Raw genomic sequence first — 62,508 nt, forward strand, 5'->3', positions numbered from 1 at the left:
TCTAAATTTTGATATGTTGTAGCTGAGACTATTCTTCACAAGATTATTACCAATATTTATTCATTTTGATGACGTCATTAGATTTTTGCTTAATATGCGTCTTATGCCTATGGGAGGTGATTGATACTACATTCCAGTCTAGACTTGTTCATTATGTTGCGTATGTAGTGCGTCGAAATATCAGTTCAATGATTGGTAGGCTCTGCAATCAGGCGAAAATTTGAGCTTGTTAAGTAAATTAATAGTTTAATCATATAACAATTGTCTATCGAATACCTGAAGGGGGCGCTATACCACTTGTAATCATTGTCATCATAATTTAAAACCAACAAATCATCATCATCAATATCGTCATTATCGTATTTATGAATATTATCATTAGATCATCATCGACACACTTTCATGATACAAAAATAGCTACGTATCACCTAATTCGTCAAAGTGACGAATTAAAGTCTAGTTCGTTCTCTTTTTATAATAAAATCATGATCAGACACATCGGCATCAGCTTATGACGACTTCGTTGGAAATTACCGATTGAATTAATCTGGTTTTAATATGTATTTTGTTCTTGTTGTTTTGACTAAAGGGCAACCCCGCATTTGTATTGCTGTTATTACTCTGTATGCCGTAGAGAATCGTTACCTTTATACACAGATATACAACTATGCGGTAACTCCCAACTGGACTGAATATTATGTTTTGTCGACAAGACTTTTAATTGCTTTTTCTGATGAGGTTACTAAAATCAAAAAAAAATAATATCTTTCATTGCCAACTAACACAGGATTTGTCACACATTGTACAAACTAATTGAATCGGGTGATTTTTTTCAAATCTTGTACGTCTAGAACCGGATCGAATGAGCATTATTACAGAACCAATTATTACAGGATGGGCCGGGCATTCGGTCAATCTTCAGTGTGCTTTCATAGGCACCCCTGAACGAGTCGTCTGGAACAGAGTTCAAGGGGACTCTAAGAAAACGAGCGTCGAAACTGTCCTGAGATACACGTCTGATGGCTACGAGGTGCTGGGAGACTGGAGATATAGTTGGAGCAACAACTACGGACTGATCTTAAGAGATCTACTGGTCTTGGACGAAGGGAATTTTACTTGTATGGTTTCTAAGACCGGTGGAACTGCGATCCAAAACACGACAGTCCTGGCCGTGCATGGTGAGGAATATACCATTCGTTAGCAAACAAAATAAAAAATAAGATAAACCTCAAAATCAAAAGCCTTGTGCGTCACCTTCTAAAATGTGTGATTGTGACAGTGGATATGATTTGTATAGGCTATTAACTAAAAGTATTGACATTGCCCTTAAATTGACTCGGTAACTTTGTTGAAGGTTGATGAAGGAACTGTGTAATTTGTGTATGAAATGTTACTTACTATATTCCTTCTATTGTACGTATCCTCTAACGAGCAAAAAAAAATCTTGAGAAAATTCTCAAACCACATAGATTTGTATGGTTTTCTTTGAAGGCGTCACTGTGCAACACCCTACAGTGATTAACAGTAAGTTCCCAACCATTTTCCCTTGAAAATAAGACATAAGACAGGCTTTTAAAAATCTGTCAACACTTAAATGTCTGGAATGGCAAATAGAGCCAACTCATTGCTTTGTGACGTTTTACATTCACCTAAACTGTAATTAGATTGTAATAATATAGTTGGGAGAATTAAGGAAATGTGTAAATGGGCCTAAAGTAGGTTTCACAACTGAAAAGGATTGACCCCATTAAAACATTTCTGAAGAAATACCGTACCTCCCTATTCCGTAGGATATAGTCTCAACCTGGAGCGAATTATGATAAATTAACTGTAAATTATGGTTGACAAGTACAATGAGGATCTGGTGTCCGGACATTTAGCAAACATAAAGACTTCTCTGTTGCATTCAGATTCAACTGAAAAATATTAATTAAATAGCTCTTATCATCATGAATGTTTCTTCTTTATAATATTTCCCAACATGTAGGTCTTAGAATGTTTATAAAATATTGCTCTTAAACTTCTTCAAATTGCTGTTTTATATCAACTGTCCGGATACGCAACCTGTCCAGACACATAACGTTTAGGTATACATTTATGTGAATGAGTTTCTCAACTTCCTTCTATGTGTTTTATCATTTCATTCAGCTAGTGCAGAAAAGCCGTTCATCAAAATTCCGCAGTGTAAGTCTCCCGAGAGAGCTACAAATGACACAACTCCTAAGCCTTGTCAGTACAATGTGACTAAAGATAAGGATTTATTTGAGCTTCAATGCTCAGTCATACGAGCCAAGCCACGTGTGGACATTCTCTGGCAGGAGGGGTCGCTGAACCTCACTGCGACACAGATGGTAACTCGGAGGAGTGACGGTGCCTTTGACGTGACAGCAACCATAAGCAGAAGGACAAATCAATCCGATCAGTTCCATTTCAGGTGCATTGCTTCTGGTCTGGCTGTCAATGGAACCGCAGAACGTACTGTGATTGTTCAAATCATCAAACCTTTAAAAGGTAAATGTTGATTAACACATGATCTCACGTATTGTCCTACTTAAGGTACTTTCATGTATGCAATAATAATTCTTACAACAACCTTTTATTAAATGTCAAATGTATTAATGGGATTAGTTTGTGTACCTTTTGTAATATATTTTGCATGTTGTATCCTGTTGCAAATTGTATTAATGTTGTATTTTAAAAGCATAAATGTACACATCTGTAACTGCCAATCAGGTTAAGAAATTATGGCCGCACTTAGTAAATAAAGATCGAACTTGTAATGGAAAAAACAAGTCAGAAAATAATGTGGAAACTAGCTGGATTTGAACCTGCCATTTATTGCTTGCCGAGCAGCGACTCTTCGGCAAGGCCTTTACTGGTTCATGGTACAGTCACATGGTCATGGTATTCACTATGAACTGGAAACAAATACCTCAGATCTCATGACTTATTCCGATTTATTAATGTAGTGGGTGAAAAATGGCACAGGACACCAGGATTGTAGGTTCATGTCGTATTCATTAATCAAAACAGTCAAGACGGAGAACAAAAAAACAAAAAACAGGAACAAACACTCCCTACTCTCCTACGTCCAACTAAAGAGGCACCGACTGGGCTCTTACAACGAAGTTGCCATACACCTACAATGTGCTATATTGACACGAAGTTGCAAATGCAACAGAAGAAACTGGACAAGCTGGGCTAAACCTTACATTACAGACAGCAAGTGCCGTACCCTCGACCACATCACACCTGGACGATTAATGCGCGTAGGTCCCCTAGTTGATAAGCATAGTAGCTAGCATACAAATGCTTTAGCAGTCACGCAAAACAAACACGCAAATTAGTATTCAATACAATCTGAGAATGTATACTATCACCTAGATCTATTAGGAATAAATCATTGTCAAAATAATTCCATAAATTGGGGTAACAAAAATATTCCAACTTTATGAGCGACAGTGTATATATATTTATAATTGAAAACTTGAAAGTATGGAGGTAAGTCAAAGCCGTTAGTAATATCATGTCTGTTCAAATGGTCTATTACTTAAAATGTGGAAACTAATTGTTGTTGTTGTTAATTATTGAGATTAATGGCGTTTCCATCGTCATTGGATGATTTTCGCCATCATAATCAAAAGCAATTCAGCTTTAATACGGCCAGTTTAAGAAGTAAACACCATAAGCTGAATGATATGCCGGACATGTGTTGTATTAGCGGGATGAATAATGAACAATTGTAATTTATCTTGTTTTGTTGTCATTTATCTTTAGGATCTCTATCAGGTGGATATATCTTCCTTATTCTCCTTCTTCTCCTGGCTATTTCCGCTTCTCTGATCTTCGTCGTTTTTAGATTATGGAATTATCACAGACTTCAAACCCACTCAGGTATTTTCTTAACGATTTCTCTAGTCGGTTATGATGGAATACGATTTAGTTTTTCTCATATAAGTCAATGATTTAAACGGTCTCAGATGATGTATTAACTTTATATGCATTTACATTTGATATTTGCCCAAATGCCTACATCTAATTTTTCGAGTTGCTAAAATAAATATTTAAAGTGACAGAAAAGCTTGGATTCAGTTTTTTTTTTTAAATGCACAAAGAATCTTGTTTTGTTGTAATCGACTCTCTAATGTAAGCTTTTACCTTTACCTAAGCGATTTGGTCAGTTAATCTTAAGATTGATAATCATACCATCATTTCCCCGTCACCATCCGTTTGCATATTAGGTGTTACTTTTGGCAAGCATTTGAATATGTATCAAACGTTTCAAAGTCTGTTAGTTTCCACTGAGGTGCGAAGCACAGTCGGTAGAGCAGTGGTCTCGTAATCCGGTGACCCGGGTTCAAAACCAAGGAGATGTGCTAGTGCCCTTTGGTAAGGCATTATTCCTCATTATCAGGTCCCTCGGAGAGGACCTAAAGCCGTCGGCCGTCTGGTTGCTTACTTAAAAGCATTTATTTTTTCTTAGCAGTCAGGTAAAATAACCATCACATCACTTACGTAACCTTAGTAGAATAAGGAAGTTCCTAGATCAAGATTTGTCACATGCAGTCGTAAGATCTCTTGTTTTGTCTCGTCTAGATTATTGTAATTCACTAGTCCATGGTATATCGCTTAAAGATTTTAACTCCCTCAACAACTCCAAAACAAAGCAGCACGGCTAATTCATTGTAAACAAAAAATTGTCCACTACTCTACTCATCAGTGATCTTTACTGGCTTCGCGTTAATAATCGTATCATTCATAAGACCTTAACTCTCACTTAAAAGTGTCTCAATAATCAGGCCCCAGCATACCTAGGTGATCTACTCCATTCGCACACATCCATGTATGTTACACGATCAGCCAGTAATAAATCCCTTACCGTCCCTCGAATCAGTAAACAGATAGGAGATAGGTCTGTTTCGGTTATTGCCCCCCCCCCCCCCTCCCCCCCAGCCTGGAAGTCCTCACCCCTGTACCTAAGAATTGCCATACTCTCGCAGTTTTAAAGAAATTTCGAGGAAAAAAACATATTTTGTCTAATTTGTTGTAATATTTCTCTCTGTTTGTAATTAATTTATGCTTCATATGATAATGTTGTCTCTTTTTTATGTTTGTTAGTATTTTTTGTTTATGCGCTTTGTATTTAATGAAAAAGCGCTTTATAAATGTAAAAATAGTAGTATGAGTATTATCAATGGGAAAGCATTTTTATAAAAAAACAGGTATTTGTATTAATGTTATCATTATTATCATTATTATTTTATACTTATCATCATTAATACTATTATTATCATTTTTTATTGTAATTACTATTACAAATATCATCTGTTAAGTGTTAAAATGACTTAGGAAACAATGATAAATCGTAACGTACACATTTTAATCATCCAAAGCAAACTTAGCCCATGAAAATTGACCATTGATTTGAATGATTTGGACATGGTTGATACTTTTATTCAATCTTTTGGAAAAACATTTCAAATCTTGTTCGTTTAATTGTTGTGTGTCAAAAATATATAAATATAAAGAAACACCCTCTGCATCACAATGTAGCTCAGGATTATATAACAAAATTGTCTTTCCTCTCAAAAAGATATCACCTCATTTCTAAAAATGTTCCATTCCCCAAAAATTTCAAGTAAAGGGATTTTTCAATTTTTAGGTTAAACAGTCCTGTGAGTAAAATGCACTCCATAAATGACTACGAATCGAGAGATTCGTAACAGCAGAGCAGTTGCAGCGTTCACAAATAATAATTAAAAATATCCGTTCGATTCCGAATTTAATCGATTTGACTTTACTATTGTGTTAATCTTAATGCATATTAAGTTTATTAATATAATTATTATTAATATTATCCTTATTATCATTATCATAATTACTATCATTACAATCATCATCAGCATCAGCATCGTCATCATCTATTTTTTTAATTACTTCTTCAGATTGTGTTTGCTTGGTAATCGGTTGCACGAAACCGGAGGAAAGAACTCATGATAATGGTGAAAAACAACCACTGAGTAAGTATTGACGTCTCGTGTTTTGTATTCTTCCTTTTTTATGACGTTCTGCATCTAAAATGACAAATCAAGGTTGGATAGCCACACAAGGGCACAAAATTGGGTTTTTTCATGCCTCCTGAAATAATTTCATGATAATTGCATTTTGTATGTGTTTTTTTTATTTTGAGTTAGAAGCCATTCGTATAATAAATCTTATAAGGGTGATTGATTTACCTAGAATGCAAAAAGGAAAGCGGGGCAGCTGGTCTATAAGGTCCTACGAATAATTATTATAACTGAGGCTCTTCATCCAAATATAGTAGATTCCAATTGTATATCAACAAATATATATTGTTTGTTACCAATTAGAGATAACATTATTATCTTTCTTTTTAGCTTTTTATGGTTGTGATATTAATGATATTTACATCAAGATAAGGGCTCCCTACTCCCTTTGCTTTGTCTACCTCTTTTGTGACATAAAGATGTCCGATGAAGTTTCAAATCTGTTGAAAAAATTAAGATATAACCATTTATGTATGGCCTCTAAAGATTGGAGTGTAAAAGTGAATATATAAGTATGATGCAGAAGCTAAATTCACTCATCCCCTATAAAATATAAATACTAAGAGATAAATAATTTTCGTTGTTCAAACTACCGACGACTCTGTTTCCATGTATTCTTATTCATTTTGTCAGACGAGGAAGAGACTGAGTTGAGAAACCTTAGAGAGAAGCTAACAAGTTATAAACCTGGAAAGACCACGGGAATGGCACGTGTAGACATACCTGACTCGATCCATATCGGACTCTTTGGTGTCATTGGTGTAGGAAAATCCTCCTTCATCAATTCACTAAACTTTGCTCTCACGAGTAAGTAAAATTATAGGTGACCCAGCAACAAAAAAACACCAAACAGTTGCCAGAAATATTTTGTTTTACTTTCATTATGATTCTAAACGAAGATATTCTCACCTTTAAATTGTATATAACTCACCACATTTTGATTTGTTAAAACCAGAATAAAAAAAGTAGAAGAATGTCCAGTTCCAAGGAATGTTACTATAGAGAAAAAGAAAATTATAGTTTGTAGCCTTGTTAAGCTCTCTAAGACCAGAGACATTCTGAAAGGTGATAGAAGGGAAAATGGAACTTAATAGGTGAAGGACTGATTAGATTGCCCTAGAACTTGGCATACATACAAAATAATCACATCCTGTTCTTTATTTTCACCATGTTTCAATGCAACGTCTTACTCTGTTTTATATTTATAGGAGATCAAAATGAGACCACAAATCAGGGTTAAAGAGATATTAAAACTACTCCAATAAACTCAATAATAGACAACTATTATAGGTCTACAAAACACTGCCAATATACTACTTTTAGATTGTTTAATGGCTCCAAATGTTGAAGTTATATAGAAGAAAATCAAATATATCAAGAAATTATACTAACTAAGATATTACCATCCAGACCAAATACACTTTTATTGAGGTCCACCTGAAAATCAAACCATGCAACTTTTCGGTGGATTTTTGGTACATGGTCAGTACATTACCCCTATTGCAATAATCCTTCACTTTATTAAACATGGTTATTGAACAAATGTCGACAGGACATAACTGTACCGTTTCGTGGCGTACTATACCGTCGGATTTTCTGATGTTGCAATATAATGCATTTTTATATGCCATGTCGATCGGATGTAATTTTGTATTCTTCACATCTGGCTTCCTATAGTACATTCATCCGTGAAAGACAATTCTATTCAATTCATAGACCAGCAAATGGTAAAAATTACCATACATTTTCACACATGTTTTCACTGATAAAGTGGTGGAGGTGCTTCATGAAAACTTTTCGTTTGCACCATTGAAAAGAATGCTTCCACCTCTGTCTAATATAATTTACCGTCGGTGCACAAACTGATAGCGACTACATTACTTTCATCAACGAATTCGTCTTGATGGGGATAATAGTTTTTGAAAAAGCGACCTTTTTATGCCCGTGCGCAGATGACATTTACGAACTGGTTTATACTGGTATAATTGTAATATTACTTACCATGGTTTACTATAATGATTCATTATGGACATGAGCTTATTTTGAGCTTGTAAAAAAAGTACCGAGGTGTGACATCATAAAAATCTATTTTTGGAATTTTTCAATTTTATTGGTCCATTTGGAAATTTAGTTGTTGGCATTACATAGGCACATGAACAATATACAATAGCAAATAATATACACAAATATATAATACACAGTAGCAAATGTACAATGACATATTCATATGAAAACACGGATATAAATCGTTTTTACATAGTGGAATGATATAATAAAATGAAATTAATAAATGGACTTCCAACACTATTGCAAATGTACGATGGCGTAGAATTTGGAAATAGTTTCATCATTATTATCGTTATCATAATTATTATTGTTACATTTATTATTATTATTATTATTATTATTATTATCATCATCATCATTATCAACAGTCTTTATTACATGTATCATTCTTTGTCACGGTTCTATAGCTGGATGCTTTCTTCTTTTTTCCTTCATAAATTAAACGGTATATAGCTAAAACTTGGAATAACATATGGTATCATAGGGTATTAATTATTTCTTTGCTCGTGATACTGGTACATTCGGTTGAAAAGGAAATGGTACAATGCAATTGATGACTAGCGAAGTGGCAAGATACAGGCTTATTCAAATTGAATGGAGTTGTTCATTGTATTTACGAATGGAAAGCGGGACAAAGGAATTAAGGAATCCTGAGGTTCGAGCCTTCATTGATCACATTAGGGTATAGCAATGATGAAGGGGGTGGTTACCATTTTCGAAAATCTGTGATACCTGTTTCAGTATTGTACACACGCATTCCTGTTTCAGATATGTCACTTCGCCAGTCATCTTGCTAGCATGATTGGATATTCTCTGCAATTTCTTAAGGTTATCCTGTCTGCACCCACCGTACCAAACCGCACAACTAAAAAGCATTACACTTTCTATTACTGACTTGTAAAATAACATCAGAATAGTTCTGTCAACATGGAACGAATTCAGTTTTCGTAGGAAGTACATTCGTTGTTGAGCCTTTGCATACAGAGATTGGCATTGGTCTTTCCATGATAGTTCATTATCAATTATTGTACCAAGATACTTAAAACTCTTGACATTCTGTATATCCTCTCCTTTAAGCATGATTGGATTTGCTTGACCTTGTCCCAGTATCTGTGGGAGAATGTGCTTCTGATTTGCTTGACCTTTCCGAAAGAGCATCAAAAATAACGTCCAAATGTCGAAACCAATCGAATATGTTAAGTTTTGGCTGACATATGACTATCTTAATAAAAAGAATCCCTATAGGAACTCAGTGTTATATTGCTCTAGCTGGCTCGTAATGTTATGAAACAGAGCAATATAACACTGAGTTCCTATAGGAAATCTTTTTATTCAGATGGTCTTATTTCAGCCAATACTCAACCTTTCTAATTGGTTTTCAACATTTGGACATTATTTTTGATGTTCTTTCTGAAAATGAAGAACAAATTGAAAAATTCCCAAAATCCCTTTTTTTTATGACGTCACACTTCACCACTCTATACATAAGCTTATTAGTAGTTAATAATTAGCTAAATACTTCGCAATTTACTCCCAAATCTTTCGGTGAGAATCGCTTATTATATTGTAATTCATATTTCTCTTTTAGATGAGCTGTGGAGTGGAGTACCACAGATTGATGATTGATCTTTGATTAAAATCTGTTATATTACAAGATAATTATCAGATTTCCTTGTTATCTCCGTATATTCCACAACAGATGAGTTCAAGATTGTCGCCATTGAAGCTGATAATACATCAGCTGGTAGTGAAACCAAGTTCAGGGAGACGGTAGAGCTAACAGATCACATACACATTGTTGACAATCGAGGAATGAAGAGCTTCGATGTGAAACAGATTGAGGAAGACCTGATGCCTCAGATTCGTGAGTAACGACTCTTATCTATTTTCTGTCGTGTATTTTTTGACGTGATCGCTTCAACATGCGTACATAATTATATACAGATACTTTTGCTATATCTTGATTTTTTTTCCTTCCAGAACCTTCGTTCGGTTTTGTTTGAAACATTAATGTCGTAGTCGAGCGGTTTAATCACTTAACTGGGAGTATGAAGGTCGTGGGTTCGATCCTCGACATGGCGCTTTTGTCTTTGAGCTATACATTTTATCTTTATTGCTCCTCTTCTCCTCTCCCCCCAGGAGTTCATTGGGTACCCAGTAGGTTGCGAACGTCCATTTGGATGGAGTAGCATATGCGCGCCCGTACAAAAGCGGCTAGCTGGAATGCTCCCCCGCCTAATGTGCATTGTTATGGTTGATGATGATGATGAACAGCATTTGTATGGCGCAATATATCTGTTTCAAAAAACATTCAAAGGCGCGAGCTCCTCCAATAAAATTAGCATTTAAATGGAAGCAGGAGACCTTCAAAAAATGGATATACGTCGTGTCATAATTCGACTTACCACACTACCTAAACAATTACGTCGTGTAGCAATTCGAATTGCCACACTACCTAAATAATTACGTCGTGTGGCAATTACAATTACGACACGACCTATATAATTACGTCGTGTAGCAATTCAAATTACTACACGACCTAAATAATTACGTCGTGTTGTAATTTATTACTACACGACGTAATTCCAACGATTTAACGTCATGAAGTTAAATGATTTATTTAACGTAATGACGTTTAATCAACCAATGAGCCTGTTCGCTATATGCGATATGCGAAGACCTGTCACACTGGCTATAGCGCGTCTGCATGTATACCAATGTTATGGCGGTAGTGATGGTTTTCGCATCGCATATACCGAACGGTCTCTTTGGTTGATTTAACGTCACGACCTTAAATCGTTTGAATTACGTCGTGTAGAAATGAATTACAACACGACGTAATTATTTAGGTCGTGTAGTAATTTGAATTGCTACACGACCTTAATTATTTAACGTCATTAAGTTAAATCGTTAAGCAGTAAATCGGAATTACGTAGTGTAGTAATTATTTAGGTAGTGTGGTATTAAATTCGAATAACCACATGACGTATATCAATTTTTTGACGGTCTCTTGCTTCCATACATTGTAACGTGCATAATCGTAATTGAATTTACCGGCAATACTGTTAAGGAGGGGTACCACTTAGCCGAGTTGTATTAGCGAGTTATGGCGAGTTGTGGTAAGTTGCCTCAAAGAGGCACTCACAAAAACTCGCGAACAGCTCTTCTTGTAACTCGGAAAAACTCCCAACTATTCGGTATGGCTTAGTGTAAAGCAAGGCTCCCACTTAGCCGAGTTGTATTAGCGAGTTATGGGGAGTTGTGGTGAGTTGCCTCAAAGAGGCACTCGCAATAACTCGCGAATAATTCGGTACGGCTTAGCGTAACTTTTTACAACATTCCACGACTCTCCTCGAAGTCGCGAGCAGTTCCAAATTTGGAACATGTTAAAAAAAATTCCCCGATTCGTTGCAATTCGAGGTGAACTCGCCTACACTCGTCATATACACGCATTACTTGTAACAAGCTCGCGCTGCACTCTTCATAATGTCGCGAGTTGCTACGAGTGTTAAGCAAGTTCACCTCGAGCTACAACAAATCATCGAAAATTTTGAACGTGTTCAAAATTTTCACTGATTCGTTGTTACTCGAGGTGAATTCGTTGTTACTCGAGGTGAACTCGCTTACACTCGTAATATACTCGCATTACTCGTAGCAAGCTCGCACTGCACTCTTCATAATGTGGCTAGTTGCTACGAGTCATGAAGAGTGCAGCGCGAGCTTGTTACGAGTAATGCGAGAATATTACGAGTGTAGGCAGTTTACCTCGAATTACAACGAATCGGGGAATTTTTTTGAAGATGTTCAAAATTTTGGAACTACTCGCGACTTCGAGGAGAGTCTTGGAATGTTGTAAAGAGTTAAGCTAAGCCATACCGAATTGTTCGCGAGTTATTGCGAGTGCCTCTTTGAGGCAACTCACCACAATTCGCCATAACTCGCTAATACAACTCGGCTAAGTGGGAGCCCTACTTTACTCTTTACAACAAATTGAAAAATCCCTGTTAATGAATCACAATATAGGGTTATAGACCAATGTACAGTGCGTCCCAGAAAAAACGAAACCGAGAAGTATCGATGTTCTATCGTAACTTAATCACAACTATAATTAATGAATGATACATATTTGGAAAGATAAGAGTCTCTTCTTTCATGTGATGCTACTCAGATGATGCATATTTCACGCATGAGTGATTAAAAGCAATTTGAAGGAAGGAAACCAAAAAGACATTTGGCGGGCGGTATCTGAATTTCGAAGAAAAGTTCACATTCCTAGAAAGTTGAGTTTCTGCCCTTTCATATGACACCTCAATCAGGAAAAATGAGCGAGGAATGACAAAGTTCTGCTTGTGTAAAGTAGTGCTTGCATTTCCATAATTTTATTAAACGAATTCGTTTTCACTGGCTGCCTGCCGTATCAATTAACGAAATTAACAAAAGACTTAACTCCGTTTCGTTGACAATCAGCCGTAGACGAGAGTCTTCATGCATGGCTGATTGTCAACGAAACGGAGTTAAGTCTTTTGTCAAATCTGCTCTTTGCTACGGCATGCACCCAGTGAAAACGAATTCGTTCCGTCTAGTTCACTATGCTCCCTCGTCTGTCGCATTTCGTCCCCCACCCCCGGTCATGAAAATAAATTGCCGCTCCTGGCCTTAATCGGTTAATGGTAAGGCGCTATATAAGAAACCGGTAGTAGAGGTGTCATATGTAGTTGTGTCGTAGTCGAATGGTATAAGCACTTGACTTGAAATTCAAAGTTCGTGGGTTTGATCCCGACACAGCATTAATGTCCTATTTAAGGCATTAATCTACATTTTCCACTCCTCACGGTGACCATATGGTAAGAATATGGTAGGAATCCCAGGGAGTGAATTCCATTGTGCGTGAATAAATCCTGCGACTGGTAAATCAGTATCTGTAAAGCGATAAGGGACAGTATTAATTAAGCGTTATAAAAATCCTGATCTTCACTATTATTTTGCTCACTGAATTATTATATCATTGTAGAAACTTTCCAATACAGATTCATTACGATTAGAAATGAGTTATCTTTGCGTGATATGACTTTAACCATTCTAACATAAATTTTACTACCAGTTATCAATGTGATTTTCCCTATCCAGGGGGAGAACGAGGACTTAAACCTGATGAAAAGGTTAGGAAAGGAAAACATATCCACTGCCCTGTATTTGTGTGCAAACTGAGGTAACAAAAGAAAATATCGAGTTGTTGATGATAAATTTGTTTGCATTCGTTACAAGGAGACATTAACGAGATTTGTGTAGAATCCTGGTGACAGAAACGCTATCAATGTTTACACAAAATGTAAGATACCTGCACCCACAACAAAAAGTGAGTCACCCTTACTCAAATTGATGAGTCACTGGTTTGTCCGTACAGCGAAACACTTGAAGGATCATGTGAGTCACTATGACTCGATACAAATGAGTCTTATTTATCTAAGAGACTCATTTGTATCGAGTCATAGTGACTCACATGATCCTTCAAGTGTTTCGCTGTACGGACAAACCAGTGACTCATCAATTTGAGTAAGGGTGACTCACTTTTCGTTGTGGGTGCATCATGACATAGACCCCCTACTCCCTAGGCCTATCACACACATACCATACCATGCCAGAGTCACTGTCCACATTTGCAATGGAAAATATATCCTAAAATATCACATTTTAGCGATGTAATCGGTGGTCCCGCTACCCGAATCTGAAAAATCTACTTTGTACGCACTAAATTAAGCCTTAACTTGAGATTTATTTGTCACCCATACTGTCACGAAACAATCTTGAATTAATTCGTTTTACATCAAATAACAAGGATCTAGGAGTTTCGTTGTATAAAACAATGATGCAAGATCATGCATGTTTTCATTCGACACGGCTTCGTGCGATACAGTAGAATCTATATAGTTAAGTTACACACAGCCTCATCAACTTGAGTGCGGATATCGTAAAATGAACGCATGCATCATTTGTATAATAATCAGAAGATTCAGCCCACGAATCCAGTCATAAAAATCATCGTTTAAAACCATATGAATAATTATGCGTACCAATTTTTCACTACACCCACAACAAAAAGTGAGTCACCCTTACTCAAATTGATGAGTCACTGGTTTGTCCGTACAGCGAAACACTTGAAGGATCATGTGAGTCACTATGACTCGATACAAATGAGTCTTATTTATCTAAGAGACTTATTTGTATCGAGTCATAGTGACTCACATGATCCTTCAAGTGTTTCGCTGTACGGACAAACCAGTGACTCATCAATTTGAGTAAGGGTGACTCACTTTTTGTTGTGGGTGCATCATGACATAGACCCCCCTACTCCCTAGGCCTATCACACACATACCATACCATGCCAGAGTCACTGTCCACATTTGCAATGGAAAATATATCCTAAAATATCACATTTTAGCGATGTAATCGGTGGTCCCGCTACCCGAATCTGAAAAATCTACTTTGTACGCACTAAATTAAGCCTTAACTTGAGATTTATTTGTCACCCATACTGTCACGAAACAATCTTGAATTAATTCGTTTTACATCAAATAACAAGGATCTAGGAGTTTCGTTGTATAAAACAATGAAGCAAGATCATGCATGTTTTCATTCGACACGGCTTCGTGCGATAAAGTAGAATCTATACACTATGAACATGACTGACAATGAGAGCGGACAAAATATACAGTTCCTCAGGTAGACAAAGGAACATCCCTTCACAGCTATTATGTAAAAAGGTGAATATGCATGTGACACCTGTTCTACACATTTTTACATAATAGCAGTAAGGGATGTTCCTTTGTCTACCTGAGGAACTGTATATTTTGTCCGCTCTCATTGTCAGTCATGTTCATAGCGATAGTTAAGTTACACACAGCCTCATCAACTCGAGTGCGGATATCGTAAAATGAACGCATGCATCATTTGTATAATAATCAGAAGATTCAGCCCACGAATCCAGTCATAAAAATCATCGTTTAAAACTATATGAATAATTATGTGTACCAATTTTTCACTAGCTGCAGTCAAAACTCTTCTGAATCCAAGATATAAGATGGCGACGTCGCGTCGTCAATCGGGAATTCAAATATGGCTCGAGAATGCGCATTTTGGATGACGTCACGAAAGCATGCGCGCGCATGCATACAGCCTCACTTTCAAGTTGACTCACTTTTTTCTTCTAAAATGCTCTTATGTCGATCTTGACTCATTTTTTACGACCATGTGAGTCAGTCGAAGCATTTTGCAAATGCGTCAGCTCATGATTGACACACTGGTGAAATATAAATGAGTCAATAGAGACTCATTGGTTGTTACTAATGAGTCAATTTACACCTGACTCACGAAAATTATGCTTAAATGTGTCAAATGACTCACTTTTTGTTGTGGGTGTAGCTGCAGTCAAAACTCTTCTGAATCCAAGATATAAGATGGCGACGTCGCGTCGTCGATCGGGAATTCAAATATGGCTCGAGAATGCGCATTTTGGATGACGTCACGAAAGCATGCGCGCGCATGCATACAGCCTCACTTTCAAGTTGACTCACTTTTTTCTTCTAAAATGCTCTTATGTCGATCTTGACTCATTTTTTACGACCATGTGAGTCAGTCGAAGCATTTTGCAAATGCGTCAGCTCATGATTGACACACTGGTGAAATATAAATGAGTCAATAGAGACTCATTGGTTGTTACTAATGAGTCAATTTACACCTGACTCACGAAAATTATGCTTAAATGTGTCAAATGACTCACTTTTTGTTGTGGGTGTGTGAACATAAACGAGATTTAAATTTCACAAAGTTAACACTTTGGAAGTTCGGTTTGTGTGCAAGTTAGTAGCCATAGTAGTATTTTAGTAGTAGAAATAGTATAAATATTAGTAGTAGTAGTAGTAGTAGGCAACAGCACTAGTAAAAGAGGTTAAGCAAAAGTAGTCGTGGTTGTAGTAGTTATAGTAGTTGTAGTAGTAGTAGTAGTAGTAGTAGTAGAAGTACTAGCTAGATGAATATAATAATTTATATATATCTCACTTAAGAAATCCAGCCATCTGATTGGTCGAAATTGCAGCCGTGATTTTAGCCATTCCCGTAAAGAAACGAAAAATGTCAAACCTTTGTAATAGTCTTACAAATAATAAAATCTTGCTGCGATACCCATTGGTTTACGTGTTAAAAATCTTCTTTGAGCGAGCGCGGATACCATACATTGTGTATGTGCGAATTGGTCGCTTAATTTTTAGGTTTTTTAATAAGACGACCGGCGATCTCGATCGTACTACTAAATCCGGCCTAGATTCTACTTTTAGTTTCCAAACAAAGCAGAAATGAATGAAGAAACTCTTCTTACATTTCAACTTCTTGATGATGATCAATTACAAGACTTGATTAATTCTGCCAAGGTGGTGTCAGTGGCGGATCCAGGGGGGGGGGGCCGGGCCCGGGCCCGGGCCCCCCCCCCCCCCCCTTAAGAAAAAAAATCATGTAAAATCACGTGATTTTTACCTTTTTGGGGGGTTGGGGCCCCCCCCCCCCCCCCTGGCGCTCAAGGGGGGGGTGCAAATTGAAATTGTTTTTTGAAGATAAAAAAAAAAAAAATGTGATCATGAGTGTTTCTGGACACCGCGCAGAAAGCAGTCTCAGGCACTATGCTATGACCAGCAGTGAAGCAACAGAGAACACGAGTCATTCTATCGCGTCAGCTGATGATCCGAAATCAGTACCATTGTCATCGAACATAACCAATGATATCGCGGCAGCTGTTGATCCGAAATCAGTACCATCGTCATCGACATCCACTGTTGGCACTGTTAATGTTAGTGAGCGTAGTGAAAGTCAGGAACTCCAGGAACTAAATGAAATTATGAATGAGATCACAAATAATCCAGAGATCTTCCCACGCACATGCAACATCACTGCAAGTAGCCATGCCCATGTTTCAAGTCAACAGGTCCATGCTCCTATATTCAACATCCAGAACTGCACTGTGAACATCTACAACAAGTAGATGTCGAGACTCTCGCAGTCTGTGTAAATATGTTGCGAATCTAGATTTTTATGGAGTTTTATGGAGTTTTATGGAGTTTTACGGAGTTTTTTGACAAAAGTTACTGTTCGAGCTAACTATTTATTACTTCTGATGTTCTGCTTTTCCTGTTCTAAAAGAGCTCAGTTCTGCTTTTCCTGTTTTACTGATTAAGTTGACTCTTTTTTCAATATTTTGTCAATACCTACAGGATCATCAAAATCAAGCGAACCTTGGATTTTGTCCATGTCTTCTGCTGAGATAGCTGGTTTATAATTCACAACTCCCATTTTCTTCTTGTTAAAGCATTGCTGAAAAACACTTAAAAACTCTCGTCGAATTGGACAAATCTTCATGCTTTATAATGTCCACATTCTTAGAATTGAGGAAATGACGCTGAAGTCCGAATCTACAGGTTAACGTTGACTTCTTCATGTATAAAGAACAGTCCTTCCGTCTAGCACCAGCGTAAAAACCTTTCGAGTACGTTGTCCGGCTCCGAATTCGGAAGTTTGTTTACGCTATCGAGGTCTGTGTTAAAAAATTGCAGGTAGTCTTCGAATATTTTTGCGGAGGATTTCACGAAATTTTAGGTGTTCTTGCTGTCCGCAGAATTAATCAAGTCTTGCAATTGATCATCATCATGTAGTTCAAATCTAGGAAGAGTCACTTCAGCCATATTTACCTTCTTTAGAAACTAAAAGTGGGCCTAAACTTAAAAATTTAGTACGATCGAGATCGCCGGTCGTCTGTGCTGCGCTGTAATAAAAAAAACCTAAAAATTACGACTAATTCGCACACGCACAATGTATGGTATCCCCGCTCGCTCAAAGAACACTTTAACAAGTAGACCAATTGGTATCGCAGCAAAATTTAACGTTACCGGAATTTTGAGGGATCTCACTCTTGGACTATTAACCGGTTTTGGAATTTTTTGTTTCTTTACCTGAATGGCTAAAATCACGACTCCAATTTCGATTAATCAGATGGCTGAATTTCTTAAGTGAGGTATATAAATAGTAATAGTAGCAGCAACAGCACTATAAGTAATAGTAGTGGTAATATACAATAGTAATGGCAGTAATAGAAGTAGAAGTTGGAGTAGTAATGATTATTATAGGGATAGCAATAGAATTTACGATATAAGTGTGCCATCGCTGTTATTTGTAGTTTTAATTATCAATTATCGTGTATACAATAGACGATTCATTGTCAAATCAATGTGATTTATCCATATGTTGTCGTAATGTATATGCACTAAAATGTTTGATTCAACTTAATCTAGTTTAAGGTCCTGTTTACTTCTTTGTATCTTTACAGTCAAGCAGTTAGACATGATGATAAACGCGACTTTATCAGAAAGTTTTCCGACAGAGTTAATGATCACTTTGGTAAGTTATAATCAAAATCTCGAACAGGAGGCTTCAATAGATAGTATAAACAATAAACGTCAGAGTAGTAATATTGCTAAACTGACAGATCTAATCGGTAATCGACATGCTTGTAGTTGCGTTGACTTCCAGCAATCACGGAAGTATTCCGCACGTTTAGAGGACAGATTGAGAGAGATAGAGCAATGGAAAATGATGGTTATCGTGATAAAAGGCTATTTTATTCAAGAATATTGCATCATCCCTGTGCTATGTATATACTATTGGACGCATATTTTACTACCCCCCCCCCCCCCTTCTCCCAGTAAATCGAAAATATGTCTCTATTCATCACCAACCAACCATCCACATGACCTTTTAAACATATAATTTATTATAATAATTGTCAGCAAATAATTGGCAGCACAAGTGGAGGGCTTTTGGTATTCTAATTGTACGATTGTTTAAAAAAGGCAATCCAAACTTTGTAATTGCGATAGTTTGAATTAAATCAGACCAATAATAAGAAAGTTATGAATGTTTAAAATATGAGATCACTAACGCTGTGCAAATCTGAAATTGGCAGTTTGGTCAGTGGATTGTGACGTCCCTCTCCCATTCGCCGTGTTTTCCGCATTTTCCGAAGTGCCTTCTCCCTTGGGGCACTGCTGGAAATATATTATGGATAGCATATGAATAAAGGTCCTCTAAACAGACTCTCCTGATATTTGAAAAATGAATTGTATCATTTTGTGTGCTGGAAGAAATGGAAAAATAGTCAGCCACAGAGATATCATCGATTCAGCCAATTTGAAAAAAAACTATACCTGTAGTGCTTACAAATTTCGAAAGTTTGTAACTTTCCTAATTTGTATTCCTACAGTAGGTCTTATGTGCTTGGTTGGGGCCTGTCAAGAATACCCCAGGCGAATAAAAGAGGACCATTCAGCATCAGGGGGCTGGTGCTGTTACTGGGTGGCACCGGTAGGACCAATAAAAACTTGCATATCTCCTAAGACGCTGAATTGGGAAGGCGAGTTTAGGCCACCTTTAAATAAGCCTAGCTTGCTCCGCCTTGGGCAGCAGCGATGCAGTAGGAGTGTTTCGGTGAAAGATCCTGCAATCTTTTAGGACAACGGCGGACCTCTGATATGTCTGGCGTGCTGGATAATCCCATGTATACGGCTACATACTGCGGTGAAGAAGGCAACGGAAAACCACTTCACTGTTATTCCAAGAACAATCATGATGAACCACAACTCTAAAGCAAAATACAAAGGCGTGAAGGGGGCTCGTCTACCTCAAGGGACAAGCACCTCGCCCGTTAGGGTGTCCCATGGGCGACAGGTGGGTCCCTACCGTCAGCCAGTGACTGTTTGCAATATAAATACCATAAGTGTTGGAACATAGAATGTGAAAACAATGTATCAGAGCGGCAAGGTGTACAATGTTAAACAAGATATGATGAGGCTATTTAAGATTTCAACATATGGGGAATAAATGAAACAAGATGGCTGAATAACGGCGAGTTTGTGATAGATGAGTGCAGATTGATTTATGCAGGAGGTGAAAGGCATGAGAGATTTGTGGGGTTCCTGCTGGATCCAGATATCTCAAAGAGTGTGTTGGGACACTGGTGTGTAAGTGATAGGGTGCTCCTACTGAAATTACAGGGACACCCTTTAAAAACCTCAATCATAGTGATTTATGCACCAACAGCAGATAGTGCTGACAAAGTTATTGACACCTTTTACGATTCCTTAGATAAAGCTCAGTGCAAATCGAATGACCTTATCATTGTCCTGGGAGACCTGAACGCTATAGTCGGTCATGGTACAGAGGGCAAAGCAGTAGGTCCGCATGGAATTGGTGAAAGGAATGAACGAGGGGACAGATTGGTTCAGTGGTGTGAGGGGGAGAACATGGTCATCACTAATACTTGGTTCAAAGAACACCCTAGACGGGTATACACTTGGAAGAGTCCTGGCGACATCGTCAGAAACCAGATAGACTATATTGCCATAAAGAGTAGATTTAAAAGAGCAGTGAAACAATCAAAAATGTATCCAGGGGCTGACAGCGGGAGTGATCACGTGTCGGTGATATGTAACCTTCATTGCAAAATAAAGAAACTCAAGAGACCAAAAGTTGTGAAATATTAGATTTTAAACAGGTAGGTAAACCGGACATACGTCAAGAATTTAGTTTGAGTTGCTTATAGATGAAGGTGAAGAAAACACGTGGGAGACGATGAGAAATATTCTGGTGGTAACAGTGGAAGAGTATGTACCGATAAAAGAGAGAAGAAGAAGAAACAAATGGATGACAGAGGATATTCTTTTAATGATGAAAGATCGACAGAAAATTGGAAAAAGACAATGCAAGAAATATAGGGACCTAGACAAATAAATTAGGCAATAGTGTAATGAGGCAAAAGAGAGCTGGCTAACCGAACAATGTGCAGAAATTGAAAATCAATTCGATAAGAATAGTAATGTTTACCAAAGAATAAATGCAATTTTCAGGTAAAAAGTCTGGTTGTTCAAATCCTGGCTGTATCAAAGGAAAAGATGGGTCAATCCTTTTTGAAATAAAGGACAACATGAGTAGGTAGACGCAATACATTGTCAAACTTTTTGAAGATAGAAAGGAAGCAATGACGAGTTTTGCAGATGTAGTCGAAGGGGAGAAAATTCTTAAATCTGAAGTCCGTTGGGCAATGTCAAAGATGAAGAAGAACAAAGCAGCTGGACCAAATGATGTGGTAACTGAAATGATTGAAGCATTAGCGGAATATGGTATTGATAGATTAACAGAAATAATCAACAAAATATATGATGACGGTCTTGACGGAACATTTCCAGATGAATTGGGCAGATCCATTTTCATTACTCTCCCAAAGAAACCGGAAGCCGTGGATTGTGAGCAATATAGGACCATCAGCCTTATTTGCCATATCACTAAGATTATTTTGAGGATTTTGCTTTTGAGAGCAAGAAGTAGAATAACTCCCATGGTCGGAAGGGAACAATTTGGTTTTGTAAAGAATGCGGGCACAAGAAATGCAGTATCTGTGGTTAGAAATGCAGAAGGGTGTGTACATGTGCTTTATTGATTATTCAAAGGCTTTCGAAAAAGTAAAACATTCAGAACTTTTTGAAGAGCTTCAAAAGCTTGATATATATATAAAGGAAAGATCTAAGACTGCTACAAAGTCTATATTGGAATCAGTTGCATGCATCAGGGTAGAAGGAGAGTGTAGTGAATATATTAACATCAGACGGGGAGTCAGACAGGGTTGTGTTATGTCGCTGGACCTGTTCAAAATGTATAGTGGAATCATTCTATTAAAGAGAATTGGAGGATGAAAATGGGATACAGGTGGGTGGCCATTCAATCACAAATATTATGCTGATGACACTTTTTTATTTTCTGAATCAGAGAAAGATCTCTAGAGACTCCTAAATGTAGTTGTAAGAGAAAGTGAGAGACTGGGGCTAGAGATCAACTATAACGATATAAAGTCCTCTATGGCCACCATTTCTTTTTCTCTCCCTCTCTGTCTCTTTCTCTGTCTCCCTCTTTCCCTCTTTCTCTGTCTCCCTCTCTCCCTCTTACCCCCTCTCTCTGTCTTTTTTTTTTTCTCTTTCTGTTTTCCCCCTTCTTCTGTTTGTCACTCTTTCATTCGTATTTTCTTCATGTATCATCCTCATCTTGTTATTCTGCAACTGTTTCTGATTTGTTTTTGTCTCGTTTAATTGTTTTTTATTGTCAGTCTTTTTTTTTTTTGGATTCCGTATTTTTTCAAAATTAAGTTATAAATGTGTAAAGTATAATTATTAATGTGCGAACCTACACCTAACAAGCATTGCTTTCAAGTAGGTTCGTTTTTTCATTTTCTGTAACCAACTCATTTTGCATTACAATGACCAAAAACAATGTCAAAGATATTTCAATGCTCACTTCTGTTATATCATTACGTTTATTATTGTCTGTCATTTTTTATATTATGTGAAAAAAATAAAAAATAAATTCGCTCTGTATAGAGCTACTACTACTACTACTACTACTACTACTACTACTACTACTATTACTACCACTACTTCTAAGTGCCTGGTGGTCTCCAAGAAAAGCAGTCCAAAATGTAACTTGAAACTGAAAGAAAAGATTATTAAACAAGTCTCCTCATTTAACTACCTCGGCAGCATGATCACCGAGGATGCCAGATGTGAGACAGAGATCAAGAGAAGGATAGCTCTCGCTAAGTCTGCATTTTCAAAGTTATGCAAAATTCTGAAAAATCGAACAATGAGTATGAGGACCAGAATAAGAGTTGTTACAGAATAATGAGATGTTACAGAATAATGAGTTGTTACATCTACCCAGTACTTATGTATGGTAGTGAAACATGGACTTTAGCCTCTGATACTAAAAGCGTATGGAAAGTTGCGAAATGTGGTTTTTAAGAAGAATGGTGAATATCCCCTGGACTGACAAATTTCTTACATGAGCTGGAGTGCGAAGGAAAATGATACATGAGATGTTGATTAGGCAGTTGAAGTTCATGGGTCACATTACACGTAAAGAAGGCCTAGAGGAATCTTGCTTTGACAGGGAAAATTGTGGGAAGAAGGAGTAGAGGGGAAGAAGGAGGATAATTTGGATGGACAGTCTGTAGACATTGTTGGGAAGAGAGAGGAGTAAAAGAACCGGAAGGTACTAATACAGAAGGATAGGAGCCGAGGGTTGTGGAACAGCATGATCGCCAAAGTCAAACGATATGGCACTTAGAGAGAGAGGGGTCTTATTTCGTTCAAACTTGTACCCGTCGACTTCACTGATTATTTTGCTTTCCTCTTGAAGGATGGATTTCCTTTATTGAAAGGAATCGATTAATTTCAGAACTTGTTACAACAAGCAAAAGTTCGAGAAGAAACAATTTGTAGTGTGTATGAGCAATTCATTAAAACATAATTCAGTACACAAACGTATGCACATTGTTGATTTTTCGATATTTGGTTGACAGACTGACCCCTCAGTAAAGGAAGGGCTAAGGCTAGATAAACAAATAATTTTGTATTTGTTTTTACAATTTCTATTTGTCATATATGATGTAGGTATATATGTTTTAAAACACCTAAATTCTTTAATGATTCTCTTGATATATACATCTTTAGGCTAATATTCAATACTTCACCAGGTTTTTCATACTACAAGGATTCAAAATAAATCGAAATAGATAATTAGAAAGCCATTGAATTAATTTGTTCTTTATAACAAATAGTTGTGTATGTTTCGTTTATGTAGGTCGTGACGCAATGGTTGTCGTCACTCATAAAGGACAACTGTATGGCGCTGCAGAAGCAGATGGAAGCGTGGAAGATGTAGAGCGTTTGATTAAAGATCAAGGTGGTGTTCGCAGGAATTACATATCGACATTCGAAAACTATACTGAAGATTGTCACGCTCACGATGCAATGAAAAGTATTGAATATTTGAAGTTTCTGTCCACGTGCTTGGATATAGGAGAGAGAAATATTAGATTTAAGTTGGAAAAAGATGCTGAGCAGCCAATGAAAAAAGAAAGCTTTTTCCACATCTCGCTGAAGCCTTAGTGCGAGTAGTATGTACAAGTAGTATGCGCCACTGTGCGAGATATTCATCTGTAAATGGATAGAAATATCTGATTTACAATGTCAGATTGCCATGCCTGTTCGTTTTCTATGTCCTTATTAATCCAATGTCATATTTCATTTGAGCATTGTTTGAAAGAGAAACAAAAATTTAAATCTATACCTAAATAGTTGATTTGATTAAGACTTGATAATAAACGTACCCAATGTAGACATGTTCATATTGTAATTGCTCATATAGTAAAACGGGCAATGGCATCTTGGTATACTATTCGGTAATCAAATAATGTTAAGATAATGAAATCACCTGATAAATCATAAACCGTGCATATTGTCTTTCTTGAGTCATGTTAGATCCTACCATTTAGCTGAATGCATTTACTATTTATAGATAACACTCTTCGAAGTACTTTTTGGATTTTCCTGAATGTTTACATAGACAAGTAAAGTGTTCTGATTGATGACGGATCCAGGGGCACGGGAGCACATGCCCCGGCTAATTCCAATGAAAAATATTGCAAGCATAACCAAAAAATGTGCCCCTCAACTGCTAATACACGTACTACTCCTACTCCAAAAAAGCGCACTCCCTCCCCTAAAAATGTAATTATTTTTTTTTGGTTGATATGTACTCCAAAGAAATGATTTTTTCTTTGCTTGTCAGAAAATTCAGAGGAGGAACGAGCTTGTTTTAATAATTAGTTTGTTTATGAGAAAATATTCAGAAATGTTCCTATCTGCCCCAAAATCCTGGATCCGCCATTACTGTTGCTATCTATAAGTCAGTTCGTAGATTATATCTTTTCCTGAGCATATAAAGGTAAGTTGTACAGAATTTCCTCCGCAATACAGCAAGCAATTATTTCTTAGTCTCAATTGTATACATTTACTGCATTAAACGTACCCTATTATGTATATTTCTCGTTTGGTAACATTTTAACTGGAATGAATTTGTAAAAAGGAAAGCATTTTTACTTGTATTTGCTGTTATCGTGTAAATAAATGAAATGAAAAGAAATAAAAATGAATTTGCTCTTTATAATATCAAGTAAAATGATTAAATATGATCATAATATGTCAAGCTGTAAATGTATTTATGTATATAGATCCTCACAGAGGATTGGGGAATGGTGATTGTAAAAGAGGTTGTAAACATCAAAATGAATCGTTTTATAGCGCTTCTTACTCAAGAATGGGGTGCTTGGGCAAACAAAAAAATTATCACCTTTTTATGATGATTGAGGATGAATTTCGTAGATTGTGCCTGTCATTATGAGATTAAAGATTCATGAATAGACTATATTGGTGTCATTACAATGTTAAATCCAACATTCACGAACCGTCAAAGTGTTGATTAATATGAAACGAAAAACAGATGTGTTATTAACTGAATTAATTGTACGTCAATACCTATCGCAGGGATTTAAAATAAATTACCTGTATATTCTTTTTAATTGTATATATATTGTGTTCTATTAAATCCATTAGAACGAGGAAATATCCTAGGTACTTCATGTTTTTCAGTTTCAGTTTTACAATCAGAAGAGAGCAATATCTTTTTTCCGAGCACATGCCCCCATATAAATCCTATAAGATACATTGCAAGTAAATATCAAGTAAATTTGTGCAAGAAAAAATTATTTGAACTAAATGGACTGCAGTGTTAATACATGTGCATGTATACTGTATACAGCCTCAAATCAGAAAAACGGTCATGCCATATTTACCGTAATGTTTGTGCGTAGTGTTGTCATTGTTCAAATTGTACAAACCGTCTACTCCAGTTACAAAGGGAGTTTTGGGTTTTCCTGAACATCTTACATTTTGAAAAGGCAAGGTGACCTCATAAAACGTTTCTAGTGCAAAATACACAAATATTCGATCTCGAGTTGCAGATTATTTTACTAAAGCTAACGTTTCTTCCTGGTTCCTCAAATTCTTTCAGCACGTTTTGGGGTTTAGAAAAAGATGTGATTAGAATGTTAACATCAGTGCAACATTTCCATGTTACAACAGGAAAGCTGCAAGCAGTAATGCTTCATTGGTGTATTTAAAACTGGAAGGCGAGTCAAAGAGCACATCAAAGCGAATTTGTTTGCATTATTAACAAAAAGCAATGATTGACTCTTGGTAAATTCCAAGCCTTACGGAATGTTATGTCTGGAGAATCTTCTATTTTAAATAAATATATTATTACAGATGATGACATTAAAACAAAATAATGACATAAAATGATAACTATATGCGGTTCTTTCACAACATAGAGGTTTTCCTGTCAACCACTCATCAAGTTACAAAATATTGAATTTTATATAGCTTTGTTACAGAATGGCTTAGAAGATAATTATTTGATAATTGAAGCTCCTTGATTTTAGTTAAGCTAATTTTACTTTAACATTTTACCAACTTGATAGGAAACTCAACTGAAAGTATTTCATACTAAAATATAACTTGTGCCTATTTGATAAAAAAATCTCTTTAATACCGTTTTCTCCAAATTGAAATTTATCTGACATTGTATTTCCTTAACGTTTGGAAATAACCTTTTCATTTGGTTTGACAAACTACTACTACTACTAGGAATAATGATGATAATGATATTAATGATAATAATAATTATTATTATAATAATTATGATAGCAATGACAATACTAACACTAACAATTAAGAAATATTCATATATATCTATATAAATACTTTCAAATGCAATTCAAAAACATTAAAACTGTTCCAAACCAATTGGACATTTGTGTTTTCTTTTGTTGGTCCACTTGTCGAATTTCTCTCCCATGATTACTTTGCTGTTTAGTGGGTTCTTACTTGCTTTTTTCTTCTAGTATTTAACTTTTTTTCACTGATATTCTATTCGTTTTATTTCTATTTGATAGTAAGCAAATCAACCATTTTCAAAAGTGACATTTTAACATCATTGTACTAAATATTTCTCTGATTGATAAATTATTATCATGAGTCAATCGAACTCTCTTTTTGACAATTTCATAATTTTTATATTTGTCACTAACGCCAGAAAGACACCCACATTCCTTTTAATAGAGTTCCTTTTAATAATACAGTGAAGCAATAAGATATTTTACCTTTGCTTAAACAGCATTAATAAATATTGTTCTACCATTGATAACTTAGCAAAAATGAAAGTAGTTCAATTGTTGGCGAATAATTCCATGATACCTCTTTTCACTAAATGTTTATGAAAAATTGTACATCTTCTTAGAACTGTATTTATATATCTGAATACATATATATAAACTTTATAAGATATAAGATCGTATCGTCACAATAATTTCATGACAAATTCGTGTGCAAAAGTCTATATAATGTAATAGTGTATTATTATTAGTTTTATTATAATGAGAACATTATGCTTTGGCGAAATGTAAGAGGATGTTAAAGGTAATTCTTTGCACCTTTGGCTGCCTTATACGAAGATGACTGTGTGCCCAGAAGAACACTGATTATGAGAAAAGTGAGCAATGACTTATAATGGCGAAATGGGAAAAATAACCGGTTAGTTTTACTCTGATTTCAGGAACTTTTAGATTTACACCGTGGACCGCCACGTGTGACATCCTTTTAAGGCAATGTGACGTCCTTTTAAGGCACTACCGGGCACGGCCCAGTGCCTTAACACGATGTCACACGCGGCAGTCCACGCTCTCGTTGTGTAAATCTAAAAGTCCCTAATGGCACAACTTCTGACGTATATTCATTCTTCTAATTGGCTGCTTAGATCATGAGATGGCGCAATGTTATGTAGCACCAATGCAATTGATAGAGTTTGGCCAACCCGGTGCGAGTTGCGGACAATATGGCGAGTACTGTACACAACAAAAGAACCTACGCCATGTTGTTATCAACTGAAACCATATTGGCCAAACTCTCCGAAACTAGATGGTTCTTTGAAGCCTTGGCACATAATAGGTCTGAATTAAGGTGGCAAAAGACGTAAAACTGATTCTACTGATAATAATATAAATAATTATAATGATAATGGTAATACTGATGATAATAACACCAAAATAATGTATAATTATAATAATAATAAATAATATTTGATATTGTTATAGCGCAAATATCCACCATAAAAGGTGATCAAGGCACTCTAATGTTACCCCGGCTCTACTAGGCGACCTTTTTTGATGCTCATAGCATTCAAGAAATTCGTACCCATTTAACGTCTGTATGGGTGGAAGGTGGAAAGTGTATATTAATGTTGTCTTAAAAAAATATTCTTCAAAATAGCCTGTTTCATTGGTGCAATTAAATTCCTGCCAATCACTCCATATTTTACATAACTTATATTTCTACCGGGATTTAATAGAATGTTATCATAGTATAAGCTGGATATGTTCGCCGCCTTAATGATACCATATATGTGTAAGGGTATTTCCTATTTCGTCATTTACACAAACTGCAGTCTTTGAGACAGTTTCAGGCAAGTTTACCGTCTCCTTTTTTCTGAAGCTTCATTTATATTAAAAATAAAATCAGTAAGTGCCAATGTAGTCGAGTGCTTTTGTCTAAAACCAAATTGCTTTTCATTTAAAATATTGTTTTTGTCTAGAAAACACATAAGCCTATCATTTAAACATTTTTCAAATATCATTGCAAAACATGGCAGTAAAGATATTGGCCTATAATTATTGGGAAATATATTTTGGGGTCCGTTTTTGTGAATTGGAACAGCTTTCGAGATCTTGCAACTTTATGGATCTATGCCCTTTTTGAAAACATATATTAATTATATAACACAATGTCTTACAAATATATGACTAACTTTCTTCACAATCTTATTGGTCATTAGATCTTACCCTGGTGGTTTATTATTATCTGATGCAGAGATGATATCAATGATTATTTTCTTGTTTAGTTATTGGTTTAAAAACAATGAGTGTGGATAAGACTCTTTCGTATATGTTTCATAAGATATATTACGAGAAACATTATTGTTTAAAGTGGCAAGATTTTGACCCACAATTACAAAATAATCTTTACAAGCATTTACTACATTGTTTCCGTCAGTCACCAACTCATTACCTACTTTAGAATAAATATTATTATGCATATTCAGATTATTTTTACTATTAAAAAGATTATTTATCAGTTTCCATGTTTGATTCATAATTCCTTTCGCCTTATACAATTTATTTGAGAGAGGGTTTTTTTTCGCTGACTTTACTACATTAACATATTTTTGTTAGCATGTTTACAAACAGATTTTCTATAATTCGTATATAGTCTCCTATACAGTTTTTTTTCTCATCTCCCTTGTATACCAAGGATTAAAATCGTATTCACTTTAAAAAAAATTCATTGGAAAGCAGTCTTCATACATTTCGGTTAGAAACTCCATTAAATTTTATCAGAAAGATTGTCTCCATCTTTTTCTGAATCAACATCAGTTTGGAAATGAAATTCGGCATTGCTAATTTCAAAAACAAATTATTTAGATTTATTTCATTAATTTGCCGCTGATGTTTATAAACAGGAAATGTTTGTAAAGGAAAAGAATAATCACACAGAGCAAATACAGGAAAATGATCAGATACATCGGCAATTATTGAACCAGAGAGTAGGTCACAGTTCTTGTTCACAAAAATATGGTCAATTAATGATTCAGTAGTGTTCGTAATTCATGTTTGTTAATGTGAAAAGAAAAAGGATTGAAATATTTCTAAAAATTCATTTACATATGTAAAAGAGTCAATTTTCTTGAGATCAATGTTGGAGTTCTTTCTTTTCAACACTAACCAATTTTAAATCCAAGTATTTTACTAGGTGGTCTATAAAACACACAAATAATCAAATTTTTTCTACTTTGAGGTATCTCAATGAAAATGACTTTCGCAAGTAACATACATTTTAATCTTGCCTATCTTTAGATTGTAGTTGATTATGTTTACAAAGAACTCCTCCACCTGTCCTATCACTTCTTTCTAATCATGTCCATTGGTAATCATTAGAATTAACATCAGGAGTATTTTCTTTATCTAACCAATCTTCTGAAAAAGCTAATATTTTAAACTTATGATTTAACATTTCTAATAATTTACCTGTCTCATCACCTTTTTTGTTTAAACTTCTGCAGACAGATGATAATTCTTGTGAATATGTTTTTAAGGCTCCAAAAGTTCACCGACCGAAAACTAGTTTAGATTGCTAATCATTATGATGTGAGTACTTTAAATAGAATATAAAGAGTATACATGTGATAGCTTATGAGGATATCTTAAGCACAATAATAGTTTTTAAAAAAACATTGCTTGGTTAATGTGAAGATAGGTACCAAAAGAAAAAGCATATAAAGCATCAAGCGCAAACACCACGAGTACGGAATGAACAGAAAACATGTAAAATTGAAAAGAATACAATTCTAAATAATCTAAATGGAACCATCCGAGTTTCATAACAGAATCAATTGGAGAGCAGGATCAATATTCTGTTTGTAAGTGCCATGAAAGTTAAAAACGAATTCCTGATACATTAACTTTTAATTCACAAATAATGTATTATCTTGTACTCACATTTATGATTTAAAGACAATTTGCTCATTTATTTATTCTAAATATTTTTTTAGGACAACACTAAAATCATCAAGTTTTTTACAAGGTGGTGTATAAAACACACCAACAATCAAAGTCTTTCTATTTTGAGGTATCTCAATAAAATGACTTTCGAAAGAATCATTAAATACTTTTAAATCTTGTCTAATTTTAGATTGTAGTTGATTATGTATACAAAGACGAACTCCTTCACCTTTCCTATTATTTCGTCCTGATCATGTAAATTGGTAATCATTAGAATTTCAAATAATTTACCTTTTTCATCACTTTTTTTCTTGGAAGTTCTTAATATTACATGCAGTACAGATAATAAGTCTTTTAAATATGTTTTTGAGGTTCCACTAAGTTCACCTAAATAGAACTAGTTTAGATTACTATTCATTATAATGCGAGTACATTGAATAGAATATGAAGAGTATACATTAATAGCATATGAGGACATCTTGAGCACAATAATAGTCATAAATTCATTGCTTAGTCAAAGTGAAAAAAGGTACAGAAAGACAAAACATATAGAGCATTAAAGGGACTTGGTAACATTGTTCAGATGGGAGAAAATAGGTAGTGACTTTAATGTTAGATGTACAATTAAAGATAATCTGAAAGTTTGAGTGAAAACAGACCATGATTAATGATAAAAATTGGGGGAAAATGATATGATCGATTACTTTATTCTCCCAACTATATTATTACCATTTAATTACATTTTAGATGAATGCAAATCGTCACAAAACAATGATTGGGCTGTATATACCATTCCAGACATGTGTAAGTGTTAAAAGATTTTTAAAAGTCCGTCCCATCTCTTATTTTCATGGAAAAAAACGGTTCGGAAAATACAAAACTGGGTGGGATAATTTACTGTTTAGAGGGTTTCGCACAGTGACACCCTCAAAGAAAACCATAAATATCCTTGTGGTTTGATTTTTTTTCAGGATTTTGTTGGCATGTTAGAAGGTTTGTACAGTAAACGGAATATTGATAATAAGTAACATTTCATACAAAAATGACGCAGTTTTTTCATCAACTTTCAACAATTCAATGTTACCGAGTCACTTTAAGCACAAACACCATGACTACAAAATGAACAAAATTAATTGGAGAGCCGAATCTCTGATGGGAGCATACTTTTATGGTTGTACCTGCTCTGATAATAGAATGAAATAAGTGGTACAGTAACATTTAATTTACAAATATTTACTTCTTCGGACTCACATTTGTGATGTCAGGGCAATTTACTCATTTATTTTGATGTGGTTTTAGTCTGCAGAACTGGTTTTGGTTTTGCAATGTTCAGGATGTCTCGTTTGCAGCAGATGAGTATTGTGGATCGTTTCCCGTCTGTAAGGCGATAACTATTACGTCACTTGTCTAGGCTTGGTTACGGATGGCCTGTTGAAAATATTGTTACTTGTTAGGTCATCCATCATGATAATGCCAGTTTTTTTCTTCAAGAAATGGTCAGGGTTGAGTCTGTCATGCTCATAAATAATCTTGTACACCTGAATGATGCCCTCTCTTTATCCTGTACTAAAGGGATGGCAAGTTCAGGCATTTAAGTCTCTCCGTGTAAGTTTTGTGTTTCATTGTGGAGATCATATTTGTTGCTCTCTCCTTCACTCTACTCACTGCCTTTGCATCTAAAAATGCACTATGGTGACCAGATTACATTTCCGTATTAAAGGAGGGGCGAACTATAAACGGCGTGGGAATGGTGGGTGTGTAATCAAATTGAAAGACACGTCTAATGCTAATCAGGTCTTCGTTCAACTGGAGTTGCCACTTTGAGGACTAGTCTGTCAATGAGCACAGGTCAGCTTGGAGAAGTTTGCGTTGGTCGGGAGTAGAGGCGCTGGAGAAAACTTGTGTGTCATCTGCGTAGATTCTCACAGTCGAGTCCAACACCTCAGAAATATCGTTAATGTGTAGAAAAAAAAGTGTCGGACCGAGTACGCTGCCCTAGGGCACACAGTTCTTCACCTTGCACCACTGCGATATGGCATTATTTACCACCACCTTCTGCGTTCGACCATGAAGGAAATCAGCAATCCATTTTTTGACGTTCCCTTGGATCTTGTAAGCATCAAGTTTGATGGGGCACGCTGACAAATGCCTTTGGAAAGTATACGTTGACAAAATCGTCCTTTTATCCTTGATCTAGCTACTCAGTCCATTCCTCAAGAGTGTGGAGCAGTTGTGTAACACATGATCTACATGGGACAAATCCATGCTGAGAATCACTGATAAGATCATAATGCCATCGGATGATCAACTATATTATCTCTGATGAGGGATTCTATGATATTACTGGGGACTGATGTCAGGCTTATTGGGCGGTAGTTGTTAGCATTCAACTTGCTCCCCTTCTTGTGCACAGGGACAACAGGGCTTATTTTCCATGCTGAAGGAAGTTGCCCGTTTTGTACAAGTTCTGGGTGGACTATGCACAGTGTCAATTCAAACTCAGTCGAGTTAAACGCCTACTGGTTGTTTTTATAGCCAGGCAGGGCTTCTCAAGTCAAATGCATACAAAAAGTACTCACTCTAGGGTCTATTAAGATACTTCATATTTGCTATTCAAGTCATTAGGGACTTTTAGATTTGCACGTCGACATAGTGGACTGCTACGTGTGGCATCCTTTTAAGTCAATGTGACGTCCTACTAAGGCACTGGCAGCGCCCGGCAGTGCCTTAAAATGACGTCAAATTGCCTTAAAAGGATGTCACACGTAGCAGTCTACTATGTCGGCGTGTAAATCTAAAAGTCCCTATTCATTCAAGTTCACTCACTGTGGCAAGGACAATTGAGCGTCCCTAGAAGCTTCCAAAATAGTTTCAATACACTCTGGTATTGTCAAACGTATTACGATTTTGTAGAATCGTCCACTTTGCTTGTCGTAATAGTCATTTAAAGCGATTTTCATAAATTCGGATAACTTACTTCTACCAGCAGAACGTCAAGTACTGTCTTGTAGCTATGGCAACGAAATGTTCTAACACCATCATCACATTGTTGGAATTGGTCATGTTGTTGACTTCTATCATGGGTAAGCGTTGACATTATTAACACACGAAAGTAATGGCGGGCACGGGCCCGGTCGAACTGCATTATGCCTTTGTCATGTATCATGAATTACATGTTGATTATGTTCCATGCTTCCTCCAATGTGCCGTTGTTGAAAGAGTCATACAATTGTGCAGAGTTCTACCCCCTAAAATGTCTAGAGAATATATATAACTTTTAAATATCATATTTATATGTGACGAGTAAATTTGTTTATAAAAAATGTTTTATCAAAACAAAAACAAATCTCGTCTCTCCTATTTCTATCTCTCTTTACTTTTACCGTTATCATATTCGTTTTGATTAGTTTGTATAGGTAATCATTTTCGAACAAGATCCTCGTCTTCTATGATTCCGCCCTTTGTTTGTATAATTGAAGATTTCAGGGGGGGGTTAAATGTCACTGAGTTTTAAAAAAAAAGTGGAAATTAAAAAATATGTACTAAACGAAAGTAAATGAAATTAAATATCTTTAATTTGTCCAAATGAATCAAACGGGAAACACCGAATACTGAAAAGAAAAGCGGATATGAGACATCATCTCTCGTAATGAAGCCCGTAAACTTTCCCTGCTGTAGACGGGGAAAGCAACGTTTGGTATATTTCAGGTGGTTGGAGGGGGCATTGGAGCTACGTCAGTGGGCTTTTTCTTTCAGATTATAAGCATTCCGGCAATTGCGGGTCATACAATCGGGCAACAAGAGGATATTTTTGTTAATCAAGGCATGGTCCTGTTGAAATCTTGATTAATATCAAAGGTATTATCAACAACGTCTTTAATTCAACCCTCACTCTTGTTCACATCGTATGTGCTTTAATTGTGTATTATCAACTGTCTTTTGGTAAACTTTTTGTATGAAGACTTTTAGTAAATTTGTATTCATGACAATATTGATCTATATTTCAATTTATGTTATATTTTATGTTTTACTGTTCGAATGGAAATAAATCTTAATTAAATTGAAAATACTCTAAAGTGATTCCACCATCTGAAGGCATCAATATTTCATTTTCTGATTAAGACCGGTACCCAGCCCCCCCCCCCTCCCCCCTCCCCCTCCCCCTCCCTCCTCCTCCCCTTGTCACCTCGATTAATGAAACACGCTTCTGAGTATTTGTCACAGTAAAGTGTCAACAATTTTGCTCACTGAACAGGCAAGCAGTTGGCGACAACCTCCTTTCCCCCTCCTACCCCCCCCCCCCCCCCCCCCCCCCCCCTCCTCTTCGTAATCGTTCTTGTATGCCCACGGTTAAAGCTCTATGTGATCAATTCTAACCTAAATAAAGTCATTCAGAAAATTCCATTGGTTTGTAGGCGTTAATCTGGTTCATTTAAAACAAAATGGGAGCTCTAAAACAGTTTATTATATTCAGTGATAGTATTCAATGATATGCATAGGACAGAAATATATATTTTAGCTTCGAATATTTAAATATCCTTTACCTCCAAGAACAAGCTGTTCCATGCTTTAACAGCATATGCCCATTTCAAAACACCTTGGTAAATACATAAGTGGCTCGCAAAAGTATACAAATAACAATCATTCTCATAAATTCCATGCACATGGTGATAAGTATGAAAAAACAAAGTTCGAAGTCCAAAGACTTCCTTTGCATGTGGCCATTAGAACCACGGTTATAATATTTATACAATATGAACACTGTGGAAACGTTATTGTGTGTCCGGAGTGTATTTGACGGGGGTAACAGTCGGCTCATCGACATGAAAAATCCATCGCTTTGAAATCTGTTTTTGGAAGAAAAAAAGTAGTCGGAACGTGTGTCAAGCTAGTTTGACTGAGAACAATGGTTCATTCGCTATTGACGTGGTAGTATATTGTAGTATGATGTAGCGCGGGAAACAGAGTGTAAATAGAATTGAGTCATCTATCAGTACATGTAGGGATCAAAGTTCACCTAAACTTTACAGGGTATCTCTAAAAAAAAAAAGGGGCAATGATATTTTGATTGGCGATAATATGTTATTTTTGTGATGTAACCAAATTTAGACCGAAGTGCCTCGATACGAATTATTTCATTAACCTGGGCCCCGTCTTACAAAGAGTTGATATCAATCGCGACTTATTTGCGATTGATATCAATCGCAACTATTAGACTTACGATTGATTTCGATCAATCGCAAGTCTTTGTAAGACGGGGCCCAGTAATGAATTTTAATATACAGAATGCATATTGCATATATAACGTGTTGTTAGGTGGGGCAGGCCATAATGGATGACCTACCTAGCAACAAATGATGTATGAAATGTGTATTCTGACTTTTGAGATACATTTATTCGTAACAGGTGAATTAAGTTATTCGTATTAAGGCGCTTCACAAAGGCATATGCATAAAATTGGGCAAATTACGAAAATTGCCTAATTAAAAGTACTCAATCGTCCTGAATGAAACTGCATTGCACTGTTAGTTATAGTGTTTGAGTAAATTTCATTAGAAATTTTACTAATATTACAAAGTAATGCTTTTTTTTAGTAAAACGTAGCATTTTTCAATTGTCACATTGATTGCACGTTCAAGAGATCGATGCATAGCTGTTGCTCCCTCATTGTATGACAAACCTTTCCATTGAAGTCTTTTTGACTCGCAATTTTTTGATGAAATCACCACTTACCCATTTTAGATTGATATTACATTCATAAAAATGTTCTGAATATGTTGCATTGAAGTGCGAGAAGAAAAATGAAATAATTAAGGATGCTCTTACTGTAAATTATGATTTACTTACTTCGCGAACTTATATATATATTTCCATCTTGATGACATTATAAAATACCGTAGGAAACGGCCAAAAAATCCTGTAAGAAAAAGAACTGTTTGACTTTTTAAACGCTTAGAATATCAATTTGAATTCGAGCAACAAAAACACCAAACATTATTTTTTTTTTTTTTTGAAAGAGCCACCCTGCCTCTATAAAAAAAATAGTGTCCTATAATTTTGTCTAGTGATAGTAATATTTATATAGGGTTTCCCGGCCAAATTCGCGAGTTTGTCATTCAAATTAATTTGTCTTGCGTTCAAATTCGACGGTTTTAGTGCAGTCAGGTATATCTCGGGTTTATATTCCCTTTTCTAGTTTTCAAATTTATGGAATTTTCGTTAGAATCTACGTATGTTTCATTCAAATTAATGAACAATGTGCTTCTTTCGCTATTTGGTCATTCGATTTGGCGCAACACGATTTTCTGACAACGCGACGGTGTACTTTAAGCATTCTAATTCATTTGTAGCATTCAAATTAGCACTTTGTGCACTTAAATTGATGGTCACTATACATTTCTCGTTTATTACACACTTTTTATAGCTTATTCTTTTTCTTTCAAGATTGTTTTTTCATGTGTATGTCATCATATTTCATTTTCTTGCATTTATACACTTATACTTATTAGATTTATCTGATTGTTAAGAAGAAAAAAACGACTTGCATCTACGGACCTGATGGTCTCAGTATATTTATAAATGTTCATGTAAGGAAGTTGTTTGTCTGATGTTTCATCATAAATTTTATCATAATTTCATCATAATTTCATTATGGAAGAAGGGTACAATATTGTGACTGGGGTAGGGACTAGAGTCAACAATTTGAACATGATTCATTATTTAGCCATGTCTTTAGCCATCGATCTGCTGGTGGGCAAGTAAACTATGAAACTCTTTAAGAAAAACAGAGGGGTGTGCTGGGTATAAGAGTCGATGTGAATTACTTTTGTCAAATTCCGAGTCTGTAGTAAAAAGGGGCGATTGAGGGTACCCCCACCTTTCCCGGGTATATGAACATGTCCGTGCAGAAATGCCATATCCCATGATTCCGCCCCTTCTTTACTTTATGTCTGACTACACCCATCTGCATTGTCCTTAAAATAAATAAATGGAATAACAGCTTAGACCCCAATGGTAAATCATGCATTTTAACTGCATTATTTAAAAACTGTAAAAGTTTGTTAAAATTCTTCCTCCTAACATTCCTAACTTAAATAAAAAATATTACGAATACGAATGACAGGTGTTAATTTGAATGATACAAATTACGCTTCGACAAGTGAATACTAATTTGAAAGTTAGTTGAGCAGTTTCTAAATTGAATGACAGATCTATGAAACCCTTCGACCAAAATCCTAAATTAAATACAAAAACTAGAAAATTGAATGATAATTGGCATGGCAAAGCCGATCTGCGCTAACTTAAATGCAAAGTAAATGAATTCGAATGACAAATACGCGAATTTGGCCGGGAAATGCTATATTAACACCCAATATGTAACAAGAAGTAAAGTCAATTTGAACTTTGACACAAAGTGAAAAGAAATGGTGTTGTTATCAACTCAAACAAAGGGAAATGCTTACTTCAAGCAGAATATATAATATTCTCTTCGTTATGATGATTACAATCTTGACTACATTCTCATCTCTTGTTTGAGGTAACCCTTCTCAAAATGAATAAAGTTTAATTGGGATGTTATCTTTTTTATGAAAGTGTACTGTAGATTTATGATATACTTATCATCAAAGTGTTCTTGCTTGCATTTGGGTTTCGTAACCGAAACCGGTATTCGATTTAAACACCGTATGCTCTTTACACATTTTAAAGGCGCAGCGGGAGAACTTACATATCATGAGACAATAAATTAATAGGCTGTTTAAATTATAGGATTTCCTGGCCAAATTCGCGAGTTTGTCATTCAAATTAATTTGTCTTGCGTTCAAATTCGACGGTTTTAGTTTTTGGCCGCGAAATCCTATAATAAACAAATTATCGTATGGATTGAAACAAGATACTGTGAAAGCCATGCTACATTGAGTCATTTTAAACAATGAAGCACCAAATCATGAGGCAAAAATTAATTTTTTAACGGATTTAAAACCAAAGAAGCACATGCATATGGCCTGGAGACCCTGGTGTCACTCACCCGTGATAGAAATATTAAGAACAGGGTATCATTTGACAGCAAGATAAGATACTCTCTATCATGAAATACATTTCAAAGTCATATTGGTTATGATTTTTTAGTAAGGAGCTACCAAAGTTGAGTATATTTGTTTTTTGGGTACGCACTGTATTGTGCATGTTTTTTTCAATGCTTATACTTGTGTCGGGAAAAAAAGTAAATAAAAAATGAAAATTAAACAATACAGTCTTTCGTCTTGTGTGTGCATGGCTGTTCGTCAACGAAACAGAGTTAAGTCTTTTGTCAACTCTGTTTGTTGCTACGGCAGGTAGCCAGTGAAAACGAACTCGTTTGATCAAATTATGGAAATGCAAGCCTTACTTTAAACAAACAGAACTTTGTTATTCCTGGGTCATTTTTCCGGATTGAGGTGTCATGTTAATGGGCAGAATTTGAACTTACTAGAAATTTGATTTTCTTTTTAAAATTCAGATACCGCCCGCCAAATGACTTTTTTGTTTCCTCTCTTCAAATTGCTTTTAATCACTTATACGTGAGATATGAGTCACATAAGTTGCATCAAATGAAAGAAGATGATCTAAGTTTTCCAAATATGTGTCATTTGTTAAATATAATTGTGATTAAGTTATAATAAAACATCGATAATTCTCGGTTTCCTTTTTTCTGGGACGCACTGTATAAAAAAATACATGTTGTCAAAAGCTGTTGTTCGCTTTTGCGGTTTTTTTTGTATGATCATTTTTTTGGTAAACAAGTTATGATGTAAAATTGTGGTATGAATATATACGTTCACACATTTGTTTTGCTTTTTGGTGTTTGATCATCTTTTCGTAAACAAATAATTGTTGGTTTGACGATCCACACCTTCCGCATTCCAGTCGGCAGAACTGCAATTCGAATATGTTTTCTCTCTCACTTTTCCTCTCTCTCTCTCTCTTCGTGATCATTCTAGGTCTGTTCACACCTGTGAAGTTTCTTTCCTTTCTTTTTGTCCTTTCCCTTTTTAATGGTATTCTCTTATGAAAGCCATCGGTGGACATACATAAACAAATTTTGTCCGTCTGATCAGCTGATTAAATTTTGCTACTATAAGACTTGAATTAAAATGATTTGAATTTGGTTGAATTTGAATTTATTCTGCACTTTGATAATACAAACATGTAGTACAATTCCACGTTTAGCAGAACCCTGTATGAATATAAAATAACAACAAAATTCGATTTTACAAGAATAAGACACTTATCTGCATTTATCATGTATCAGTTATTTGCCAATGTCACAAATGTGTAAGGAGCACTTAAAGTCTTGATTTGATTCACAATCCATTAGGAAACCTTTAGGATTTTTTTATTTCACTTAAATGTTCAGAGTAAAATATGATACAAGCCCTTCAAATCACAATCAAAACCTTCAAAACGCATCGAGACGTATACAAGTAATGCAATTAGTATTCACTTATGTCTATACGGAACATCGTATGATATACATGTGGAAGTAGTCTTTCCAAGAGGGGGAAACAAAAAGGTATTCATCAAGCACCTCAAACGTTTTGGCAGTAATTTTTCTAAGATACACAATGTGGGACTTTTCTCCATGTTTAAAAGATCTGCACATATTTGGGGTTAATTGTCCAAATGCTATATCCAAAGTGGTCTATTGCTTCCAAGCAGTTTCTTATCAAACGAAACATCGAAACTACATGCAGTACACATCTTCGCAACATTCGCCTTCATCAACATTGTTTTTTTTAGATTAAAAGTCATGGCAAGAGCTCTCATATTCAGCTGACTACTTGAGACAAATGTCAAAAATATACTTGATGACCATTCTCGTTTCAGGTAACGTAAATGCTACCGATCAGGTTCCCGACAACCAAGTATGGACCCCTCCAACAGCAACATTCTTCTATGGCCAGCCAAAAGCTAACATCAGCTGCAAATTTCTCGGGACTCCATACGGTGTCTACTGGATGAAAGGTATTTAGTAGTGTATAGAAGGGGGAACACGGGCGTAGAGAGGGGGAGCCTGTGTAATAGTTAAAATTTCAATATTGCAGTGTTATTATCCTTTTGAAAAATGAGAAAACACTGATTTTGTTTGTAATGCATTTGATACTATATCAAAATTTCTCCTTATCCGAGTGAGGAAACTATTGTTGTTCTTTAGACAAACTAGTTATTGACCAAAAGGAATTTGTATCCTTTTATGGTCAATGACTAGTTTGTTTACTACCGAATCGATTCCCCAGTGGTCTACACCCTGCCAGTCTACTATCCGCATAGTCCAATAATCATTTTATCTAATTAATTGGTCTCATAACCATTCAGGCTAATATTCATCTGGTCGCTACCCATTTGGTCAAATCTCCAATAAGTCTGCTACCTATTTGGTATATCACTCATTTGGTCCAAATGCCGGTCGGTCTAATTTCCAGTCAGTCTAATGCCATTTTCGTCGACGATCCATAAGGTCTAATAACCAATTGATGATTTTTATTATTTAAAGGGACTTAATAACATTGTTCAGATGGGAGAAAAAGATGCTAAGGTATTGATTTCAATGCTTTATGTACAATTAAAGATAATCTAAACATTTGAGTGAAAACAGACCATTATTATTGATAAAAATTGGGCAAAAATTATCTGATCGATTCCTTAATTCTCCCAACTATATTATTCCAATCTAATTACATTTACATTACAATGGACTGGCTTGATATACCATTCCAGACACTTAATCGTTGAAAGATTTTTTTAAAGCCTGTTATATGTCTTTCGTTCATGGAAAAACGGTTGGAAAAATTCAAAAATGGTAGATGGAATTTACTGTAAAAGGGTATCGCGAAGTTACTCCTTCAGAGAAAACCATGAATATCTTTGTGGTTAGGGAATTTTTTCAGGATGTTTTGCATGTTAAAGGAGTAGTACAGTAAAGGAAAATAATAAATAACATTACATACACAAATTGAGCAGTGTTTTCATCAACCTTCAACAATGTTACCGAGTCACTTTAAGATTATTATACCATGTGGATAATAGAAGAAACGGCCATTAGACAAACTAGAAATTAGAACGGCTGGCAATTAGACCAAATGGCAATACAAAAAAAACGCGTAGTTAAGAATTGTGCCTCTGCCTCTGGCACAATATCCCTCAAGTGCAATGTTTCTCATCTAACATAACCGTTGACCTGGTGAACCCAAACCTCTTTAGATTGGTCGTTTCTTATGAGGTACATGAAAGGTTAAATAAAACTGTAGTAGATTATTTTTGAGATAATGACTGCAAATGGCAATGAACCTTTGACCTCATCTGCAAAGCTATAGAAAGAGCAGCAAATTGATATTCAAACCTCATACACTATGGTTATATCCTCAACAATAATCTGTTCGGTCGCAACCGTACGCGACCTGGAAAAAAAAACTGATTATGAAGTTAAAGGTAAGATTTGAAAACTAAAGCCCAATATTGCATTTGAACGTTACCACGTGAATTAGAATTACCATAAATATGCACATCAGTAAATCATTCACGGTAAACCAGTCACCAGTCTAAAATTACTATTTAGATTATACGTTTGAAAGATTGCCCCAATTGTGGACTGCTGGCTTTCCTTGCACTCAGATAACTTTGATACCACTATTTCTAGTGACGTTAGTATAAATTAAAAGTAACTAATATCGTAATTTAAAATTTAAAAAACTACAAACTTACAAGAAGTGGACAAAAGCGACATCATTCGCAAACATAAGCATTTTATTGGATTCAATATTTTCATCTATTGTCCTCTACTTTCAGGGAGTAGCCCGGCTACTGCAGACACGCTTCTATCTCTCACCAAAGGGGAAGTATCCGGACCAAAGTTTGACGATGGATCGCTTACTATTACTGAGGACTACTCTCTCGTCTTTAATAATGTTCAAGCTGGTGATGAAGGCAATTACATATGCAGAGTTTCAAATCATAACGGCTATCTGTTCGACAATAACACTGATGTCATGGTCTTAGGTGAGTTAAAATTATCATTTAGTATATTTCAATTTCAAATTAGGCGCCTTCTTTGAGGATCTAAACAAATATCAGCTATAAAAGGCGAATTCCAACAACTAGTTCTTTGTAACGACATGCACGTCACAAAATAATATGTTGAACGTTTTAACGGCGATTCCCTAGCCATGTATCAAATAGGAAAAATGCAGCCCGGTAAAACAATCATATCACCACACAGTTGATTTGGGTGTTTGTTTTTTTTTATATATATTTTTAAAAATAAAAATCATGTCCAGACACATAGGCACCAGCTTTTGATGACTTTATCATTAATATTACCAATAGATTAATGTGCTTTTAATATGCATTTTGTTGTCGTTGTTGTGGCTTAGGGACAACTATGCATTTTTATCATTTTTCTATTACTCTGTATGCTGTAGAATTGTATTACCTTTATACACAGATATACAACTCTGCGGCAACTTCCAACTAAAGTAAATGTTATGTTAATATCGACAGGACTTTCAATTGCTTTGCTATCGAAGTTACTAAATGATTTGTCATACAATGTACAAACAAACTGAATCGGTCCAAATTCTTTCAAATCTTGTACGTGTAGATCCGGCTCAAGTGAGCATTTTTACAGAACCGAGTATTACAGGATGGGCCGGGCATTCGGTCAATCTTCAGTGTGCTTTCAGAGGCACCCCTGAACGAGTCCTCTGGAACAGAGTCCAAGGGGAAGCTGAGTCTAAGAGCGTCGAAACTGTCCTGAGATACACGTCAGGTGGAAATGAGGTGCTGGGAGACAGGAGATATAGTTGGAGCGATAACTACGGACTGATCATAAGGGATCTACGGGTCTTGGACGAAGGGAATTTTACTTGTATGGTTTCCAAGACGGGTGGAACTGAGATTCAAAACACGACAGTCTTGGCCGTGCATGGTGAGGAATATATACCATTCGTTAGCAAACAAAATAAAATAAAAACATAGCTCAAATTCAAAAGCCATGTGCGTCAACTTCTAAAATGTGCAATTATGTAAATGGCATTGTAATGTTGAAATGATTTTCCAAGGTAATTCAAAGAACAGTATTGACATTGCCCTTAAGTTTATTTCTTGAAAGTCTTTGCTGTTCCAGAGGACTCGTTGCGGTAATATGAAGGCGACGATGTGTGATCGTTTTAATGGAATAACTTGAATAATTTATATCTATTCCAAATTTATCCAACCCATAGTATAGACTAGTATGGTGGTGTTTAAAACAGATAAAACTGTGTAATTCGTTACATTTGCTTTAATGTGATATAACATAATCATGCTGATAGATTAAATTATGTTGGGATTTCATTTATATTTTCAATTCATTCTCGTGTGCGTTTTTGAACTATGTTTTCAATTATATAAATGCTCAGGTTCTTTACGCTCTCTCTAAAAAAAATGATATAACTGGATAGCGTGAAAAAATTATATCTATGAAATGGCTTAAATAACATTAATATGTCGTATCCTTTAACCACGGTCACCTCTTTCAGACTTGGCTGAAAAGCCGCACCTCCCTATTTCGTATGATAGTCCCAACCTGGAGCGATTTATGGTAAATGACCTGAATATTATGTATTTACAAGTTTATTTTTGATAATAAATTCCGTAACTCCTTTTAATTTTCTGTTATTTCATTCAGCTCGTGCAGAAAAGCCGTACATCCAAATCGCGCAGTGTAAGTCTCAACCCGAAATAGCTACAAATGGCACAACTCCTGAGCCTTGTCAGTACAATGTGACTGAAGATAAGGATTCCTTTGAGCTGCAATGCTCGGTCATACGAGCCAAGCCACGTGTGGATATTCTCTGGCAGGAGGAGTCGCAGAACCTCACTGCATCGCAGATTGTCACTCAGAGGGGTGATGGTGCCTTTGACGTGACAGCAACCATAAGCAGAAGGACAAACCAATCCGATCAGTTCCATTTCAGGTGCATTGCTTCTGGTCTGGCTGTCAATGGAACCGCAGAACGCACTGTGATTGTTGAAATCATCAAACCTGTTCAAGGTAAATGTTGATTAATGACTGGATAGATCGGACTTATTGTCTCATTATAAATTGCGCATTTCACTATTTGAGAGTAGTTAGTACATATTCGCAAAATAGCATGATCTAATTTTTTGTTTCCCAAATTCTAGCGCATTGATTGTAATTTGTTTTGTTGTGTTGTCATTTATCTTTAGGATCACTATCAGGATCCCTATCAGGTGGATACATCTTCCTTATTCTCCTTCTTGTCGTGGTTATTTCCGCTTTTTTGATCTTCGTCGTTTGTAGAGGGTGGAAGTATCACAAAACAGGTATTTTCTTCACGCTTTCTTCGGCTATCATGACGGAATAAGTTGTTTGTTTTTCTCCTCAAATTCAATGATTGAAATGCTCTCAAATGCTTTATTCACTAATGTATTTACATTTCATACATGTCCAAATGCCTACATACAAATACTCGAGTCGCTAAAATAATTATTTAAAATTACACCAAAGTTTTGATTCAATTTGAAATAAATAAAGAATAATTCTTTCTTGTAATCGAGTATGTAGTGTATAGTGCAGCGGTTTAGCAAGAAAATTGTGCACTTTTTGACAAAAGCATAAAAACCTCTAGCATAGTTAGTTTAGACCATAAATTTATTTTCAGATGTGGAGGGAAGTCGGATTTGACCTCTGATGACCCTGAGAGGTCAAATCCAAAATGGCCGCCAGTCCGTATGGTCTAATGTACAAACACACTTAACTTTTGAACCAAATAGTCCAGAAAAAACGTTTAAGGTGTCATTTCCAACTAACTTGGGGATGCCAATTCATTTGGTAATACTTTTGAGATCGCCTGAACTCAGGGTTTTGCATTTAGGTCAAGGTCAAGGTCAAAATTGACTTAAAATAGCAAGTTTTGAATGGTTACAAATGAGATTTGTCATTTGTTCTCAATTTTCTTTAGGAATGGTTCCCCTGCATAGTCTACCACCTTAATCATTTTCAGGTAGTTTATTTCACATTTTGTTTTGACCTCTAATGACCCTGAAAGGTCAAATCCAAAATGGCCGCCAGTCCGCATGGTCTAATGTACAAACGCGGTAACTTTTGAACCAAATAGTCCAGAAAAACGTTTAAGGTGTCATTTCCAACTAAATTGGGGATGCCAATTCATTTGGTAATACTTTTGAGATCGCCAGAGCTCAGGGTGTTGCATTTAGGTCAAGGTCAAGGTCGAAATTGACTAAAAAATAGCAAGTTTTGAATGGTTACAAAAACTTTTTCCCATTTATTTGTCATTTGTTCTCAAATCTATTAAGGAATGGTTCCCCTGCAGAGTCCTCCACCTTAACCCTTTTCAGTTAGTTTATTTCACAGTTTGATGTGACCTCCGATGACCATGAGAGGTTTTTAAGAACTGAGAACTTTTGAACCAAATAGTCTAGAAAAACGTTTAAGCTAGGTGTCATTTCCAACTAACTTGGGAATGCCAATTCATTACGCAATACTTTGAGAGCGCCAGAACTCAGGGATTTGCAATAAGGTCAAGTTCAAGGTTATATTAGGCTAACAAAAGTGTTGTTTTCTTTTTTTAAATAAACTTTGCCTCTATTTTGACACTTAAGGGGTCATTATTTAAAAAAATAAAATAAAAAACCCGTGTACCACCACTTTGACTATCCAGGGCCATATTTTATAGAGCTGCTTATCGGCTGGTTCTGTGCTTACGTATGAGTTTCTACTTCATAGCACTGCTAACCGTAAGCACACGAAAATGCATTAACCTAACGCTGCTTACTGGACGAAAATTAATTTTGTAACAATGCAAATCCATTGTGAACGTACAAGGTGGACGCCTTGTTTTCTTGCTAACCAAATTTGTCTGCTACAGTTATAGCACGAAAATTTGATTACCGGTAAGCAGCTTTAAGAAATTGGGCCCAGAAGACCAAAAAAGCTATTCCAAATACGACTAAAACCTGTTCATTACCCAATGAATTTAGCACTATCCACAACTTATGAATTATCCTAATGTAACGATCAAAATCTAACAGTCTCCAGAACAAGAGCACAGTTCAGTGCATCCTTTCTTGCAGCGACAGTGGATTATTCATGGCACAATTTTGATGCTTTCGGGAGAGTGATCCAAAGAGGCTGCCACCCAGTTGTTTCGTTTGTCCAGCCCAAGTCAGATGGCTCTGGCATCTCTGGATTCTTGGCCAATATCTGGTTCCAACAATTGGCCTGGTAGCAAGTGCGCTTGATGTGCTGCTTGAGTGCTGTCTGGGTTGGAGGAAAGTTCTCCACGTTTCTAGACTTCTGTGCGAAGAGCTGTTTCCTGGCATCATTCACTACCATGCTCTTACTGGTTCGGTCGTATCAGCACCACAAATCGCTCTGGCAGTAACATTGATCCTTCACTGACCTCCCTAGGCATGCACAGGAGTTCACTGAAGGAATCATTCACTTCTGGGAAAGACTTCTAAGTTTTTACTCTGGATGCAGAAACAGTCTGACACCCGGTGAACGCATGAAAGATTGGGAGAGTCATACATTTTGTCGGACTCATGGTGGCAACCATCATGATTTTGTGAAAAGCTATGTACCGAAAGCCTGATCTGACACCAAAAGCGATCCACAGCATCAGAAGCTGTCTTGCTGAATGAAGCCACAGCCAGTTCAACCGCATCAGTACCACCAGTACGTATGGTTACCCTTTTACACCCATGGGGCAAGGCCTACCAAGTGTGACTCAGCAGGGGAGCAGAGTACTCCACTTCCATTTGTTGCATATTATACAGTTCCTTGCCCTGTGGTAGAGGAAGATGAACGACATGACATGAAATTCAACAATTCGGGTTTTTTAGCAGCACAGTAGAAAGAGTCACCCTTTTCCTGGGGCCCTTTCCTGCCTTATTGAGGCTTTCAGGCTAGCAGGTAAGTATACACCCTAGCCAAGGTCGATGCGGATGCTTTTCTCGAGTTGAGCAAAGATGTATGGGGCAAACACTCTTTCTCCATACTCTTAAAATGTTCTTGATGTTCCATGATTGAGCATTTGAACCGCATTTGATTCCAGGCAGCGAAGTAGATCTGCTTTAACTCCTAACCGCATTTTCCTCCAGTTAACAAAGCTGGCGGGGCTGCCTGGTTTTCATGAGAGAAGAAATTGTCCATATCTCCATCCCTTGTCTGACACGAGATGTACATCCTCAAAAAGAGACCACAGTCCCTCTTAAGTGCTGCAATCTGTGCCTACTGTTTTAACATAACCTTCGCCGGCTGCCGACTGAAAAATGGCAACTTGTTCGTATAAAGTGTTTGTGTAACAGGTGTCGTACACTACCAATGACTAGTAGGTCTTGACTTTGTTCTAGAAATGGATTCCCCATCTCTTTCAGTACTGTCAGAAGTGCCCATCCCTCAGGAATGCTGCCTGCACTCCAGGTTGCTGGTCATGGTGATGTTGTCTAGTGTAAGGAGAACCGTTATTTTGCTTTATGGCCTGTTCCTTAAACTCTGTAGTGATCCTTTAAATTACTTAGCACCAAATAAAACACAAAGTAACTTAAAAAAAACATCTTACCAGTATTATTGAGCAGTAATGAAAAGGAGCAGTTTTCCTGACTTGAATCAAGGTTTTGCCGTATACTGCCTAGCTGCCCACTAACCATGCTATGCATATGGTCAGTTCCAAGACAAATGGTTTGGTGCTATAATTAGTAAAATAAACTAACTGATAGGGATTACGATGGAGACTATGCAGGGGAACCACTCCTACAGAAATGTGAGAACATTATATAGGGGGACAAATAAATGGAAAAACTGTATGTAACCATTCAAAACTTGCTAATTTTTTTTTTCAATTTTGACCTTGACCTTGACTTAATGCAAAGCCCTGAGTTCTGGCGTACTCAAATGTATTCCCAATTAAAAAAGCATCCCCAAATTAGTTTGAAATGACACCTAAAACGTTTTTCTAGACTATTTGGTTCAAGAGTTATGCACGTTTGTACAATTATTAGACCATGCGGCGGACTGGCGGCCATTTTCTATTTGACCTCTCAGGGTCATCAGAGGTCAAATCAAAATGTGAAATAAACTTACTGAAATGGATTAAGGTGGGGGACTATGCAGGGGAACCATTCCTAAAGAAATTTGAGAACACAGGGGAGAACAAATGACAAATAAATGGGAAAACTTTTTGTAACCATTCAAAACTTGCTTTGTTTTAGTCAATTTTGACCTTGACCTTGACCTAAATGCTAAGCTCTGAGTTCTTGCGATCTCAAAAGTATTACCAAATGAATTGGCATCCCTAAGTTAGTTGGAAATGACATCTTAAACGTTTTTCTGGACTATTTGGTTCAAAAGTTACCGCGTTTGTACATTAGACCATGCGGACTGGCGGCCATTTTGAATTTGACCTCTCAGGGTCATCAGAGGTCAAATCAACATGTTAAATAAACTAACTGAAAGGGATTAAAGTGGGGGAATATGAAGGGGGACCATTCCTAAAGAAATTTGAGAACACAGGGGAGAACAAATGACAAATGAATGGGAAAACTTTTTGTAACCATTCAAAACTTGCTATTTTTTATTCAATTTCGACCTTGACCTTGACCTAAATGCAACACGCTGAGCTCTGGCGATCTCAAAAGTATTACCAAATGAATTGGCATCCCCAATTTAGTTGGAAATGACATCTTAAACGTTTTTTCTGGACTATTTGGTTCAAAAGTTACCGCGTTTGTACATTAGACCATGCGGACTGGCGGCCATTTTGAATTTGACCTTTCAGGATCATCAGAGGTCAAAACAAAATGTGAAATAAACTACCTGAAAAGGATTAAGGTGGAGGACTATGCAGGGGAACCATTTCTAAAGAAAATTGAGAACAAATGACAAATCTCATTTGTAACCATTCAAAACTTGCTATTTTAAGTCAATTTTGACCTTGACCTAAATGCAAAACCCTGAGTTCAGGCGATCTCAAAAGTATTACCAAATGAATTGGCATCCCCAAGTTAGTTGGAAATGACACCTAAACGTTTTTCTGGACTATTTGGTTCAAAAGTTAAGCGTGTTTGTACATTAGACCATACGGACTGGCGGCCATTTTGGATTTGACCTCTCAGGGTCATCAGAGGTCAAATCCGACTTCCCTCCACATCTGAAAATAAATCTTATGGTCTAAACTAACTATGCTAGAGGTTTTTATGCTTTTGTCAAAAAGTGCACAATTTTCATTATATTGGGAGCTTATCCGCTGTACTAGTAGGCCTTATACTTGACATTCACCAATAATGCATGTCGCATCAATAAGTCTTTAGAGTTAAAGTTTTTAGAAAGCAGTAACAGTGAAGTTTAAAAAGTATTGTTTTTGCTAACTATCCTTGATTACATTATCCTTGACACGTCCTATACACGAGTTTTATTATGTGCAGAATTAGGAAAAAAACTTTTTTACAAAATGCAATTACCAATATTTTTTGCTTTATTTCATATAGAGTGCCCTCGTGTCAACTATGTCTCCGTTGAGTCTAAACAAAATGCAGACTCTGGGACGAGACGTGGGTTTAAATGGATCATGACGAGAGGTATTTTATGCACTATCTTTATATTCATTGTGGCCTCTATTGAAGAAGTTTCGTAATGACTGGTTTAATCACTTGGTTGGAAATGCAAAGGTCAAGGGTTCGAGCCTCGGCATTGCAGTTGGTATATGTTAGAGCAAGGCAGTTTTGTATACATTGCTTCTCTCAGCCCAGGAGGTAGATGTGTACCCGAAAGGGTGCTAACGTCATTGCGGTTGGATTAGCATGTGCACACTAGTTGGACCGCTCCCCATGGATTGTAGAGGTTTCGGGGTCGAGTGGATACGTCGCCGGACTGTCGATCACAAGGTCCGCGATTCGAGTCCCGCCGCGTCACTAATATCCTTTGGCAAGACATTGAACTACATTTGCCATACTCAACCCAGTTGATGTAAATGGGTACCTGGCAGGAATTAATTCCTTGAAATGCTGGAGCGCTGTAATGGCAGCTAGGCTAAAGCCGGGGTAATAATAAATGCGCCTCGAATTAGAATTTCTAGATAGATAGATAAATGGCGCTATAAAAATGCCTATTATTATTATTATTTGAAAATGTGTATTGTAATGTAAACAATAGTTACTAAATCCAGTGACCGGAGTAATAATAATACTGTAAGCGCTTTGATCAATTAATAGAAAAACAATTTTTTTTTTTTTTTAAACAGAAATTTGTATTATTTGTATTTTTATTTTCATTATTATTATTATTTTCATCATTATTATTGTAATTATTGTAATTATTATAGATATCATCCGTTAAAGACTAAGTCCACTTCTACACTAATCTGCTTTCATAGATGCAGAAAAACATGAGAAACAGAGCAAAAAAGATTTTAGTAAATGGGATAACTAATAAGGAAGTCATGATTTATTTATCAGTATGTGATGCCATTGCCTCACTATTTATCAATTGCTTTATATATTTATATCCCATTAATTTCCCTTTTTATCCCCAAAAACTTGATTTACCCATGCCTTTGCCCAGGTTATATGACTTGTATCATTTTGCTTGCCTGACATTTTACAAAACGTGTTATGAACTTTGAAGAAGTGATACTATTTTCTAAATATTAAATATTCATAATCATTGCTTTTTATATAAATTGCTTATCAAAGTTCAATTTTTTCATGATTTAACTGAAAACAAGTAATCTATGTGCATCCACACAAAAACATATTACTATCATTATAACTTAGATGCTGGTTTGAGGAAAAAATATATTTAGAGGGAAATCGGATTTTCAATATAAAGGAAACAATGTCGTCACATACTCATGAGTGAGTTGCCAATTTGTTTGGTGATTTTCAAAGTTTTTCATGTCATTAACTTTCTTATCGGTTATCCGATTTTGATCAAACTTTTTTGATTGTTTTGTCTGATTTTCTGCTTCTATTGAAAGTTAGTTTTTTTTTGGAGTGGACTTGTACCAATGATTTTGGAAACCATGATAAATCATAACGTAACACATTTTCAATCATCAAAAGCAAATTGAGCCCATAGACTTTGACCACTAATTTGACGATGTCAACATGGTTGATACTTTTTTATCAGATTATTGAACATTTTACCAATTAGGACTTTTCTCTTCCTTTAAATTTGCGTGTTTAAACGAAATATATATTTACAAAAAAACACGCTTTCGCATCACAGACTTGTCTATCCTCTCTTAAAGATATTTAATTCATCCCTCTTCACATGTTTTCACTTCTCCGAGATGTCAAATAAAGGGATTTTCAAATTTTAGGTCAGAAAGGGCTGCAAGTAATAAGCACTTCAAAATGTATTACGAGTCAAGATATTCGTAATAGCATATCAGTTACAATGTTAAAAACATTTTGTAAATAGAATCTGTTTGATTCGGCAAGTATTTAATTTGCTCTTATTATTTTGAATGATCTTATATTATAATTATTATCATTATTATTTTTTCTTCCATATTTTTATCATTTTTGTTATCATTATTGTTATTAGTATTATTGTTATTATTATAATCATCATAATCATTATTATAATTGTTTTAATACTTCTTCAGATTGTGTTTGCTGGGTATTTTGTTGCAAGAAAAAGGAGGATAGAACTCACGAAAGTGTTGAAATACAATCACTGAGTAAGTATTTACGTTCCGTCTGTTGATTGATTCGTCATCTTTTGTGAGACGTTTTACATCTAAAGTGATAAATCAAGGTTGGAGGACGTCATCTGACACAAGATGGGGTTCCTTGATGCTACCTTGAATAATTACAATATAATTGCATTGTTTGATGTTGTGTGTTATTTGGAGTTAGAAGCCATTCGTATGATACATCTTATAAGGGTGATTGAATACCTAGAATGCAAAGATGCGAGCGGGGTAGCTGGCATAGAATTCCTACGATCAAGAACCTAATATGCCTAGGTGTGTACTCAGCTTCATTCAAAAGTAAGAATATATAGTCAGCCAGATGGGGAGACAGGGGTGGATATCGGTATAGGCTTGCGTCGGCAACGTCTGACAAAAATACACTATAACTAATGAGGTAAGATACAAGGGTACAGTAACTAAGTGTTTAATACAGTGAATAAATAACATTGATAGATGTTATTACTTGTTTAAAAGATATTTATTTTGAAAGAAAATGCTCGGAATCTATTATAACTGAAATCTTCATCCAAATAAAGTCGATTTCAATTGTCTAGCAAAAAATATATATTGTAAGTCACCAATTATAGATAATACCAAAACAATTGGATAGCTTGTTATGGTTGTGATATTGATTTGGCTCCCTTCTTGTTTTGCTGTGTCTACCTCTTTTGAGACATAAAGATGTGCGATGATGTATCAAGTCTGTTGCATAATGAAAATATAACCATTTATTCATGGGATTTAAAGATTGGAGTGTAATAGTGGATATTAATTTCAAATGCAGAAGCTAATATCCCTCATCCAAAATAAAAATAAATATTTAAAAATACCAATTGTCATTGTTCAACTACCGACGACTCTGTTTTTAATGCAATCTTTTTCAATGTTTGTCAGACGAGGAAGAGACTGAGTTGGGGAACCTTAGAGAGAAGCTGAAAAGTTACAGACCTGGAAAAGACACGGGAATGGCAGGTGTAGACATACCCGACTCGTCGATCCATATCGGCCTTTTCGGTGCCATGGGTGCAGGAAAATCATCCTTTATCAATTCACTGCACTTTGCTCTCAAGGGTAAGTAAAACCCTGGGCGACCCAGCACCAATAAACCATAAACCACCCAAAAATCGGCAGAAGTAATTGTTTAACCTTTTAAATGTGATTTTAAATGTAGAGATTTTCATCTTAAAAACAATATATAACTCATCTTATTTGCAATTTTTCGAGCTCGAATTAAAAAGGAAAAGAATGTCCAGTCCCAAATAATGTAGCTTAAGAGCACGATATAAATAAGGTTTGCAGTCTGTTTAAGCTTTCTGACTCTGGAGGCAATGTCCATGTGACAAAAGGAGGATTAGAACGTAATAAAAAAAGAAATTAGGTGAACGGTTATCCGATTGCCCTACAATTTAGCATGCAAAATAGGCAAATCCTGTTCTTTATATTCACCAGGTTTCAATGCAAAGTCTTACTCTGCTTTATACTTATAGGAGATCAAAAAGAGACCAGAAGTCAGGGTCATAAAGAAATTGAAACTATTCCAACAAACTCAATATGGACACATATAGGTCTACAACACTTTGTCAATAAATCACTTTTAGATTGTTTCGTGGTTCCAAATTTTAAAATAACATAGGAGAAGGTATACTCTATCAGGAAATGCTAAGAACTAACATTTGACCATATTGACCAAAAAACCTCTATTGAGCTCTAACTGAAAATCACACCATACGACTTTTTGGTAGTTTGTGGTGCCTGGTCAGTACATCACACTTCGTTTGTACCATTGAGGAGAATACCATCCTTGCACAAATTAATAACGACTAAACAACTTTCATGAACGTATCCAGGATCCGTCTCGATGGTATTTACATTTTTGTAGAAGTGACCTATATCTGCTCGTGCGCAGCTATTATCTACGAACTGCCTAATATCGGTATGCTTGTCTTACCACTATCCATGGTATAATATAACGTTCCATCATAGAAATGAGCTTAATTTTGATTTTTTTTTTTTTTTTTTTTTTTTTTTTTTTTTTTGTTAATGGAGCTTTAAATTGATAAATGCCGTAGATATGGGGCACGTTTCCCTCTCCCAATACCTGGTACGACCCTCTCCCACAACCCTCCCCTCACTAGACGCTGTGTCCACTGTGTAATTCTAGAGTCCTAAGACTTCATTCAGACATGAGGCGGTTAACTGCGGTGGCTTCTTATGGTGACATAAGTGTAATACGCTTCTTGTTTCTCTATCTGTAAACACAGAGGTAAAAGATTGCGCGCGGACCTTTTTGTACGCATTTACGAATTATTCATATATACACTGTCGTTCATATAGTTGGAATATTTTTTGAACACCAATTTATGGAATTATTATGACAATTATTTATTCCTAATAGATCTAGATAATAGTATACATTCTCAGATTTTATTGAATAATAATTTACCAGTGTTTGTTTTGCGTAAATTCTAAAGCATGCGTATGCTACTATGCGTATCAACTAGGGGACCTACGCCCTTAAGTCATAAACGACAATAATGAGGATTAATGCCCCACGATAGGGCACTAATATGACACATCGACACGGTTTTGATCCTAGGGCCTCACAGTTGTGAGACCATTGCTTTGCTACTGAACTATGACTGTACGCAGCGGGGCCTAGGGTAGGGGGCAGTTCCCACAAATAAAAAAAAGAAGAAAACGCAATAAATTATCAATAATTCTTTGAATTTCTCCCCGGTCCCCAACATAAACAAATCCTCTGTACGACCATGCATTATGGTTTAAGGCATGGGCACACAGAAGATTACATATCCTAGCCCCCGCTGCGTACAGTCATGGTTCAGTGCAAAGCAATGGCCTCGTAACTGTGAGGCCCCAGGATCAAAACCGTGTCGATGTGCTATATTAGTGCCCTTTTGTGGGGCATTAATCCTCATTACTGTCGTTTATGACTTAAGGGCGTAGGTCCCCTAGTCCATAAGCATAGTAGCATACACATGCAGCAAACACTGGCAAATTATTATTCAATAAAATCTGAGAATGTATACTATTATCTAGATCCATTAGGAATAAATCATTGTCATAATATTTCCACAAATTGGGGTTAAAAAAAATATTCCAACTAAATGAGCGACAGCGTAAGAAGAAAAACGCAGCGTGTTTTTTTTGTCTTCCTTTCTTTCTTTCTTTTTTGCGGTTGATAGCTGAACAAGACTTTAGAATCCACGAACCGAGTAAGTAATTAGCCAGATACCTCGCAATTTACTCCCAGATCTTTTGGTAAGAATCAATTATTATATTGTAATTCTTATTCCTCTTTTAGAAGTGTTTGATCAAAACGAAATTTATAGTCTACATTTATATATATTTAACTGGAGTGGAATATCCCGTATCAATAATTGATTTATTATTTAATTAAAATCTAATATATTTCAAGATAATTATCTGATTTCCTTGTTAACTCCATATATTCCCACACCAGATGATTACAAAAATGTTGCCATCGAAGCCGGTAATGCAGCAGGTGGTGGTCAAACCAAGTTCAGGGAGACGGTACAGCTAACAGATCACATACACATTGTTGACAATCGAGGAATGAAGGACTTCTCGTCGGAACAAATTGAGAAACATTTGATGCCTCAGATTCGTGAGTAACGATTCGTATATGTTTGTACGTCGTGTATTTCTGCGTATTTAGACACCTACCCCCTGGACATGCACCCCGGATAACCACTCCCAATCAACTACCCCCTAGGACAACTACCCCCTAGAGCAACCACCCTCTAGGACGACGATCCCCGGGACACCTCCCCCGGACAACTACCCCCCCCCCAGACAACTAACCCCCTAGGACAACTAACCCCAACCAACTACCCACGGACGACCCCCCCCCCCCCCCAGGACAACTAACCCCAATCAATTACGTCCCGGACAGCTATCCCCTAGGAAAGTTGTCCGGGGTAAGTCGTCCTAGAGGATGGTTGTCAAAAGGGGTAGTTTCTGAAGGGGTAGTTGTCCGGGGGTAGTTGGCCTATGGGGTAGTTGTCCGGGGGTAATTGTCCGGGGGTAGTTGTCCCGGGGATAGTCGTCCTAGAGGGTGGTTACCCGAGGGGGTAGTTGTCCCAGGGTGTATTTGTCCTAGGAGATAGTTGACTATCCGGGGTGGATGTCCAGGGAGTAAGTGTCCTAGAACCGTTTTCTGAAGTGAAGACTTCGACATGCGTGCACCTATACACAGATACTGTTGCTTTACCTTGGTCGTTTTTCTTTTCACAAGCTTTGTTGGGCTTCGTGGCACCATTAAGATGTGTGATCTAATGTAAGTTAACATTTGATATTTCTTTAATCTATAGTATGTTGAATATTAATCTAAATTATTTGTATGCACCTTGAGCATCTCTAGAGATGGATATGCTGCGCTTTATAAATATTGTTATTATTATTATTATTATCATTATTCGTTTGATACATAAGATGACGTAGTCGAGTGGTTTAATAACTTGATTGGGAATACACAGGTCGGGGGTTCGATGCTTATCACCTTGAGCTAAACATTTTATCTACTTTGCTTCTCTCCTCCCAGGTGTTGAGTGGGTACCGTGTAGGTTGCAAACGTCCCTGTGGTTTGGATTAGCATGTGCACGCCCATACAAAATAAAGCGACTAGCTAGAATGCTCCTCTGACGAATGTGCATTGTAATGTGCAGAATCGTAATTGAATCTAATGACCGGAAACATAATAATCCTGTCAGTTAATGGTAAAGCGCTTCATAAGGAAGGAAGTAAAGGTGTCGTTTGTAAAGGTGTTATAGTAGAGTGGTTAGGTAAAGTGGAAAGGCATTAATATACATTTGTCACTCCACACCTATGAGCGAAAGGGGTACCTGATAGGAAAAAAAGCATTGTGTTAGTAATTGCCATATGCTCTCACGGTGACCATATGGTAGGAATACTACACAGGGAGTGGAGATGGTGCACATTGTGCCCGAACAATTCATGTGGCCGGGTTATTAGTATTTGTAAAGATCTATATAAATCCCAATTATTATTGTTATCATTATTTTGCTCACTGAATTAGAATATTATGGTAGAATTTTCTAAAATAAATTCATCACGATTGGAAGTGAATTAAACTGATATAAATGCGATTTATCTTGGCCTGTTAGGACTTTCTCCATTCTAACATACATTTTACTCTCAGTTATCAATGTGATTTTTCTTATCCAGGGGGAGAACGAGGACTTGATCCCAAGGAAAAGGTTAAGAAAGGAACTGGAAAGCAGATCCACTGCCCTGTATTCGTGTGCAATCTAAGGTAACAAACGTAATATTTTTTTATAAAAGTTTTTTGTGAAATCCTGGTGAAAAAAAAAATTATTAACAGGCAATATTACACAAAATGTAAGTTATCCGTCACCATAAAATAGATTTTATTTGTCACAATTGTTAAAACTTCTGAAGTTCAGTAAAGTTTGTGTTGTGCCCGTTAGTAGTCATAGTAGCAGTTTATTAGTAGAGGTAGTATAGTATGAGTAATAGTATTAGAAGTTGTAGTGGTAGTAGTAGTAGTAGTAGTAGTAGTAGTAGTAGTAGTATTAGTAGTAGTAGTAGTAGTAGTAGTAGTAGTAGTAGTAGTAGTAGTATAGTAATAGAAGTCGTGGTAGTAGAGGTGGTGGTAGTAGTAGTAGTAGTACTAGTAGTAGTAGTAGTAGTAGTAGTAGTAGTAGTAGTAGTAGTAGTAGTAGTAGTAGAAGTAGTAGTAGTAGAAGTAGTAGTAAGATTAAGAGTAATATAAGTAATAGTAATAGTAGTTGTAGTATCAAAATTAATATAATAATAACAATATAAGGGGTTACAGTATTAGTAGCAGTAGTAGTAGTAGGTGTAGTAGTCTCATGGTAATGGCAGTAAAAGAAGTTTAAGTCGCAGTGGTAATGATTATTATAGGAATAGCAATACAATTTTAGATTGAAGTTTGTCATCTATTTATTTACTCAATCAGTGATTCGTTGTGCAATGTGGTTTAACCCTATGAAGCCGTTATGAATATGCACTTAAAAGATTAAATTCAGTTTAATCTATAAACTTAAGGTCCTGTTTTCTTCTTTTTATTAATTCAGTCAACCAGTTGGTCGTGCGTCTACGCTAAAATTTATCACAGAATTTTCTGACAAAGTTAAGGGTCACTTTGGTAAGTTATAATTCAAATCTTGATCAGTACCATGGATATTATAATCAATAAACTTCAGAGCAGTAATATTGCTAGACTGACAAGTTCGAGATCTAATCGTTACTCGACATGCTAGCAGTCGCGTCTACTTCCAGCAATCACGGAAGTATCCCTCATGTTTAGAGATTAAAGGCAAATTGTCCTACTTGTAGCTACCTGCTCCCTCTATATAGAAAACTTCCCCAATCCGTGCCTGTTGGTCCCCCGTGATCCTTTTTTTCTTATGTTAAATGAGAGCTGAGTTAATGAGATAGCCACCTGTCACAGTGACATCGCTGGCTCGCTGGGTGGTCTAATCCCTTCTGGCTGAAGTAGTAAAGCCTGCCTTTAAGAGAGATGGATCTATAAAAAAAAAGCTAGCAGGCTACCGAGATTAAAGGTTACTTTATCCAAACTAATTGCACCACCCCTGTGCCATGTATGTTCTATTGGACACATGTATTTAAATCGTAATAGATAATTAGAAAGCCATTGAATTTCATTTGTTCTTAACAAAGTGTTATGTTTGTTTCGTTTTTACAGGTCGTAACGTAATGGTTGCCGTCACTCATAAAAGTAAACTGGATGGCTCTGCAGAAGCAGATGGAAGCTTGGAGGAAGTAGTGCGTTTGATTATAGATGACGGCGGTGTTCCAAGTAATTCCATACAGACATTCGAGAACTATACTGAAGATTGTCACGCTCACGATGCAATGAAAAGTATTGAATATTTGAAGTTTCTGTGCACGTGCTTGGAAATAGGAGAGATAAATATTAAAGCCAAAAAAAAAGAAAAAAAAAATTTCTAGGCATCGTGCTGAAGCCTTAGTACTGGCAGTATGTACTAGTATACAAATATTGACTGCTCATGAGGATGATGGTAGGAACTATCACTCCCAAGGTGGTGGTGATAAAAGGGCCGGTGTGAACACCACCGAGGGAGTGGTAGTTCCCACCACCATCCGATTACATAGCAGTCCATATTTGTTTTATATACCTCATCCTTTTTATTGATTCATGATTAGGTCTAGCTGTAGGTCTAGATCTAGCTTTTAAAAAAACAGGAAATGAGATCAAGAGGAATTAACCCACCAGAATAAGAAAAATCCAACATCAAGTCCAAGGCAAGAGTATTGAATTCCTACGCGCTGCGCGTAACCGCGCGATTGCGGTAGCCTAGCAACTCAAACAATTTGTGTGCTCAACTAAGTCGCGGGAGGGGTTAGGGGTCCTATCCCAGGGTTTGATAGTAGCTATCAAACCCTCTGACGTAATGATACTTGACAGATCGAAATGCTCCTTGACATGTGATATAGTTTTGACCAATCAGTGAATGACAATCTATGTATGAGGTATATAATAATATACGTCATTGTGCGAGGCATTCACTTTTACTAAACGGAATGAGGCTTCTTCTCTATAACGCCACTTTACAATGACAGATTGCAATGCCTGTTCGTTTCTATGTCTTTATTAATCCAATGTCATATTTCATTTGAGCATTGTTTGAAAGAGAAACAAAAATTGAAATCTATACCTTAATAGTTAATTTGATTAAGACTTGATAATAAACGTACCCAATGTAAACATGTACATATTGTAACGGCTCATATAGTAAACGGGCAATGGCATCTTGGTATACTATTCGGTAATCAAATAATGTTCAGATAATGAAATCACCTGTTAAATCATAAACCGTGCATATTGTCTTTATTAGGCGCATTTATACTGTCAAATACCTCATTTTGAAAAGTCGCGATGTTTCACGCAGCCGTTTACACTTGTGCGGAAACATCACCGACTGAAAAGCTCAGTGATGTTTTGGCGTGTTTCAGTTGGTAATGCGCATGCGCAGCACTCCGATGCAAACACTTTCCTCTTTCTATCTTTCCTTGTTATTCTTTGTTTTTCCTTCTATCACCTTCTCTTATGTTATTCTTTATCACTTCCTTCTATCACTTTCTCTTTCTGTGTTTCCTTATGTTATTCTTTATTTCTTCCTTTTATCACCTTCTCTTATGTTATTCTTTATCACTTCCTTCTATCACTTTCTCTTTCTGTGTTTCCTTATGTTATTCTTTATTTTTCTTTTTTCACCTTCTCTTATGTTATTCTTTGTTTTTTATCATTCTACCACTCCCTCTTCTGTGTTCCTTATGTTATTCTTGTTTCTTCCTTCTATCACCTTCTCTTATGTTATTCTTTGTTTTTTTATCATTCTACCACTCCCTCTTTCTGTGTTCCTTATGTTATTCTTTGTTTCTTCCTTCTATCACCTTCTCTTATGTTATTCTTTGTTTTTTATCATTCTACCACTCCCTCTTTCTGTGTTTCCTTATGTTATTCTTTGTTTCTTCCTTCTATCACCTTCTCTTATGTTATTCTTTGTTTTTTTATCATTCTATCACTCCCTCTTTCTGTGTTTCCTTATGTTATTCTTTGTTTCTTCCTTCTATCACCTTCTCTTTCTGTCTTTCCTTATGTTATTCTTTGTTTCTTCCTTCTATCACCTTCGCTTTCTGTCCTTCCTTATGTTATTCTTCGTTTCTTCCTTCTATCACCTTGTCTTATGTTATTCTTTGTTTCTTCCTTATATCACTTTCTCTTTCTGTCTTTCCTTATGTTATTCTTTATTTCTTCCTTTTATCACTTTCCTTATGTTATTCTTTATTTCTTCCTTCTATCACTTTCTGTTTCTGTCTTTCCTTATGTTATTCTTTATTTCGTCCTTCTATCACTTTCTCTTTCTGTCTTTCCTTATGTTATTCTTTGTTTCTTCCTTCTATCACTTTCTCTTTCTGTCTTTCCTTATGTTATTCTTTATTTCTTCCTTTTATCACCTTCTCTTATGTTATTCTTTGTTTTTTAATCATTCTATCACTTTCTCTTTCTGTCTTTCCTTATGTTATTCTTTGTTCTTCCTTCTATTACTTTCTCTTTCTGTCTATCCTTATGTTATTCTTTGTTTCTTCCTTCTATCACTTTCTCTTTCTGTCTATCCTTATGTTATTCTTAGTTTCTTCCTTCTGTCACCTTCTCTTATGTTATTCTTTGTATTAATCGTTCTATCATTGTCTTCAAAAGGACGACATCTAGCCCCGCTCCTCAAGTCACTTTACCTAACATCGCGATGTTACAACTGCGAGCGTTTATACTTGCCACCCAATAAACAAAATCTCGTGAAAATCACGTCAATATCAAGGTATCGACTTGAGGAGAGTACGTTCTTCAAACACCGGACATTTACGTAAATGTGTTAATACGTTTTTGCATTAGGTAACTTAAAACACACGTACACTAAATCACGCAATTGTCACTGCAATATCACCATTATAATAACGTGATTATCCCTACCTTGGAGACCATGGTTTGTAAACCTAATACTCCCGTGTTTGTTTGGTTATGAAATTACATCTTCATACACGAAATTATCGCGTCACAGAAACACGTGAAGCCTTATGGCACAGTCACACGGCCACTTACGGTAGCTGCGGATGCTTACGGATAAAAGTCCGTAAGCATCCGCAAGGATCCGTATCATCCGTAAGCATCCGTATCCATCCGTAATTCAATCCGCAGGATCCGCAGACATACGCAGATCCGCAGCGGAATTTTGAAAATCTCAAAATTTTGCTGCGGATGAAATATACGTAAGCATCCGCAGAATATACGTTATCCATACGTAAAATACGTAACTCATACGTAAGATACGTAAAACTCATCCGCAGGATACGTTAGATACGTAAATGATCCGCACACTTGCGGGAATGTGCGGATGCTGCGGATTACATAGGGGTACGTAAACACTATTACGTA

The 62,508-nt window shown here is 36.2% G+C and overlaps 1 protein-coding gene across 1 annotated transcript; it reads left to right on the forward strand.

Moving 5' to 3' along the window:
- Positions 1-33,755: 33,755 nt before the first annotated feature.
- LOC115920881 lies at positions 33,756-60,657 on the forward strand. The gene is made up of 13 exons (XM_030977592.1): positions 33,756-33,812; positions 40,594-40,731; positions 42,553-42,762; positions 43,364-43,690; positions 44,432-44,797; positions 44,974-45,090; positions 50,275-50,364; positions 52,395-52,469; positions 53,379-53,555; positions 55,966-56,130; positions 57,711-57,798; positions 58,604-58,674; positions 59,236-60,657. The coding sequence occupies exons 1-13, from the start codon at positions 33,791-33,793 to the stop codon at positions 59,499-59,501; spliced, it is 2,112 nt and encodes a 703-aa protein (XP_030833452.1). The 5' UTR covers positions 33,756-33,790; the 3' UTR covers positions 59,502-60,657.
- Positions 60,658-62,508: the final 1,851 nt, after the last annotated feature.

Source organism: Strongylocentrotus purpuratus, unplaced genomic scaffold (genome assembly GCF_000002235.5).
Source record: "Strongylocentrotus purpuratus isolate Spur 01 unplaced genomic scaffold, Spur_5.0 spur5_scaffold_1, whole genome shotgun sequence".
Taxonomy (NCBI): Eukaryota; Metazoa; Echinodermata; class Echinoidea; order Camarodonta; family Strongylocentrotidae; genus Strongylocentrotus; species Strongylocentrotus purpuratus.

Bases quoted from the DNA above. Each gene is read 5' to 3' on its own strand.
- LOC115920881 (XM_030977592.1), top strand. From the start codon at position 33,791: ATGTTGTTGACTTCTATCATGG. The intron at 43,691-44,431 runs GTGAGGAATATA...TATTTCATTCAG, and splicing joins GACAGTCTTGGCCGTGCATG to CTCGTGCAGAAAAGCCGTAC. The intron at 57,799-58,603 runs GTAACAAACGTA...TTATTAATTCAG, and splicing joins GTATTCGTGTGCAATCTAAG to TCAACCAGTTGGTCGTGCGT.